The 71,548-nt window shown below is 42.5% G+C and overlaps 2 protein-coding genes, 1 long non-coding RNA gene and 2 pseudogenes across 3 annotated transcripts; 3 read left to right on the forward strand and 2 right to left on the reverse strand.

The window, feature by feature from the left end:
• The first annotated feature begins 1,594 nt into the window (after positions 1-1,594).
• On the forward strand, positions 1,595-10,630 carry slc43a2a (solute carrier family 43 member 2a). The gene is made up of 5 exons (XM_078167352.1): positions 1,595-1,765; positions 5,758-5,979; positions 9,173-9,305; positions 9,483-9,647; positions 9,751-10,630. Exons 2-3 carry the CDS (start codon positions 5,820-5,822, stop codon positions 9,238-9,240), a joined length of 228 nt encoding a protein of 75 aa, XP_078023478.1. The 5' UTR covers positions 1,595-1,765; positions 5,758-5,819; the 3' UTR covers positions 9,241-9,305; positions 9,483-9,647; positions 9,751-10,630.
• Positions 10,631-12,824: 2,194 nt separating this feature from the next.
• On the reverse strand, positions 12,825-34,264 carry LOC144462768 (unconventional myosin-Ic-like). Its single transcript, XM_078167349.1, has 6 exons — positions 33,416-34,264; positions 22,947-23,102; positions 21,284-21,399; positions 16,110-16,308; positions 13,431-13,511; positions 12,825-13,061 (listed from the first exon to the last, which is right to left on the reverse strand). The coding sequence occupies exons 1-6, from the start codon at positions 33,788-33,790 to the stop codon at positions 12,840-12,842; spliced, it is 1,149 nt and encodes a 382-aa protein (XP_078023475.1). The 5' UTR covers positions 33,791-34,264; the 3' UTR covers positions 12,825-12,839.
• LOC144462796 (E3 SUMO-protein ligase ZBED1-like) lies at positions 26,421-28,748 on the forward strand (annotated as a pseudogene).
• Positions 34,265-37,979: 3,715 nt separating the features above from the next.
• Positions 37,980-40,018, forward strand: LOC144462874 (uncharacterized). The gene is made up of 3 exons (XR_013491042.1): positions 37,980-38,097; positions 38,183-38,337; positions 39,888-40,018. It is a non-coding gene; the product is annotated as an uncharacterized LOC144462874 (long non-coding RNA).
• Positions 40,019-40,310: 292 nt separating this feature from the next.
• Positions 40,311-45,151, reverse strand: LOC144462797 (uncharacterized; annotated as a pseudogene).
• Between the last annotated feature and the right edge of the window lie 26,397 nt (positions 45,152-71,548).

A 71,548-nucleotide genomic window follows, 5' to 3' on the forward strand; every position in this document is an offset into this window, starting at 1 on the left:
TCTGTGATTGATTACAGTGACCTTTTGTGTACGCATGCAATCTCCTCTATTTTACAAAGCCTTGATTCAGTTTACCGTCTCTCTGCTTTATTACAAACACAAAGTCACTGACTCATCACTGCACTCTTTATTATCTGATGGGATGGACGTCATTGACCACTCACAGACAGCACTGCTATATTTTTATCTATAAAGCAATACTGAGCAAACTTCCAGTCGACCTCTGCCCCCGTCTGTGCGTCAGCTCTGGTAGCTTCCTGCTACACTTCTTCAACTGGTTGCTTTTTAACGTACTCCGGGTTTTAACAGATCTACTTTTCTTCTTGTGCAATTTGTTCCCATATCATGCAGCAGTTGGGATGAGGGTCAGCACCTCCAAATCTGAGGCCATAGTTCGCTGTTTGGAAACTGGTAGATTGCCCCGTCCAGGGGGAGAGTCACTGCTCCAAGAGAAGGAGTTCAAGTATCTCCGGGTCTTATTCACGAGTGATGGATCGGTGGTTTGGTGCAGCTTCTACAGTGATGCCGGTGCTCAGCCAGAAGGCGAAGCTTTCGATTTACTGGTCCATCTACGCCCCAACCCTCACCTATGGTCATGAGCTCTGGGTAGTGACTGAAAGAATGAGATCATGCATACAAGTGTCCAAAATGAGTTTCCTCCATAGGGTGTCTGGGCTCAGCCTAGAGATAGGGTGAGGAACATGGACATCTGCTCCTTGTCGAAAGACGTCAGTTGAGGTGGTTCGGGCATCTGATCAGGATGCCTCCTGTTAGAGATGTTTCCGGCACTTCCCACCGATAGGAGGGACCCAGACCCAGAACACGCTGAAGGGATTATATATCTTGTCTGGCATGGGAACGCCTTGGGGATGTCTGGGGTGCTTTGCTCAGCCTGCTGCCCCCACGACCTGGCCTCGGGTAATCGATTGAAAATGGATGGACGGAATATCATGATCACCTATATTACATTATCAGACGCAGTCTTTTTCCACCATTTTAGTTCCTTCTCAGTAACTCATGTACTGATCTTACTCCTGTTGTTCTTCTATTAGACACTGGTTTTCATTTGGCTCCTTGAAAACACTTATAACTTGTATATTTGTGCAGATATTTAACACTCTATTGTTCTAAAACTGGACCCAGTGAATGACCCTGATTCAGGAACCCACTGGCTGTTGTTTAATTTGTGTTATGAAGCATTCTCTGGCACAAGATTTTCCTGTGGGATACATGTGATATTAACTTGAGTTGAAAGCAGCCACTAGGTGTCGCCCTCTGTGTGAATATCTCTCCCGGTGTTTTTTGTTTTCAGCTCCCGTTTCCTCCGGACTGTGTGACAGTTTTATCATTGATTCATAATTAAATGACGTCATATTTCACTGTTTCTGTGTCCCATTGTGATCAGATGTCGCTTCTGTGTCCCAACACATCTCACTCACTGTTTCCCCCAACAATATTTCAGTATTGAGAAACAACACATGTATTAATGCGGCTCTGTGATTGGCTGTCGCCAGTCTCTAGCTCAGCAGCGGGCCAATCAGGAGCCGCTGTTGTTTGTGCATCGCTGCTGCGCTGCTATAAAGCGGCAGCAATGAGGGATGAGAGGAAAAACACAGATCCAAAGACACTGAAGACACATCCTGAGTGTGTGTTCCCCCCCGCTGCTGTGTGTGTGTGTGTGTCGTCGAGGGGCCGTTTGGACGCGCAGAGGCCGAGCTGAGTGAGGACAGAGCCGGTCCATTGTCCCTGAATCCAACAGGCTCAGGTAGGTCCGCACCGGAGGATGCTCCACACACACACACACTCACACACACTCACATACACACTGCACTCCACTGGAGGAGAGGCTGAGTCATATTCATAAGCAGGATCAGAGTCAGTGACACAGTGTTTCATGAAGGCTTCATCATCATCCTGCAGCAGAGTCTTCATCACTTTGAGTCTCTCCCTGTGTGTCTTTGTCTCCTGGCTGCAGAGAGGAAGCTGCAACAGCCTCACACACACTCTCATCAACTTTAGGTCTGACACTGTTTTGTGTCCCCTCTCATCTGTGGAGACACTGCACACACACACACACACACACACACACAGCTGATGAGATTAATCTGACTGCAACAGTTGTTTCTGTCAGTCGTCATCAACACCATCACTTCCCTTTATTTTGCTCTGTCGACATCAAAGTTATGATTTAATCTCTAAATTAAAAACATCTGGATGTCAGAGAAACAGCTGTGCGGCGGCAGCGCGACAGCACAGACTGCAGGATGAGGAGTCTTTGTGTTGCCGGTTGTTTCTCTCGTTAACTGTCTTTGTTTCGGAGGCTTGATAGTGATTTCCCGGACTGTTGTTGATACTGAACAGCTGAGCGCCTCCTGCCTTCATGTGCGTCAAGTTACTGAGGAATAAGCAGAGTTATTCCGGAAATGTGCAACTGTAGCCTTCACAATAAAAGCATAGACACACAATAAGTTTCAGTTCTTTCTCATTTTAGACCAATTTCCAAACTCCCCTTTTTATCTAAAGTCTTGGAGAGAATTGTTTTTAATCAACTGCAAACTTTTTTAGAGGATTTTAGTATTTATGAAAAGTTTCAGTTTGGTTTTAAGCCCCGTCACAATCTTCTTTTAACTGTTGCTTCGGGTGCTTTTAGACTTGACCGCTGCCTTCGATACAGTCAATCACTCGATTCTTTTATCTGGTCTCGAAGAGTGTGTGTGTGTTAAGGGTGCGGCCCTTGAATGGTTTAAGTCTCATCTGTGAAAAAGGAGTTTCTCTGTCCGACTTAGTGACTTTTCTTCTTCTGTGGGGTACCCCAGGGGTCCATTCTGGGCCCCTTACTGTTTTCTCTGTTTATGCTGCCCCTGGGTTCCATTTTCAAAAAATCTGGTATCTCCTTCCATTGTTTTACGGACGATGTACAGATTTATTTCCTGCTTAAAACTAGTAATACAGACTCACTGCAACCCCTGTTAAACTGTGTGAGAGATCTAAAAACTTGGCTGGAGTTGAACTTTCTGTGCTTGAATGAAAATGAGACTGAAGTTATTGTGTTTGGTTGTTCTGATCAGCCGGATGGAAGTGGATCTCAGGTCATGACTTGGAGCGTGTGTCATCAGAAGCTCAGCTGTATCATTGGGGGTTAAACCATGTCGAGCTTTAAAAGATATTGAAAGAATTTTAAAATTAGTTCTGAACAGCCAGAAAACAGCCAGTGTCTTGTGATGGCTTTCTTACCAGTGGAAATCAAAATACAAAATAAGTATTCAGTAAAATGTCCAGTCAGAGTCTGACTGAAACAAGAAGCCTCTAACTGTTGATATGTCTCCGAGGTGATAAAAGGCAGTCACAGAAATATTTGAGCTGTGTGTCTATAAGTTAAGATCAGCATCTAATATGATATCATACCAAAGTTTCTGACATGCTCACATGTTAAAGATTGAATTTCATTCCTCAAAGTTTTCAGTCCTATGAACAGAATGTTTGTCACGATTAAGCTGTAAAAATTATCACCATCCTTTATTGACACTAGTTTTATTTTGATTTTACCCCAATAACGAGTAAAACAAAGCAGGACTCAGGTTTGTCTTAAGTCAGGTCCCACTGTTATACAGTATATTAATTAATCACTGACAGCCAAACGACACCGTGAATCTCGCGCCGCGCTGGTTCGAACCAGCTGGAGCTCGCGGTGCGTTCACGTGCAGCCGAGTTGTCTGTAAACACACACTTGTTTTCACCAGAGTGGCTTTGTCATGCTCCACAGACACACACTTACACACGGACACATTTACGTTTATGTTTACATATAAGCAAAGGAAACTAACAGAGGTGCTCGAGGTTTTTAACCTGCAAACTCAGGTGTGACGCAGTTATTTATTTATTTTAATTTGTTATTTGTTTACATGGAAATAAAGAAAGCTGGATTTCATGGCTGTGTGAATGTGGCTCCAGTGTCAACCTAAACACCTCTGTGTTTAAAGGGCCAGTGTGTAATATTTGGCATGGTTTATTGTCAATCTGAATCTGAATCTGAATATTCTACCCATTAATACGTTTATACAAGTGTATAATCGCTATAAAATAAAATTCGTTTGGTTTTCGTAGCCTTATAATTATGCTTTTATATATATATATATATCAAGGGCCTTGCTTTAGAGAGGTCGCCATCTTGCACCGCCATGTATGTACGGCAGACCGAGCGGACAATCCAGCCAGCCAGAGAACGGCTCAAACAGGTATGGCTCTGGGTCTGTGTCCGCTACAAGAAACTCTTCAAAATCGCGTTCAAAGTCGTCCATTGCAGCGACTATAGTCCGGAGATATTGCTAGGCTAAATAAACAGCTGAGCTCTGTTTACCGGCTACGCTGTCAGTCAGTGTGCGGGCTGGAGATTGGTGGAGCAGAGAGGGGAGGGGGGTCCCCACTCGGTATGGTAAACGAGTAGGTGTGTAAAGTTATGGAGTGTGTGTGTTACGCTAGAAGAGTCAGAGTTTGGGACGGAGTCTTTTACCCCCTGGAGTGTTACCGGAGTTTCTGGAGTGCTCAAATAAACGGGCCTTTTTCCCGAACGCTCCTCTGGTCTCCTGCTCGTGAGGGATTCATTAGAATATCGTAACATGGTTTAGATTTCTAAATAAACATTCACCCCGTTGCTAGATAGACCTACTCCTGAAAAACTCGTGTGCAAGGCTTTTTGTCCCTACGAGGCCACCGTCATTTACCCGACGGGAGGGGTGAGTGAGTGAGCCCTGCAATCTAGAATTTGACCACTGATGTCACTGTTTTCAACTCATTTTACACACTGGCCATTTAAATCTAAATGCAGTTCTCATCTGCAGCTTCACTCTCTGTCACACAGACCCTTCATCAGTCCTCCCCCCAACACGGGCTGAATCTAACACCAACCTCACGTGTAGCTGCTGCACGAGCTGTGCCACTGGCAGCCAATAGGAGACGAGCTCATAAACCATCCAGCCAGTCAGATCAGTCAGGGGGCGGGTGTTATTCATATTTATAGGAGGGGTTTATGCACCTCAAAGGCCTCAGTTGTTTTCTGTTTGTGGGGGAGTCTTCATCAAGACCACCACCACCACCATCATCATCATCATCATGAGGCAAGAACAAAGACATGTGTATGATACAGGCCCAGAGTGTCGTCCACAACATGATGTGAATCAGGATCAGCTTTATTGGCTGAGCATATGTTCACACACAGCCTACAGGAATATGACTCTAGTTTAAGTTGCTCCTGATGCACACACACACAGTTCCAAGGACAACAAAGGTAAACAAAGACAGGTAAACATAAATAATAAATATAACGCACAGACAGTGGAGTGAAAAAAGTAGACGCATGTATGAACATGTATCAACATCACACATTTGATGAACGTCACATTCTTGTGGCTAAAAATGATGTTTAAATCATTTCTGCTTGATGATGTGTTCAAAGACGTCTTTTAAACTGTTTTCTTTTTCCTTCTTATTGTGTTTTGTTTGTTTGTTGTTTGTTTTTTGAGCTTTGTTAGTATTTAATAATTTGCACTGTCCCTTTAAATAAACTAAACAACATTCAGTGTCTTGTTTACAAGTCAGTCATCTCTATAAATTGTAAAACACCAACACAGCAGTGTGCTGGAAAATGTTTGTTTAAAGTCTGCGATCATATTTGTAATAGTTAAACTTCCCAGTGTGCACCAGTATAACCAGTTCAGCATCACATCTTCTCATTGCTCTGCCCTCCGTCTCGTCTTCCAGGCTCCAGCAGCCTCCCTCACCTCCAGTCAGGCCAGTGAAGTGCGACCTTCGACCTGACCGAGATGGCTCCCACCCTGGCCACTGCTTTCTCCCGCCGCTGGTGGATGGCGGTGACGGCGGTCATCGAGAACCTGCTGTTCTCCGCCGTGCTGCTGGGCTGGGGTTCCCTGCTCATCATGCTCAAGTCTGAAGGCTTCTACTCGTACCTGTGCAAGGGGCCAAGTGAGTCGGCTTCATGTGGTCACGGGGGGGGTATCTGGACCCCGTTAGTGATGGAAAGTAACTCAGTACATTTACTCGAGTACTTCGTATTAGCTCATGACCCCTCACAGTAAAATGGGACATAACAAAATCAAAAAAAGATTTGCAGCTTGACTTGGACTTTAACGCCAAAGACTTGTGACTTCACTCGGACTTGAGCTTTCTGACTTGAAAAAACTTTATACTGTCCCAAAACCCACAAAATAAAAAGTATGTTGTTTAAAAACTGAGTTCATTATGACGTGTGTAGGACTTGAAACTCCTAGGACTCCCCTAGGACTTGGGACTTGTCAGTCTTGGCTAGTTCTTGTCTTGGGACTTGTCCATCTTTGCTTGGGACTTGACCTGAGACTTGTCAGTCTTGACTAGGACTTGATTGGGACCTGTCGACCTTGGCTGGGGCTTGACTTGAGACTTGTCGTTCATGGCTTGGGACGTGAGTAGGGACTTGTCAGCCTCTGCTGGGACCTGACACGGGACTTGTCCATCTTGACTTGGGACTTGGCTGGGACTTTGGACTTGACGGTCTTTGCTTGGGACTTGACTTTGTACCTATCCATCTGGACTTGAGAGTTGACTTGAAACTTGTTGGTCTTGGCTGGTACTTGACTTGAGACTTGTCCATCTTGACATGGGACTTGTGGGTCTTGGCTGGCACTTGACTCAGGACTTGTCTATCATAAACCAGCACTAAGTAACTTTTCAACCTTCATAAAATATTTTCATAACTTTTGTGATGATACATCGACTTACAACTAGTTGAATGACACCTCTGTCATGGCCTGAGGGGTCTGTATCGCTTTCACTGGCACTGAGCAACTTCGAGGAGGGTGGCTGTAACCCTGCCACACAAAAAACTACAAATGTGCTGACTGCTTTACGGCATACGTCAGTTCCCCCTTTCCCCATTCGTAACAAAGACGGAAGTCGATGCGAACGCCTACGCGCAATTACTTGACATCTTCAAGTCAGTCTGATAACAAGATATTTTTGTTATTGTTATGTGTTGTTATGTGAAAATAGATTAGAATTACCTTGTTTTATCCATGTTTTTTCCTAGGTATCATCACCCAGTGGCGATGATACCCAGGAAAAACCATGGATAAAACAAGGTAATTCTAATCTATTTTCAGGGGGTGTTTATGTTGCTTTGCATGCAATTTTATCCATCTCACAATTAGATGTGTGATTACAGGTTCAGCAGCTCACCAGGCTCTTGTAGCCATCGTCGTCGACAAGCGATTTGATTTGATTTGATTTCTTATTTATTTCGAACGTGTAAACAGAAATGTCATCAGAAAAAAATGCAAACAAAAGATTCTCAACACAATTTCGCAATTCGGTTTACATTTCCGAAAAGGAGTGGGAGGAAGTACATACTTATTTAATCCCACCCCCTATCCATAAATCCATTTTTTGTTAATTAAATAGCTTCCCATTACAATAATTAACAACATAAACTTTTCCCTTCAATTAACAAAGTTTTACAAAATATTTCAAAAACATAAATTCACAGTCAACATATACCAAAATACACTTTTACAAAAGAAATGTGAAGTAATCTAAGAAAATAACTAGCACCATAAATAAATAAGGCAAACAATATACAAATATACTGCTAAGGATTGTCGTGACTGTACCCTTTGAAAATCATTTCTTTATATCTTTTTTTAAATTGCTTCATGTTTGGACATTTCTCGAGCTCCCCATCAAGGCTGTTCCATAACTTTACTCCCCAAACAGAAATACAAAAACTTTTCCTGGTAGTACAAAAACTTGGGGTTTTAAAATTGAATAGCCCTCTTAAATTATAAATTCCCTCTTTTTGTGTAAACATGTTTTGAATATTTGCTGCTAGTAAATGATTTTTTGCCCTAAACATTATTTGTGCTATTTGATAATTGATCAGGTCTTCCAGTTTTAATATATGTGCCTGTAAGAATAATGGGTTTGTATGATCCTGATATCCAGCTTTGTGAATGCAGCGTATTGCTCTTTTTTGAAGAATGATTAATGGCTGTAGTGTAGTTTTGTAAGTGCTGCCCCAGACCTCTGCACAGTAACTTAGATATGGTAAAACCAGTGAACAGTACAGAATGTGGAGTGATTTGTGATCTAAAACCTGTTTTGCTTTGTTTAATACTGCAATGCTTCTTGATATTTTGGAGTGGATATGTTTGATGTGTGATTTCCAGCTGAGTTTTTCATCTATTGTAACACCAAGAAACTTATATACAAAAACTTGCTCAATCTTAATCCCATCTACCACAATATTTATTTGGGTACCTTTTCCCAAGTTCCCAAATAACATGCATTTTGTTTTGGTTAAGTTTAATGATAGCTTGTTTTTATCAAACCATATTTTTAATTTGCACATTTCTGAAGTAATATGTTTTTGTAACTGACAAACATCATCTCCGGAACAAAAAATGTTTGTGTCATCAGCAAATAAAACAAGTTTAAGTGTTTCAGACACACTGCATAAGTCATTAATATATAGAATAAACAATTTAGGGCCCAAAACTGACCCCTGGGGGACACCACAGGTAATGTCCAAACATGAGGAGCAACAATCACCCACCTTCACAAACTGCTGCCTGCTAGACAAATAACTTTTAAGCCAGTTTAGCACAACCCCCCTGATGCCGTACCTTTCCAACTTTTTGATTAATATGCCATGGTGTATGGTGTCAAATGCTTTTTTTTAAATCTATGAATAACCCAACTGCATACTGTTTATTGTCTATGGAGTTTGTGATGTCCTCTATTGAATCAGTTAATGCTAGTGATGTAGATCTATTTGCCCTGAATCCATATTGACTGTCACTGAGTAAGTTATGCTTGTCTATGAATTTTTCCACACGATTATTGAAGAGTTTTTCGAGTATTTTAGAAAGTTGAGGGAGTAGCGAAACAGGTCTGTAGTTTGTGAAGTGGTGACTGCTGCCAGATTTGTACACAGGTATGACTTTGGCTATTTTCATTTTGTTTGGAAATGTACCGGTTTGAAATGATAAGTTACAGATATGTGTGAATGGTTTTGAAATTCCCCCAATGACCTTCTTGATCACCGTCATATCAATATCATTATAGTCTGCAGACCTTTTATTCTTACATTTTTTCACAGTATCTTCAATTTCTCTTTCATCCACAGCAGTGAGGAACATTGAGGAAGGATTTCTTTTTATCCGTTTTTCAACATCAACATCAGAAGGCCCATGATCAGGGATTGTCTTTGCAAGTTCAGGTCGATGGTTGAAGAATGTGAGGAAGTTCATCAACTTCAGGTATGCACTTTTCCTTTTATCAACACTAATGTCAGTGTGTTTGACTAAAAACATTATAATGAAAATGCTAAAGCTGGTATAACTTTTGCTTTTATATCAAATGTCAATATCTATCTAATAAATTGTACTCTGGTCTGTATACAATGATTTGTATATGTTTGTTCTCATACTCTACAGGACGACATCGGATCTGGAAAACTTCCAGAATCACATACTCATGTATGCAGGGAAGCGGTTCTCCTACACTCCAGCAGTGTATCGCACGCGGACTCTGCTTGCTGCGATAGACTACAGCTGTCACAATGGCCGCGCCCCAGCACGAAACCAAGATGGACACAAGATGTAAGTTGTTAGCATATCTAAGGACAACTCCTGAATGGAATCTCATAGTGTTTGCCTGATAGTTGTAAAACAAGAGTGTTGTAGTATTTGTGCTTCCTTTCAGTTACAGGCGATACTACAATAAGAAGTCCAAATCCTGGAGTGTCTACACAGTGAAGGAAAAGAAGGATTACTCCTACGTTCCAGACCTGCAGAGAGGCATTCTTAGGAAGAGGCTGCAAAGTGGAGGTGGCCTTCCCAAGAAACAGACCCTTAGGCCAGATGACCCCCGGAATTTAGGGGTTCTGGCTTCAGTACAGCCGCCCCCAACAGCTGAGCTAGTTAGGACGCATGTGAAACGTGGTGAAGGTGTTCCCCAAAGTGAACGCTGAGGATCCTGCCTTGTCTGTTTACATAAATGCACATGCATACATCATATCACTCTGACTGGCTAACTACAGACACATAATCACAGCTTTACCTGGACCCCCACCCACACTGTCTGCTGCTACTGCACTCATTGTAATTATTCTCAGTAACTTCTAACATTGTCACACAGATTATTCAGTGTTTCTTATTTTAACTGTCATAGTTTATTTTTATCCTGCTCTATTTATCCATGTACATGCATCACACTCCCCTTTTGTTGTTTTTTATTCACAGTAATTTTTTTCAACTGTCATTGTTGTTCATTTACTACTACTGTAATACAGTGTTGTTGTGCTATTTATTTATTCAAATCATACACATATCCCGTCATTGCAAAAATGCACATTGCATTTATGCCACTCTTTTTTTTCATGATATTTCTTGCGTAACACTGCATGTGCCTGGAAATGTTTTTCTTTTTTCTCTAGGTCCTATGTTTTATTCGTTACTTGCTTTACTGTGAAGGGACAAGTGGCAAAATAACAATTTGAATGTGTTGAATGTGACAAAGTACTTGAATTTTGAAAACTGTGAAAGAGGGTGTATAAATAAAAGTTTGTCTTGTTTTGCACAAATGTATTTATTTTCAAACACACACAAACAAGTGAACAAGTGAAAGGTAAATTCTGAACAAAATAACAAACTGTCAAACTATTTACAGTACACTCAAACAATCACATGCTACATTAGTCTGCGGACCTGGAAACCGGTGTACTGTCCCCTTGGGTCTGGAAAAGTGTCCCTTATTTTCCAGACACAACAACTCGGTATTACTACCCTATTTCCTACGCCCAGGCGGCAAACTGGCGATAGGCTGTATGCCTGTTTTGTCTTTGCTCCACTCCAGGCTCTTGTTCATCTTCTATTGCAAAGATGTCATTCCAGGCAGCCCTTGCCATTCGCAACACCCCTTCATCCAGTATGTATAGCTCCATGTGGGCCATGTTGCTGACACAGTTCTCAGGGGTTTGCCCACAGCAGAGTCTCTCCAGGTCAGTGTTCATTTCCTTACAGTTTGTGCAGGAGCACCAATGTAGGTCCCCTCCACCTGGGACTCTCTGACGATCAGGGTCCTCCAGCAGGTCCAAAATGTCAAACATCAGGCCAGGTAGTCTTGTAAGGACCATTTGTAGGAGCTCATCCCTTTGATTATGGTCTAATGCTTGTATTCTGGCCTGCATCTCTGCGTTTCTGCGTTCGTGCAGATCCTGAACCCTCTGCTGGGTCTCGGGGTTCAAGTCCTCTGGTGTCCTACTTCTTCCCCTCCCTCTCCCTCTCCCTCTGCCTGCACCTACTCCCCTCCCCCCTCTGCCCCTGCCTCTGCCAGCACTAGTGTGTGGGGGCTCAAACTCAGAAGAGGTGGAGGTAGTGTCCGGGACAGCAAATTCCTGATAAAACAACAGACAGAAATGTTATGTTACAAATGTAAAAATTTTTGATGTTCAATAAGCATCAGAATCATATTGAACTTTATTGCCAAGGACATACAGGAATTCATCTTGGCTTTTAGTAATTCAAAAATGACAGTGACAATAATAGACTCGCATGGAGTAATTTTAGTAATAAATGTATGTATAATTCTCCATATAGAATCCTAATAATAGAATTATAACAGTAGAGGAAACAATACAATGTGAAGAAACTGTTTAGAATGAACAGTAGTACTTTCCCTGAGAGACTGAACTGTATATTCGTGCAAATTGTGCAGGGTTGATATTCAGGCAATGCGGCACCTTCCTCCCGAGATCTGTACGTGTGTTTACTGTGAAATTATCCAACATAACGTTTTATTTATCTGTTTCAAGGCTCTAAACTCGTCAGTGCGGACTGACGAGTCGGGTGAGGGGGGGCGGTGGGGGAATACGGTACAAAACCAAAGTTAAACGTTTCTTATTTTCAACATCGTCATATGATATTGTTTAGCCACAATTAGATTCATTACCTCATCGCTATTCATCCTTCACACAGCCACTGGAAACAGAAATGTAGTTCAATCCAACTGCAGGCGACCGGGAGATCAGGATTTTACGACGCTATGCGCTGGTGCTCATGGGAAATGTGGTCTTCCTTCAGGCAAAACACTACCGCTTTGGTCCACTGGCGCCGCCAAAATCAACCAAAACTGAAAGTTCTTAAGTGCTGCTTTAATGCAGGTTTATGAACTAAAAAACAAACAAAAAAAACAAGATGCAGGGAGCACACAGAGAGCTCCCATGGGGTCAAAGACTGTGTCCCAGCCCTAATTGAACAGCCTTAGGGAGCGATCACACCGAGATGAAACGCTACAAACGCTTCGCCAGTAAAAGCATTGTTTTCCTATGATACGGCGCGTCTGACCAGCGTTCAAGCATCTTTTTAGACGGGCGTAGATGCTGAAAAGTTAAAATATTTCCAACTTTTTTTAGCGTCAGACGCCAGTAGCTAGCGCACATTGAATAAGCGCTTCCAGCGTTTCAAGCGCCCGCGTCTCTAGCGTCTTATTTCTGTGTGATCGCCCCTTTACTGGAACCAAGGACTTCCAAAACAGCTCCGGTCATTATGAACTCTATTAAAGGTCTGGTGTGCAGGATTCAGTGGCATCTAGTGGTGAGGTTGCAATACTGAAACTGTAATGCAACTACGGTGGCAGAGATGCTAATGGTCCGATCTAGAGCTAGTTTGGTTTGTGCGTTCAAAGCAACATAGTGCTTGGTATGTAGATATAAGCAGCTCATTCTAAGGTAACTAAAAGACATCGGTTCTTATTTTCCAGTGATTATACACTAAAGAAAACATTATATGCCCCTAAACTCTACACACTGACTCTTTAAAGTAGCAGACACTTACTTTGACCAGGTACTGGTACTGCTGAGGGTTCCTCTCCAGGCCCAGGTGTCTCAGCAGGTCCTCCTCTCCTCCCTCGATCAGCTGATAGAAAATGTGGAAGTTCCGCTCCCCGTGGTTCTGGTGCACCACGCGGGACTTCTCCAGCAGGTAGTTGATGATGTGGCCTCCAACTGGGGCGCCCTGTCGACGGGATAAAGGCCAGGGAGGGAAGGGAGGGGGGGAGGAGGAGGAGGAGGAGGAGGAGAGGGTAAGGCTGGGGTACTGAAGTGTGACGTAGGTTTGATATCGCATGCAGGGATTTGGTGGTCCATAACATAATTTGTGTATCCACAGAAAAGGGATACAGGAGGGAGGAGTGATTAAATACACTCAATTAATATCTCCATGCAGCACAACAGAGCAGAGAGCTTCTTACAGTTTTGTTTTCACTATGTTGAGGTGACAATATTTTTGGTTATTGCAACAACCTGCTGCTGACAGGAGACTTATTAGACAGTGTTAACCCTACTGTAAAGTAGCTGCCACTGTGAATCAGACTGTCCCACTCACCTTGAAGTCAAACTGAATGTCCATGTACTTGCCAAAGCGGCTCGAGTTATCGTTACGCAACGTCTTGGCATTGCCGAAGGCCTGCAGAGAGGATAGAGAGCAGAGAGGAGTGATGATTGACGGATTAGGAGGTGGACAGATAACGGGACAGAGAGGAAGAGTGTGATAAAGACAGGAGGGCAGATGAAGAGGGAGCAGCAAAGAGGAAGCCACAGGCGTTAGAGTCCCTGCAGTGTGTGTCTGGGACAGTAGCACAGACTACAGGGCACAGTGTACACACACACACACACCTACACACATCTGGAACACATCTGGCAGAGACATGCCAGACTTCTAAACAGGCGCTTCTGCACCTCTGTATCACCTTCACTCTCCAAACATGCTGGCCTTTAACCACAGAGACATTCATCACTCTCTGCTTTACAGTTTTGCGCTAATGTCCCAAAAATATTTCAACTGTATGTGTGAGCGAGGAGTGCTCATGATGCTCATGATGCTCAAATGTTCCTATGTGAGTATCAAAATACATCTGTCTGCATGTGTTAAATCAAAGTTGGTTTTTGAGAGCCATAACAGTACGAATATGGAAAGCATTCCCATGTAAACTGAGCCACGTATACCAAAAAGATACAAAAGTTTTAGTGCTGTTTTTGTGTGGCTGTCGTTGTGGCGGGAGGATTCAGACTGTGGGACATTCATACGCTTTAATGAACTCCAGCATCATCAAAATAACTACACTGTATCTGACAGTAGAGGTGACAAATACTGACCGCAAGCTCCACTATCTGACTCAGGGTTCGGAAAATCTTCAAGGACAACAAAACTTTTCCATGACCTTTCAGCACCCATAATAAAGTTTTCATGCACTTGACCCTCAGTAGTCCGACTGAAATAGTTCTACATCTAATTTCTCAAAGTTGGACCAACACACCCAGATAATGTGACTCCTGCATGTATACAGTCAATCAGACCCAAACTGGCCGAGGCGCTCTGAGCATGCTCCACAGTTTCCACCTCAGGCTTTGACCCCGAAGTTGAGTAGCATTGAATGTGTAACAGAAGAAGAAGACGGTAACAACATGGAGAAATCTACAAACAGAGCTGTGCACTTTTTGGACAGACAGCAGGATGATGCTTGACTGTTTGGTCTGTGATGTAATTGGTCAACTGGAAAAGGTCCAATACTAACAAGCTGAAAGGGGGCATATCTCCACCTATCGTTGTGGACTCGATGTGGAGTGGGTTTCGATTCCAACCCTGGCCTTTTTCTGCATCTGTCATCCCCCCTCTCTCACGATATATTTTGAAAACTTTTAATGATTTCTACTAATTCCATGAGCTTTCCGGGTTTTCCATGACAGTGGGAACCCTGTTTAGTTCTGTCTTTGCTGACTCTTCTTACGTCAGACGGATTCAGACTGCAGGATAGGGATGTCACGATTACTTGATTTCACTATTAACCACGATTTTAAATGCCATGGTTAATTATTCGTAAAGATTCCTCAACACCGTCACTCTCCAAAGATTATGCCGGGCTCACGAGTTCCTCTCTCAGATTCATTTTTCGAAACTCCCTCTTCTTCTTTGTCCCACTGGGAGACTGTCTTGGTCTTCATTTTCTACCTGCACTCATTTTTTCTTGATCACAAAACGATCCATTGCAACAGACTGTAGGCTAGCTAGCCTTAGCCTAACACGCAAGTATAAACAAAAGACTTTTTAATGTTGTTTAACTTAAAAATATATATTATAAAATATAAAATAAAATGCTTGAGGGGCTTAACTGGGACTACACAGATTTTTGACGGGGCTATAGCATCCCCTAGCCCCGTCCCTGGTCTCCGAGTGATGAAGTATGGATTATTTATGTCTCAAAGGGCAGCTATAAGTCAAAAGCTAGCGAGATGTTTTTTTTACTGTTTAAAAATTCTCTTCTCAGGTCCAAAAGAAATGTTCAGAAACATTTTTGTAATATAGTTAACAGAAAGTCTGTAAAGAAATACATGTAGCATTTGAAACCTTTTTTCCCAAAAGGGAAATCGTGCTGTGGATGTTTAACACAGAGGTGATTTTTGTTTAATTCCAGTGGGAAACTAAATCTTGTACTTTTTGGTTACTTTTCTTTGTTGCTAAATTATTTTTGTTATGTTGGAAATAAATGACACTTAAAGATCTATAAGGAGTGTTCATATGATTTTATACATTTATAGTGTGAAATTAATTAATGCATAATAATCGTGATAATCGTAAAACCGTGATCATTTCTCTGACAATCGTACCAAGAAAATCTATAATTGTGACATCCCTACTGCAGGACATTCATACGCTTTTATAAAATCCAGCATCATAATCAATGAATGTAACTAAAAACACTAGTTATTAATCTGTTTTTAAGGCCTGTGGGCACTCATTCTGACTGTAAGTGAAATCAAAGTAAAACAATGCCTCTTTAACAAACTGGCTTTTGAGTAGCTGCTGGTTATACTGATATCTGAGACCATGAAGACAGGATTGATAGGATGATAGATTTCTGTTCTGCATTATTCATGGTGAAGACATTTAAAATATTTGCCTCAGCAGCCCATCACTCAAATGCAATATGCTGAAACACTCTCTGTCTCTCTGTGTGGTCAACAGACCGAGCTTCACACAGATTAATGAAGTGCCGTGGCATCTCACCTCCAGCACGGGATTGGACTGCAGCAGTCGGTCTTTGACAGTCTGCACGTGCTCGCTGGCCGGACAGGTGACGGCGTAGTACTGCAGGATCTTCTTGGACACCTCTGTCTTCCCGACGCCGCTCTCCCCAGAGATCAGGATGCACTGGTCCTTTCTCTCTGTCCTCATGGAGCGGTACGAGTTGTCCGCCACTGCGTAGCTGGAGGAGTGGAAGGAGACACGTGGTCAGGCAGATGTTCAGCAGCAAGAAGAAGAGTTTGGAAAACTGAACAACAAACATGTGTCACTGAAACAGGCCCCGGACTGCAGATCGGAAAACAAATTAAAGGGAAACTGATTTTTTTTTTTAACCTGGACCCTATTTTCCCACGTTTGTGTGTCTGAATGACTCGTGGGAACGAGTTTTTAAATTGGTCCAGTATTGAGAGAGAGGGTCACAGACAAAACGGGTCAAACTGTGTCAATTTACGTCCACTAAAAAGTGCTTGTTTTTGCCACCAAACAGTTCAGGTTTATCATTATGAGTGTCTTACAACAGGGAGCTTGTTCTGGTCTGTTTTGTGTCCAAGTCTTTCTAAAGCACAGGTCTCATTCTAGTATCTCAGGTGACTTGTTGCAGAAAGAATACAGTGGAAACATTAGTGAGAATTGGAGAGAGAAGTGCCGGTAATTGTGTGTTGTGTTGTGAGTATAGAAAGCATATTTATCTAAATTATTTTTAACATCACGGCTGGCGACATTTCAGAATGAGACGACTCCTTTAGTGAGACTTGGACACAAAACAGACCAGAAAAAGTAAAAGGTAAGGAAAACATTTCATTTCTCTGTAGGGTCCATTTTTGTAATGCTGTAACACACTCATAATAACAATCTGAGCTTGTCAGTGTCAAAAACAAGCAACTTTAATGGACGTAAATTGATGGGCTGCCTCGAGTGGTTCAGTACAGTCTATTAGGCTGCTACTGGCTAGAGAGGTCTTTCCCAATATTAGAACAGTTTGAAAGACTAATGGAAGCAATGGTTATTGAAACGGGACGTGTTTTGTGAGGTCATCACGACCTTGACCTTTGACCTTTGACCATCAAATTCTAATCTGGTCCCTGGTTTGTGTTAAATTTAAAGAAATTCCCTTGAGGTGTTCTTGAGATATCGCGTTCATGAGAATGAGACGGATTTAAGGACCTTTGACCACCAAAATCTGATCAGTTTATTGTTGAGTCCAAGTGGACGTTTTTGCCAAATGTGAAGAAATTTCCTCAAGGCTGCAGAACATTATGATGTCACAGTGAATTTGACCTTTGACCTTTTGGTATAAAATGTCATCACATCATCATTTTAGTTAGACATTAGTGTGAAATATAATCTATATAATGATATAATGATCAATGATCAATATAATGATTAGCATAATGAATTCTTGAGTTATAGGCAAACACATGTTTTGTGAGGTCGCAATGACCTTTGACCTTCAACCACCAAAATCTGATAAGTTCATTCTAAGGCCCTGTTCAGACCAACGATTCACGATGAACAAACACGCCGTCTGTGGTCATTTTGACTTGACCATCTGACTTCACTACGAGCTGATTGGCTGTTGAAACAGGTGACGTGAGTTAAAATCAGCTGCCGGCGATTTGACCAGCTGAGTTGAAGGTGACACCATCACCCGGCTTGAGCCGAGCTCAGACAGTCATTTCACACTGCTGCAACTTTTCTCTTCAACGTTATAAAACAGTTTCATCTCATTCTGAATCTTTGCTCTGAACTGGCCTTAAAATACAAGTGAACGTTTGTGCCAAATTTGAGGAAATTGCCACAAGGCCTTCATGAGATATCACATTCATGGGATGAGATGGACCTTTAACCACCAAACTCTAATCAGTTTATTCTTAAGTCCAAGAGGACATTTGTGCCAAATTTGAGGAAATTTCCTCAAGGTGACATTGAAATATTTGACGAGAAATGGAACGGACTGGCAGACGGACACCTTGAAAACATGCCACAGCTATCACCAATGCAGAGGCATAAAAACTTTACATTAAATACTGATCAAATATAAGCAGCAACATTATAAAACCAAACTGAATGAATGGGTCAAACTCTCTCGGAAAACTTGAGTGTGAATGTGACATGAAAGCACCTCACGGTGTGAGACAGCAGTATGAATCATGACGTCCGGAGTGGAGCGCAGCCTGTTTGAGTTGCAGTCTCATTTGTCAGCCTGTCTCTGCTATCAGCACTGCTTTGTTGTTTCAGCCTGTTTGGACATATTTCTGACACCAGACTAATTGCTGGGAGATAAAACCACCAGCCTGGCCATCGCTGCGACGTACTTTATGTGTGTGTACTGTATGTGTGCGATATTAGGGAGGGCGGGGGGGTCCACACTCAGGTCAGAGGAATTCCCTCTCATGGGAGGAAACGAGGAAACCTCTCGCCTGGTACCATCATTTGCTTACATTTCTCTCCACCTCTCCCTCCTGTTTCTCTCTCCAACCCTCCGCCTCGACGTGCCAATATACATCTTTCTTTCCACTCAGAGGGAGAGAAACATTTGGCCCTTCGCTCAAGTGTTGAAGTAAAGAGAGAAAAAAACCCACCAGTGGTTAGAGAGCGGAGAGAAAGAGCTAGTGAGAGGATCTGAAATGCTTCGATGACGCAACTTCACTTCTACATAATGCTCCTGATTGTGTCGGAGCTGTCCTGTGGGGTCTGGGGGGATTTAACTGGGAATTCTCTGACCATACCTGTGGCAACCTTTCAAACAAACAGTCTGCCTCAAGCCATGACGTCTCGCAAACAGTCTGACTGACAGAGAAAAGGACGGTCAGAGCATGAGAGCATTACGTAGCCGGCTGACTGTGAGAGCAGCGTTCAGAGCAAATATTCCCATGTGCTTTAAACATACAGACTGTGACAGCATTTTAGGGCTGTCAAAAAAAATTTGAAGTTCTAAATCTATTCGAATATATATAGTTTTTATAAGTTCGAACCTACATTTGATAATTCGAATATCATTAATAATTCATACTATTAATAACGTCGTATATCACGGCAAATCCCGTTCGGGCAGAAATGGCTCGCACACAAGCCGGGCCAGAGAGGGACGCAGACCCCCAAATTCCACCAGATGCGTGTTGGTTGCGTCTGTGCACACAGTGGATAACTAGCGCAGCCGTTCCGCAACGGACCCATATCCAGTGGCATTCCTGCGAGAGACGGAGGGAGAGGCACGGACGGAGGACCCACTGCGCCAACACCACCCACTGCGCTGTCCGCGATGTGTAACCTGTTCAGGGAGACATACAGAGAGAGTGGTGCACCTGCTGCCTCCCTGCCTACCCTTTTTGAAGAAGAGATGAAACGTTTCCAGAATGAGACACCACTACGAGACGACCAGGATCCACTCTTGTGGTGGAAAACTACAGGCGCACGTAAGTATCCAAACATTGTGGTCAGAACAGGTGTTTTCATCCGAGTGTCACGTTCATATTGCACTAGCAATATGCATCTTATTTATATTTGTGTTTTTTTTTAATATAAAAAAAATATATATATATATAATAATAATAATAATAATAACAATTAATAAAAAAAATTATAGTAAATTTGAATATTATTCAAACTCTACTAAATTAATTCCAAAATATTCAAACTCAATTTCATGGTGCTTTTGACAGCCCTACAGCATTTAGAGGGCAGGTGCAACAAATGTTATGTCATCCTCGTGTAAAACGCTTCATGAAGCATCAACAGACTCCTTCTTTTAGAGCGCTGGAGCAAAAACAAGGCAACAGTAAACATGTGGTCACCATGAATGATGCAGGTAATGTTTGGGCCAATCAGGAAAACCTGTTTCACCTGTAACAGCACAGCGGTGCAATGAATCATTTCTCCCAGCTTTGACTCATCTGTATAGTGATGCATTCATGGTCAGGCACAAAAAGAACGACATGGCAGGTTGTTTTTAATGACTGTATGTTCTGGAGATGGGTGATCTGCCGAAACCAGCTTCCTTCTATCCATGCATCCATTTTCATCTGCTTAAACAGGGCCGGGTCCTGGGGGCAGCAGGCCAAGCAAAGCACCCCAGACGTCTCTCTCCCCAGCAACACTTTCCAGCTCCTTTTGGGGACCCTGACGTGTTCCCATAACACCTCTAATGGGAGGCATCCTAATCATCCCTGGGCGCCTCAGATGACCCCTTTTGACGTGAAGGAGCAGCCGCTCTACTCCGAGCTCCCTCCGGATGTCCGAGCTCCTCACCCTATCTCTAAGGCTGACCCTGGCCACCCCACAGAGAAAACTCATTTTGGCCGGTTGTATTCGCAATCTCATTCTTTCAGTCACTACCCAGAGCTCATGACCACAGGTGAGGGGTGGGACGTAGATGTACCAGTAAATCAACGGCCGGCACCTGCATCACTGCAGACGAAGTGCCAAACCACAAATCCATCTCACGCTCCATTCTACCCTCGTGAACAAGACCCTGAGATACTTGAACTCCCTCGCTTGAGGCAGTAACTTTCTCCCAACCCAAAGGGGGCAATCCATGGCCTCAGATTTGGAGGTGCTGACTCTCGTCTCAGCCACTTCTCACTCCACTGCTAACCGCCCCAGTGCATGCTGGAGGACACGGTGTGATGAAGCCAACAGAACCACAATTCCAAGGTCCCCAGACCGGACCCCTTCCTCCCACGGCTGCGCCTCGAGATCTTGTCCATGAATAACACAAACAGGATCTGTGAAAAGGGACAACCCTGGTAGAGGCCAACACCCACAGGGACCTCATGGCTTGTCTCAACGACCACAGTACCCCGTAATCCCGCACCAGTCCAGTTGTACTTGTAATGCACAGCATCTGACCAAATGTCTCCCCTTTTATTCCTGAGATATGAAGTTGAGTAATGGCCAGAAAAGGGTTTCTGCCGAACATTATGATGTCACAGTGGCCTTGACCTTTGACCTCCAAAATCTTATCAGTTCATCATGAGTACAAGTGGACGCTCAGCACCAGATGTGAAGAAATTGCTTCAAGGTGTCGCACTCACAAGAAGGGAACAGAAATATTGACTCTGGCCACAGCTATCTCCGGTGCAGAGGACGAAGGGGGTACATTACTGAAAAAGGTTTGAGAAGGACAGGTGTGAGGTGTGCAGAGGTCGTGTACTCACATGTGTGGTGAGACCTCGTAAAAGTTGACTCCACGGTATCGCTCCATGTGGTTCTTGGTGTAGATCTCCAGCTCTCTGTACGGGTTGACTGACACCAGCACTGAGCCGATGTACGTCTGACAGAGAGGGAACACACAGTCACATCACCTGACCAAGACTCTGCTGTCGTGGTGTAATCACTGTTAGACAGGACCGAGGCCTCTGATACAGATTCTACAGATTATCATCTTTACTCCATACCTTACTGGCTCTATCACCTTTTTACTGGTCCAGTGTATGTTTGTGTTCATCAGTATCACGTGAGTGTTTCTTTCAAACTTCACCGCCTGTGCTTTTGTCGAGTAACTTTGCAGTGAGTACGTTCACATTCAGATGAGACCAAACATCTGTCTGCATCATCTACTCCTCTAAGTGAAACATAAAACTGCTTATTGTCGTAAAAATAGAAATAATCCTGATCAAATGCAGTAAACCATTTAAAAATCAGAGGTTAAAATGGTTTAAAGAGAAGCTTATATGTCAGTCTGTTGTGTTTAACTGCTAATGGACAACACAGACATCACTTTCAGACAAATCTCTCACCAGGACAAACAGCATTTATGATTTTTTTTCCCTTTCTGTGTGTGTGTGTGTTCTGGTTTTAAAGCTTTGGTCCACTTTAAATGTTACAGTGTGTATTTAAATGAACCAAGTCGGCATAAAAGGCAGATTTGTCACTGTAACTCTGGACAAAGGAAACAAACTGTAGGTGTGATTTTGTGACAAATTATTACTGTTTCTCTGAATTAATCTGTCTTGTTTAAGCTAACCACTTTATCTTGACAGGAGGAAACACTGGTTCATATGTCAGCCAATAAATAACAAGAAATCGCAGTAGAGAAATACAAAAGATATGTTTACGGTTATTTAGAAGCAGAGTCTCAAAGAGCAGTGACAAGTTGATTTTTAAAAATATCTTGATCACAAATCGTTAATGATCAAATTTAAGGTAATTTTGATGTTAAAAGAAAAATGAAAAGGAAAAATATTTAAATTGTAGTTCTGTATGTTTTGCACTTATCCTTCAATAGAAAACATCAAGAAAAAAAAATAAAATAAAATAAAATATTTATGTTGTAAAAATTATTATCAGCCGATGTTTTTCTCTCAAATATCAATATCATTTTTCTTGTTAACATTTTTGTGTCTTTCAATAGCCTTTTTATTACTTATCAATTATGGACAAAACGGTACAAGGAATTTGTACATTAATATAACGTGTACTTAGATTGAAGTGTATTGTGTTGCACTGACACGACCCTCAACCTGTAATTTATAATTTTCTTTCCCCGTTTTTATTAATTTGCTATTGATTTTTCTGATTTATTAATGTACAATTATTATGATTATATATTAATTTATTAACTAATTTATTCATCTTTAAATTCATACTTTTAGTGTGGGGGTGGATTAAATGTGTGTTAAATACTTGTACCGAGATTTTGTTCTGGCATGTTTGTGGACAAACATATGTAATCATACTGGATGTGTATGTCTTTGTTTATTGTTGTTGAAATCAATAAAGATACTGCTGGAGAAAAAAAACATCAATATCAACCAGATAAATCCATCATTAGTGGAGCCAGACAGTTAAAGCCCCGCCCTCCTTGCCACACCCACTCACATAGATGAGGTTCTCTTTGAAGCGTTTGCGCAGGTTCTCTATGAAGGCCGCCTCGCTGGTGTAGTTCTCCAGCAGGACAAAGTCCTGCACGCCCACCCGGTCTCTGGCTGTCAGGGCCGACTCCATCATAGCCCGCACCCCGTCACTAGCCACCACCTGGAGGAGGACAGGCAGAGAGTGGGCGGGGTTAGTGACTGAACAACATAACCTAGAGTACATAACACTTCATCAGTCAGAATGCTCGTCACATGTGAGGAGGAATTAGAGAGATGAAGAAGGGAGGCACCAACGATGAGTAAAGGTTACACATTACACACACATAATCCATCCTTATTAGGGAGGAAGGAGTGAGACAACAAGGAGAGACCAGAAATTAAAATCATAAATCAGTGCTGCATCGAATACGAGACAAATGACGGGTAAAAAACATTGAAGGCTGTGTTTCCCCTTCTTTAACACTCCACCAATGAAAGAGGCAGGTACACAGAAACATAACAGGTAGATGCAGGGAAAATGTGCCTGAGTTGTCCGTCTCACTCACGTCTGACAGGACAGGTTTGCTTCTATTCTAACCAGCCCAGCTCTCTGCACAGGCTGCACAGCATCTTGCATTTTCCTCAAGCTCTACTTGTGTAAATGTGACCCGAACATTATCTTTATGATTCAAGTCTATTTTCTGCGCATAACTGCAGTGATTACGTAATTCGCTCTGAGTGCTGCCAAAACCCACTGACCTACAGTCAATACTGAGCCTGAAGGCATCCTGAGGAGATACAGATGGAGAACTGAAGCTGCAGGGCCTTGAAATAAACTCAGAAGATATTAAAGGGACACTTCACCCCAGAATAAAAAAATATATATTTTCCATTTTACCTGTGGTGCTATTGATTAAGATTGTTTTGGAGTTGCAGAGCGTTGGAGATATCGGCCTTAGAGATGTCTGCCTTCTCTTAGCTTGTGTTGCTCAAAGCGCCAAAATCATACATTTGAAAAAAACTCAACATCAATGTCTCTTTGTAGAAATCATGTCGGAACTATTTTCTTTCTACCAAACTACACCTGCTAACCATATCCCTGCGCAGAAGGAAGCGTGCATCTACTCATGGACGAAAGACTCTTGCTCATAAGAGTGCAAATGCAAACATTAATGGCCTCCTTCTCAGCTGAGCTGTAATGTTTTCTAGCTTAGTGGTGCTAGAAGAGCTAGCAGTAGATACACAGCAGTGCAGTGGTTAGTATTGTCGCCTCACAGCAAGAGGGTTCCTAGTTCGAAGACCCAAAACATTTCCTTCGGGTCGAAGGTGAAGTCTTCAGATGTCTTCAGATGTCTTGTTTGTCTGACCAGCAGTTGAAAACCCAAATATATTTAGTTTACACTGATACAAAACAAAGAACGGCAAATCCTCAGAAAGTGGAACATGAGAACAAATGTTTTAGCTTGAAAAAAAAAGTTGCCGATCACTTTTCTGCCAGGTGACTGATGGTTTCAGATCTAAATGTGAGGCCAAATTATCAGCTGTCATCATCTTCCAAAAATAAGCTGCATTCTGGAACCAAATGTGTGCCGGTGTAACTATGAGTTTGCACATCATTAAGTCCTTCCTGTCTCATAAGTTCTCACACCTTTCAGGACTCACAGAAAGTCCCAACAGCTTTTAACCCTACAATGGAGCACATTCAGACCAATGCCAAGAGGCACAGTTTGAAGACTACAAGTCAGTCACAGACTGCACATTCATTCAAACACATACGACTAAAAAAAGAAGAAATTTAAGTTTTCTTTAAAACAGCTCAAAGTTATCTAACCACCTCTAAACGCTGAGCCAAACCAGATGTGGGGGAAATTTATCACTTAAACCGAAGTGCCCCACCCATGATGCACATATCTGAAAATATACAGCACATATTTAGAGGCAGAAGTTAAATTGCAACACTTACATCTCTGAGCCCATCGACACATTTGTCCAGGAAGCCGTGCTCTAAAATAGAGACTTGGGTTTTACGCATTAGGTTGCGAACGTCGGCCACATCCATGTTTAACATGTACAGAGTTGGACAGAACTAAGACCAGCTCGACTTTGTGCTGAGGGTAGAGGCAGGGACACAAAGTACAGCAGGTGTTGTTGTTGCACTGAGCGGTACAGTAGCCTGGGTCTCTCAGGGGACAATAAAGAAGAGACGCAGAAACAGAAGAGAAAGCTTGAGGGACGAGAGGACATATTAATTAGTGCTGGGTGAGACAGTGGGGAAAAATACAGAGGAGAGAGGTGTCAGAGCAGGCAGAGAAAATAAGTGGAGAGGAGAGAGGAGGTGATGGATGATGCCAGGTTGTGATTCAAGTCTGGCACTGGACTGGAAACTTAACAATACTCCCTGAAATTCCACACAGCAGCGAACTCAACAACACTGAGCCCATTAAATCACTGCATCGCCTGTCTTTGCACTGCAGAACACACGTGCACGACATCTTAATCGGATTTAACACAAGCGTGCGTGAATACGTTGAATCCTGGGAGAATTCGTCACACATTAGGAGAAGCTATGGGACACTGGTGTGGATCTTGGACACCGCAGCACTTAATGATCCTAATAACGTTAGCTAACGCAGCCCGTTCTGTTTATGCTCTTTAATTAACTGAACTGCCCCTGCACTTTATCTTTACTGCCTTTCAGAGAGGAGCGTGGCCCGGCTAAGAGGGAGGCTGTTAGAGCTGTCTCACCTCTCATCTTTATGACCTGTCCATGACTCCAGCTTTCATCTGCGCCCCACTTTCACTTCTTGACCCAGGCTGAGCTCATGTGTTGGTGTGGACACGTCCTCACAGGGACATAACAGTAGCACAAATCCAAAGTGGGGTCAGTTTGATGTCAGCTCTTGAGAAGAGAAGCCCTTTGCTGATTTTACAAGACACTAAAATATACAACTCCAACATTCCCCCCACACAGAATTTCAGAGTTTGATCAGTGTGACCGTGACACTCGTATAATATGCTAAAGAAGCTAACAATGCTAACAGTGGATCGTAAATGTGAGAAAGTCAGCGGTTAGAATCGTCAGTCAGGTAGGAGGGAATAATAAATAATAAAGAATAAAGTTTTTGCCAGCGTTGGTCTGTTTGTCTGTTTGTTTGTCTGCAAAATAGTTATGAACAGATTTTGATGAAATTTTCTATCGTCTGAAGGCCTCAGCAGCAATTCCAATTTCTAAAGACGGTGAAAATAGCGCCATCTGGTGGCCGGACAGCACAACTTGTTCTACTTGCTAAATATTGTTGTAATTCTAAAGTTGAAATAAATGTTCTGTGTGAAAAATACAAAAAACATATTATATTCTGTGTTGGTACAAAATAGGTAAAACAATAGCAATATCTATCGCGATAGACACGTGATCAGTATCAACAGAAAATACGTTCGATAAAACGTCTGATAAAACAGGAAGAAAATCCCGGTCCTGAACCGCAAGGCATTCTGGGGGATGCAGTTCCAGCAAGGGCTTCAGCCTCTCCTGGCGCTCCCGCCCCAGCTAAGCAAGTTTAGTTGCATGAACAAACTCACTCACTCCCTGCTGGTAACGTATGTAACGTTCCAATAACCGGTTGAGTGAGACACAGACTAGCAGTTTCATGTTTGGTTGTGCCTTTGTGACTCGTGTCTACAACTCATAATAAAGCAGTGAAAGGAGAAAATGAGTGTGACAGAGCATGAGGAAATGAGGAATGGTCAGTTTGCCAGTTTGGCAGAACTTCGGATTTTATAAATCCGACAAAAGTCAGACCAATGTTGTTTGCAAACTGTGCATGGTCGCCGTCCCTGCCAAGACTGGGAATACAACGAACCTTTTTTATCACCTCAGCTGCTCTCACCCGTTGGAGTACAGCAGTATCAAACCACCATCAACTGCTGGTACAAGTGAAACACCACAGAAGCGGCAGCAGACTACCATGGAGAGGTACTCGGCAGCAGTGCCTTATGACAAAACCTCCAAACGTTACAAAGAAATAACGGAGGCAGTTGCTTATCACTTAGCTAAGGACATGCTACTGCAAAGCACGGTTGAGAAGCCTGGGTACAAGAATCTTATCCAAGTTCTTGACCACGGATATATTCTACCAGGCTGAAAGCACTTTTCCAATACGGCTGTTCCTCACCTTTGCCTGATGTGCAGGGAATCTGTAGAAAAGGAGATGATGACAGCAAAGTATTTTGTCGGACATGTGGTCAAGCCGTACTTGTGAACCATACCTTAGCTTGACTACTCATGTCATCAACCATGACTGGGTTTTGAAAACACATATTTTCCCGAAGACCACACAGGGGAGATAATAGCAGATGGCTTGAAGGAGGCTCTGTTGTCCTGGAGTCTGACTGAGGAAAAAATGGTGTGCATCACCACAGACAGCGGTGCAAGTGTAGTGAAGGCTACTTCACTTAACAACTGGACACGGCTGCAGTGCTTCGGCCATCGTTTGCACGCAGCAGTTGGTGAGTACTATGTTAATAACAATAATGTATAGCACCTTTCATACAAGAAATGCAACTGAAAGCACTTAACAACAGAGTTACATGCACCAAGTGCTTCACGATGAATAAAAACATGTTAAAAATCTTTCTTTCTGTATCACTGTTTATTTCCTAACTTTTGGAATTGGTGGTAACTAGTATTATCTTTTGAAAATTAATGACTATGATTTAATGTTAATGTTTAACTTTATTAGCCAAACAACTTTACTTTTTACTTACACTGGTGTTGTTGTATTTCTGCAGGTGCTGCAGGGAAGGATAAAAGAGTGGAAAGAGCTGTTGGTGTGTGCAAGAAAGTGGTCTCTGCCTTCTCCTACTCGTGGAAGAAAAAGAGGGAGCTCTCTAAAGCTCAGGAACGCCTCCATCTCCCAAAACACCAGCTGGTCACAGAGTCATTAACCAGGTGGGGCTCAAGACAGAAGGTGGTGTCAAGGGTCCTGGAACAACAAAAGGCAATCGCTGAAGTTTTGTCTGCAGACAAAAACAGCAGGCACCTGATCCCAATGTGGCAGGACATTGACGTTCTCGAGTCACTTAACTCCTCTTCTGGAGTTTACAGACCCCCTTTCTGGGGAGTCATATGTGACGGTCTCCTTCGTGAAGCCAGTGCTCCACCTGTTCCGAACAAATTTGCTAAAAATAAATGAACAGGACACCCAACTCATCAAAGACCTGAAGACCAAGATAATGACCTATCTTGATAAGAAATATGCCGACTCTGCAACAGATGATCTCCTTGACATGGCTGCCTTGGTGGACCCTAGGTTCAAGGCACAATACATCAGACCAGAGAGGGTAGTGGACATTAAAGAAAGAGCAGTGTCTGAGATGATGGATGAAGACCCAGGCCAATCACAGGCAGGGGCTCCAGAGGGAACAGCAGACCAGGGTGCAGAAGGAGGAGCTGCCGCTGAATCACCTCTGCCACTGGGTGTGAAGAAGCAGCGGAAATCGTTAGGCAGTTTCTTCAAAAAACAAAGTCAAGAAGATGAAGATGATGCCTCACCTCTCACTGGTGGGCAAAACGTTGAAAGTGAGCTGGAAAGCTACATGATGTGCCTTGATGCAGACAGTGAGTCTGACCCCCTGGAGTGGTGGAGGTTACACAAGCGCAACTTTCCAAGAGTGTCCCAACTTGCCAAAAATACTTGTGCATCCAAGCCACCAGCACCCCTTCTGAAAGAATTTTTAACACTGGGGATAATATTGTCACCTGTACCAGGGCAGCCTTAAAGCCTGAGAAGGTGAACATGCAGTTTTCCTTGCTCAAAATCTGCAGTGAAGCCAAGGTTGAACGGTGCTTGCTTGAGTTATTTTTTTATGTACATGCTGGTTTGATATTGCCATAATAACTGGACTGGTTAACAGGTTTGTGTCATGTCAGATGTTCAGACAGTGACTACCTCAAGTTTATTCTAATTTCTATGTTTACAAAATACTTTGCACTGTGCACAAGATAATTTGTTAGAATTTATTTGTGTATATTGTTACATGTACTTGTATGGCCTTAAAGCCTGAGAAGGTGAAACAGTTTACCTGGCCAAAAACTGGAGTGAAACCATGCTTGAGTTGTTTTTGAGTTATTTTTTATATTTTTATGCTGGTTCTGACTGTTTGTTACAGGTCAATTATGTTAATCCCTGTTAATTTCTTTTTTTCCAAAGTACTTTGCACATTTCTTTTTTTAAAGAAGTTTAAGTATTTATTTAATGTTTACATTTGCACATTAACCAGTACATTTATTTATTTGACTGTTTTTCATGGTTATGTTGACCTCTTTTTCCCCATGTTCATTTGTTCATTACTGAGGAAAGGTTACATTTAAAATAAAAGTGTTTAAATTTAACATTTTTGTCTCCTGGTCCTAAAATTCAATAATTATCGACATCGACTGATATGAAACACTTACATTGTGATACATTTTTCAGCCATATCGCCCAGCCCTAGTACAAAATAAAAACAAAATAAACACACCACAGTGTCTCCATAGTGAAAGCATATATAACCTAATAATGATAGTGATGCAAATAACCTTAATTGTGATGCAGGCTGCAAAATCTGATGCAGAGGGGGAGGGAATATCACCTACTTGGAGGAGGTCTGCACTCTCTGAGTGCTTTTCTAGTTTTAAATCAGCTCATTTTAGGCTTTTTAAATTGTTCTCTCTTCTAAATGTGTTACAAATCCTCAAATTAAATACTTCGCAATCTATTCAAATGTAATCAATTGTTATATTAGTGTTCATTATTATTATTTGGCACACTATTTTCCCAGGTCAAGAAAGTTCATCAGCTCCCCTGTTCACCTAAACTAACCTTACCAGATGACACATGCATCTGACTATTTCAATTCTTATTTATGTTTTTCTTTGCCTGCATCAAGGTGGACTATTATTGAGCTCTGTCTTTTAACACTTCCTCGTATACGGAATCAGAAAAGGAGCTACATGGGGAATATTTCATATTTGTCTGTTGTGGGCTAGATATGTTTCAGATGCGCACATTCACATGTGTGCAGACATGAATAGCTGAATTCCATAATAATAACGAAAAAACAGCTACAAGTTAGAGGAAACAGTGATAAAGTGGTAAAACTTGGCATTGATCCACAGCCTCAGACAGATGCGCTCAAGCGTGCCGTGCGCACAAGCTCAGTTGGTAGGCGATACTATATTTTCACATTTTTAACAATGCAATTTAAAAGTTTTGATTTTTATTGATAACCTACATTTACCAACAACATAAAGACTACATTTAGCACCAAAAAATATGTAAAAAATAAATAAAATAATAATAATAAAAATAAATAAATTAATAAGTAAATAAAAAAACGAATATCTAATACCAAATTTTCATAACGAATACCTACCATAGAAACGAATATTCGAATATCCGAATATTTGGGTACAGCCCTAATAGTCTATTGTTTTTCTTTTGAAACAGAACCTTGCTACAAAGGGTGATATTAAAAAAGCATAGTTCAAGTATCAAAAGCAAACTTTCATGCTAAAAAACTGCTTTTCACATTAAAAAGAAACAAAAGATCAGTCTTTTCTCTGTATTTTCTACACAAAACCTTTAACCTGAGTGAAACTGAATCAACAGAAGTTCAGCCTGACTTGAATATTTACAGCTATGTCAGATAATGACAAGAGACATAAGATCAATTTTGTTATTTTTAATTTGTGTAGTTGTGATCGAATTGTATAACATGAAACCAATTAGCTTTTGCTGCATGGCTTGAAAAAAAAAAACAAAAAAAAACGGGCGAACCGGAGCACCCGGAGAAAACCCGTACCACGTAGGTAGACTACACACAAACTCACAAAGGCTCAGGACTGGGAATCGAACCCTCAACTGTGAGATTGTGCTGCTGACTACCAAGGTGGTCCTAAGAGCTCTGCACCAGCTCCACTACTTCCTGAAAGGAAGTAGGCATGAGTATTTCCTGTCCTATACTATTGGATTAAGTGATTAATCAGGTGTGCGGTACACCCAGCACACAGCTGATTAATCACTTAATCCAATAGTATAGGACAGGAAATACTCATGCTGGTGCACAGCACCCATTGCATTCATGCTGGAGGAAAAAGGCCTCACGCCAATTTTTTCCTCCAGCATGAATCCTGTCACCTAAATGGGAGTGACTCTGGCCCAGGTCGAAGTGAAGGGCCTAGAGATAGCTTGGCCCAGACTGGAAAAGAGTCTGCAGATGGCACTTCGTTGCTTCGGTGGCTTCATCAGATGATGTTTGAAGGTGCTGGCTACGTGATTGATTTCTTGTTCTCCTCGGTTCATTCTCAGAAGAACAAGCTCAGCACAGCCCCAGGATTTACACAAATCCTTGAAAACAGCCTTGTCGAGTCTTTCAAAAGTTGCTGGGGAGACTTCAAAATCAGCTTCCTCAACCTCTGCCCATATCCTACTGGAAAGGTGGTCAACGATGACATAGAGGTCTTCAGATCTGACGTGGATCTTAGCCTTTTTACAGACTCTGGTGACAAGCTTGTTAACAAGTAATCTGACAGAGAGTCTGTTTATCTCTGAATCCTGGTCTGGTGGTAAGTGGAGCACCGGTTCAGCACCTGTCTCAGGTACTGTGACTGCGGGTGCTGGTGAGGTTGGCTCAGTGGCATTTAAAGCCGTCATGACATTGTCACAATGGATGCCAGCCTGATATGTCAGCCACCACCTCAGCAGTACCTGGAAACGCCACACTGTGCTGCAAGTAGCCCTCCTGATGGCCTGTGTATTTCTGAATGGCCCAAGCTGACAAAATGACTCTGGAGTCATCCCGTCAATGGTGTATTCAGAAAGGAGGCTCCTCAGTGCCTCTGTAAAGACCAGGTCTCTACCCTCTGCGATATGTTGCAGTTTTTCTAACTGCCTCTCTTCATCAGCTGGGTGTTTCTCACCACCCTCTGGTTGGAGCAGTTCACATACAGAGTCAGCAAAGGATTGCAGTGATTCTCTGCTTTTCACTTTGCTGTTTGGCGAGAAAATTTTCTTCAGATTTCTCGCAGCTCGATGTATCAACTGTTTGGCATACTGTTTAGCCAACAGAAGAGTTATCTTGGGGTTATCTGCCCTGACTGCTGCACCAGCAGACTCGCTGATGTCACTCACGACACTATCACTCTCCTGGTAGGTGTCACGCAGCAAGACATCTCGCTCAGCGTCAGAGGCATCGTCCAGTAAAATGTCTAGGATATCTCCCAGCTCCTTAGACACTATTTTCTGGGCCTGAGATTTTCTACTTTCTGAGCTGTCCGCCGATTGCTTTGAGTCAGTCTCAGAGCTTCCTACCTGCACAGGTAATGAACTGCAGCTCTCATCATGATCATCATCCTCTACGTCCACAACCTCTAGATCTCCAGGTGAAGATTTTCGACACAGGCAAGCAAATGATGTAGTTTTCCTGATGAATGACTGCATCATGGATCGAGCGTACTCAACCATGTCATTAAGTCTACGGGAGGGAGTCACGTGAGACATAAACCGACTCTCTGCATCTCTGCTCGTCGTGATGGCGGAGTTGACGCTTTTAGATACCTCCTCGGACATGATTTTAATCAAGCTCTGTGAGCTGATGTCAGGGTCTGCAGTGTCTGTTCCCAGAGCTTGAGCAAAAGCTTCTGGGACTGCGTTGCCCATCGTGGACGCAACATGTTCCTCAGATATCTTTGTATTAGCTGTCAAATTGGCAGAATGGGAGTCTATAAGATATACCACCATATCTAACAGTAGCTCCGCCAGCCTAAGTGTGATGGCATTATCTGGTCTACCATCCCTAATCACTAGAAGCTGAGTTCCTGACAGCTGCTGCAAAAATCTATCCACAAAAGGACGAAATTGGTCCACTCCAAACTGGGATGTCTCTGCCATTTTATCTAAAACGCCAATGACGGTCTAGAACAGCACGTGCAATGCGATGCGCGTCTTATAAAATTCAGATCTGCACCCCTATTTACCAAGTCACAGTCGAGTGTAACGTGATGTCACAAAGGCATATTTCAGAAAGACATTCTAAAAGCTGATGACATCACCAAGCAAATCTGCTTAACTCCTCCCCCTAAACAAATGACTGCAGCTTAGCAACCGTTGCTAAGCACCGGCAGCACACTGTGTGACATTAAAAACAGGTGGAGATTCACACCAGCTGGCTCCTGATGATCAAACATCCCAGAGACTGTCATTCTGCTGCAACAGCTGACTAAAAATGAGGAGTTTTTGTCTTCTGTTCTGACAGTGAAACATGTTCAAAAAATGCTCACTGTGATAATTAACTGTACAAGTGGTTCTGGCTTTTGGATGACAACAACAGAGCACCAGCAGCATACAAGTTACATAGCTAACACGCTAGCTTGGCACAAGTTATAGCTCATTAATTGTTTCTCATGGATGATATTAATGGAAAAATGTTCTTAACATTTCTTGCTGCTTTTTTTACCTGCTCTCTCCGTTTGACTCTGGTGACGGCCTTTTGTAGCGTCAATTCCGGGTCCATTTGCAACCGTTCAGATAGGCGTTTGTCCCGCAGACTCAGCACAAGTCTGTCCCTCACCATCTCATCACGTAGAGCCCTGTAACAGCAGTGCTCCGCCAGGCAGTGCAGCGCTGTAATCAAACTGTCGGCCGTCTCGCCCGTTTCTTGAAGCCGCTGATTAAACTTTACTGTCTCAAAGATCACATTCCTGCCATTCTCTTCTGCTTGCGTCTCCAATCCAGAAGCAACGCGGAATCTGTCGAAGCGTTTAATCCATTTAGGCCAGTCTTCAGCCTTCAAGGTGAACTTTACCAGCGGGGAGACTTGAAACCCGGCCATGTCGCCGCTTTGTTTCGCTAACTGTGGCTAGGCTAGGTAGCTCCGTAGATAGTCTTCCGGTACTGCGAACTTTAGCCTGACAGGCTGGGACCTTTATACAGTCTATGGCTGGGACCTGTCACTACAGTTGACCCACGTCTTCCGAAGCTGCTGGAGCATCCGTGGGCGGTGTTGTTGTCTCGCTAATGTTTGTTTAGCAGCAGGCTAACCTGGGGCCTGTATCACAAAGCAGGATTAATGTCTCAGCGAGGTAACTTCAGGGTTAACCCTGGGTTTTCGGTCTCACGAAGCCGGTTCAGTTCTTATCGGGGTAGATCACCATGGTAACTGAGGCCCAATTCCAATCCGATCCCTTACAGCCTCACTGACTTAGAGGCGCGTTCATGTGAAGTGCGTGAGTGTGTGAGGGCTGTCCCACTGTCAAATCATCAAGTCAGTGACTCAGTGAGTGAGCCCTTTATGCCCCCTTACCGTAGGTCAGCATCGATGCGGACTTACGGTAAGGAAATTACCCACAGTTCATAGTGTTGTGATGTCAAATACAGCCCTGCGTTCCAAATCGCATACTTCTACTATATACTTTTAGTATGTACTGCAGCTGCCCTTAAAAAGTATGTAGTGTAGTATGCAGTATGCATACTATTGGGACACACTACATCCGCCATCACATCGCTCCCTGAACTCCGACCCTCTTGCTCACTTCCGCCGCCGTCCGTAGCGCCACATTTGAATATTTTATGTTGTTGTACTTCGGAGATGCAGCAAATCTCCTCTCGTCAAGCTCGCCAGAGCTGTGCATACCGTTGGAGGTGCCAGAGAGCTCTGTTGCTGTTATGTCGTCATGTATGTTGTTGTTTCTAATAAACAGTCCCAAGCCTATTATTAGTGACCGGTCTATTGAACTAGTCACCAGTAGGCACATTAACCCCCTTCACACACAGCTCTCTGTTGCTGGCAGATGTTTGTTGTTAAATATATTTACAGCTATGCAGCTGCTGGCACTATATTCTGTCTGCACGTGAAGCAGCCTTACATTCACATTACTTTTATTTGTAGTGTAACATACCTGCACATTCTTACTACATTACTTAATATGTGTTTGACTTTTACTATTCATATATTTACTAGTCTATACTGCTCATACCTGGCCCATAGTGTATTCATATTTAGTCATATTCATTCATTATTTATACCACACTTACCCCACTGCCTATACTGGTAGAATCTTCTATATTGTAGTCATAGTTGAACCCTAACACTGATTATACTATAATCACAGTAAAGTTGAATGTTGTAACCGTGTTCTTGCAAAACTGTATGATATGTGACAGTATATAATCAGATCATTGCAGTCCTAATATGTAGTGTCTTAGTATCTCAAATTAAATAAACCATGTATGAAAGGAAGTGTGGGCGTTGGTTGTACGCGCAGCTCAGTGTGACGTAACTTCCGCTGCGCAAAGGATTGTGGGTCAGAATGGCCAAAGAAGCATGCTGACATGCATACTGCGAAATGTGACCGGATGTAGTAGAACATCCTGGTACTTTTGGCATACTGCATCTGACATACTATGTATTGGGACACACTAATTCTTTTTCTGGCATACTAAATAGTATGGTAGTATGGGTATTGGAACGCAGGGCAGGAGTTGCCCTCGGAACACCGGAAGTGTTATAAAAACAAACGAAAACACGGTTGGCAGATATGCAAATGGTAACGTTATGGAAGGAGAGCGAAAAAAACAGATAGCCTAGATAAACAATGAAACATTACATTAACAAGGATTTAGGATGGTACATAAACACACATGAAATCATATCTATCTATCTATCTATCTATATATATATATATATAGAGAGAGAGAGAGAGAGAGATATTCTTTGTGTGTGGAATATATGCTGACAATAACCAATGAATGATCACGCCCAGAGCCGCCAATGTTAACAACATTTTGTAGAGAGGGGGATAAGTGCTGTCCCATTCCTATTTGTAGCATCCGGAGCCCTTTCAGACTCTCACACTCAATCACTTACAGCTGACGTCAGTTAAGTCAGTGAGGGTTCAGGGCTTGAGTCTTTAGGGGCCGGATTGGAATTGGGCCTTACTCTGAACGGCTATCCTGCTCCGGAGCAGGGTAAATTCAGGGTTGAATCTGATCCTATAAAAAGCACCACCCACTGGCCAATCAGCTGTTCGGAAAAAAATGACTCCGCTGACAGAAATGCAGCCCAGTCATGACGGGAAGTTTAAAGTCCGTGTAAAGTGAGAATAAATATGTCATCTGAGTTTGACATACCACAGAAAAAGTTGTTGTAAGCTACCCTGTCAAATTTGAACGATTAAAAAAATCGCCAAATGTATGAAATTAGGCTTCAAAGTTGTGTAAAAATCAGCCTCTGTCTCTGCTCTCAAACGCTGTGGGCGTGTCTGCCGAATGCGCGGAAACCCCGCCCCCTACCACGTGTCACCTGTCAATCAAAGTCACCACCACTACCAGGAAAATGGATGCATCTCCGAACTTTCTTCTCCAACCGCAGCCTTACATGTTTGAGCCACCAGAGCCAGAATGCAGCTCTGAGCCAGAGGACACTAACCCCCTTGAGAGTGGACCTCGGTCCTCTCAGTCTGCAACAGAGTGGTAATTTTATTTCTCCCCATTATAATTAGCAATGTGTGTAACTGTCTATTATAACCCAACGATAGCTTAATTAAGCTAGGCTATGGAATTTAATTTCATTTAGTTTATTTGATAGGGACAATGCAGGTTAACATAGTAACACTTCCACTCGTTACAAACAAGTCAATGTGACTGATGTTCTGCATACAGAGATTATAGCTAATGCTAGTTTCCAACTCCCGTCCCTAGTTAGGCTTTTAGTAAAAGAAAAAAGATAAGAAAAAAGACATCAAAATTACATACCAATACAATAAAATGTACAGTACGTCTGAAATCATACCAAGTCATGACCCATTAAAAGTGCATGCAGCTCTGATTTTGTTTCAGCCAGACTTTAACATTTTTATTAAAAATCCTGATGTCTCGGGTTAGTTTTATTGCGGTCGGTAGTGAGTTCCACATCTGGGGGCCCTTTATAGAGAAGGCTGATTGCCCAAAGGAGGTCTTACGGCGCAAGATTTTACAGTTACCACTTGCTGTACCCCTGGTGATCCTATCACTATTTTGTCTGCTAAAAAGACTGCACAGAACATCTGGTGCCGAGTTCTGCAAACACTTAAAAACCAGTTTAACAGAGGAACATTTTAGGAAATTACCAAAACTAAGCAAATTGTACTGCTTCAAAATGTGACAGTGATGCCACCTTATAGGTTTCTTGGCCATTATTTTTAAGGTTTGATTATACAGAGATGCAATTAACTTAATTGTAGTTGGAGAGGCCTGACTCCACACTGTAACACAATACGAGATATGAGAAAAAATCATGGCATGCATATAAAGCTGTGCCGCTTTGATTGGTATATGATGTCTAATTAGTTTGAAGCAATTTAAATTGTTTTTTATTGTTTTTGATATCTTTTTGACATGTTTGTCAAATCTGAGTCTGGAATCCAGAACTACACCCAAATATTTAAAATCCTTTACCATCTCAATTTCCTCTCCCTGCAATGTTATGCAAACTTTTTCTGATTGTGGTATGTTTTTGATGGAGAAGCACATGGAAACTGTCTTTTTCTTATTTAGGGTGAGCTTGTTATCATAAAGCCAATGACATACCCTGCTCAAAAATGAAGATAATATCTCCGCTGCCTCACCTGATGTCTTAGCTGACGCGTATATGACTGTGTCGTCTGCATAAAGCTGACAACCAGCTGACAACCAGCTCCCAGACAGCTTTCAGACAGGTCGTTAATGTAAAGACGGAATAAAACGTCTTCTGTCACTTTAGCACACTGTGCTTAGCTTAGCTTAGCCTAGCCTCTACAGCCAAGCATCAATCTAGCAGGCATCATCATTTTTGGCATGTTAATGAATATGAGGCCCCACCATCATCAATATTAGACTAAAGTAAAAATTTAGCTCATGTATTATTAGGCCTACACATACCTGCAGGTCTTTAAACTTTTTATGAGGATTGCTTACTGTCATGGCAACACACAACCTTAGTATCAGACTATCCTGTAATCTGCTCAGATAACTGTATGATTGTTCGTAACACAGAATTCACATCTATTAAAATTCAGCTTAGTCACATTGTGAATGATACTGTCCTTACACAGGTGCACCTGTGAAGAATGCATTACGATGCCCACGGAGGAGCAGAATGTTTGCTGCAAAGAATTGAATGCAGTAAGTCAATAACACATATGAATACACAACCAGTAGAGTACTGGATATCTAGCACTAAGACAGCACATATCACATATGCCAACAGGTTCAGAATAGATGTGGAGAGCTGCCCGAGGAGCCGAGGTGCATGACCCTTCATCCAGGCCTTGAACCCGTGTGCCTGAACCCCTACTCCCTTCAGAATGCACTGAATGTGTACCAGGCAGACCATGGGCCTCTGGACATAAAGGAAAGAGCTGCGTAAGTTAGACAATAAAATATATTTTATTGACTTTAAATGTGTAGAAATCACATTTGCATTGATCAAATGGCAGACCTTTCAAATGCAAAGTTTTAGGACTCTAGTGCTAAGTTGCACAAGTTATGCTTTCATTAGTGATGTTGATTAATGTACTCCACTGGGAAATATAAGTATGTATATTTTATGTATATAAAATGTAAGTATGGCACTATAATAAAAATGTGGAATGAGGATCAATGTAGACTAATATAAGTTTCTGTTATATACAGACCATGTCTATTATGTGATATTACACTTAAAATAAACCAGCTCTATGATAATAATGCACAGATTGCTTTCATGTGGTGCTTTTATATATAACATCGGACAGCGATCTGGAATGTAATAAAACAGATGTTTTAATAAAGACTGGTAGAAACAGGCATGTTTCAACACTAAACCATCATACGTGAGTACACTCCTCCCATTTCTGCAAATATTTCGTTATATCTTTTCATGGGGCAACACTATAGAAATGACACTTTGATATAACTTAAAATTCATGTTTCCCTAAATGAACCGAGCTCCCCAGAGCTTTTTTTAGAGCTGTTTTAGGGAAACATGAATTCCAAGCAGAGCATGATCGCCCCTCTTTGGAAACTGAGCCGCAATGCAGTTTTCCAACATGATAATACCCCAAAACACACCTAGTAGATGACAACTGCCTTGCTGAGGAAGCTGAAGGTGAAGGTGATGGACTGGCAAGTATGTATCCAGCCCTAAAATCACCTGTGGGCCATCCTCAAGCTGAAGGTGGGGTAGCGCAAGGTGTCTTCACATCCATCTGCTCCATGATGTCATCATGGAGGAGTGGGAGAGGATTCCTGAAGCAACCTGTGAGCTCTGGGGAATTCCATGCCCAAAAGGGTTAAGGCAGTGCTAGATAATAATGGTTGGCACACAAAATATTGACACTTTAGGCACAATTTGGACATGTTCACTGTGGGGTGTACTCACTTATATTGTCAGCTGTTTAGATGTTGTTGGCTGTGTTTTGAGTAATTTTCAGAGGAAGGTAAATCTATACTACTACACAAGCTGTACACTGACTACTTTAAGTTATATCAAAGTGTCATTTCTATAGTGTTGTCCCATGAAAAAATGGGAGGGGTGTACTCACTTATGTGAGATACTGTATATGATGGTGAAAAAGATCAATAAGGAAATTTATCTGAACACAAACAATAACCTGTAATTATAGGTCAGTACTTGAGACATCCTGTTATGATGGTCCCCTCTTCTACCCATTGTTTGTACAGTGCTTTTTTATCAATGTCACCAGAAACCAATGGATGATAAGTCACTTGGACAATTACATGAAATTTTAAAGAGTAAAAAACTATCCATTTCATCACACATCCATACAGGCTACATGATGACACATGCTGCAGGTTGATGAATCAGAATGTCATCTTCTGGGATCCTGTTCTGTAAGACATTATAAAAAATGGAGAGAAAATTAAGACATGTAGAATTCTCATGTGGCTTTACTTTTTCTTTTTCATCACAGCCGTGCTAGATACCTGGCCTATCGAAGTTTTGTGTCCTGGTGCTGGGGATACCTGGGCAAAAATAACCGTGTGGTCATACCCTCCTGTGTTGTGCGCCGCATTCATGAAGAGTACCCTGATGAAGATGGGGAATACACAGGTTTCAAACCACCAATATAAATATAAAACAATAATAAATAAATATCATATTGTATTGTGTGCTTGATATTTCATGAAAGCATTGAACAATTATTTTTTTTAGTGATGATATGTTTGTAAGTGTGTCATAGCTGACTACAATTGAGGCTAGTGGGGCTGTAGTGCAGGAATGGGCTGGAGCAGGAAGAGGTTTAACAAAGCCCAAACAAGTAATTATATAATAAACAATAGGAAAGAGTCATCCTAAGAGTCATCATAACATGAACCCATGACCCACACTAACCCTAATGGGTAATGATCCGACCCTCTTCTCTATCAGTAACTGCCACATCTGCTGCACAGTCCGATGGTGGGCCACCTGGTGCTGGAGCTGCTCCCACCCCACCTGGACAGCTGATCCTGGACACATGTCTGGCAATTGCATCTGCCTTCTCAGGCCGCTCATACTGTGAGCACAGGAATCCAGGAACAGCCACTGCTCTCAGCTCAGCTGCAAAGGTCCCAGGGTCATGGATGACCTTGTTAAAGAGGAGGTCCATAAGCTCTGAGACATATTCTAAAACACAGAAGACAGCACAAAGCATTTATAGTTCGTTAATTCATGTGGGCTCAACTGTTGACAATCTATTACCAAAGTAACTGCAATTACATTTTTTTTACTTTGAATTCTTGTTTACAATTTTGACATGCTGGCAAATGTAGTCCAACACCATGTCATTCAGGTGGTGCATAAATCTCGCAAGTAGTAGTAGTATGTTTTGAATCGTTCACAGATGAAACAGACAATTGATAATTAACTAACCAGTAGCGTATTTGGTTTTCACCATGGACACAACATGTCCCCCTCTCTTGGCCTTTGGAAATTTGATTTGGAACCAGAGTTCTCCTGCTGCAGTCCTTGCTTGTGAACGCCCAGAATTTTCATTGAAATGAAACGCAGCCAGGTAAAGCCTGAAATGAGAAGCATTTGGATGGGATTATTTAATTCAAATAGTTACTAAAGGGTTGAAAACTAAAATTTTACATTGTTTGTACCATAAGTCCTATGTAAAGCAGACTTCTGAATACAAATTTCTATGTGTAATAGTACCACTCTAGAGCACAGTTAATACAAAATAAAGGAGAGACCAGGGCTGCACTCCAGTATTACATTTTTATATTGCCACAGAAACAAATACCCAGCGTCAATGGTCTAGTTGTGAGCACATGTTGAGTGTTATGTACTGCATAATATTGACAATATGAGTACATACAATTTACCTGCAGAGCATCCCTAAGTAGGAGAATGCCACATTTTTTGGTGCAAACCGCAGAATGAGACTGTGGAATCCCTCCAAAGTCGACGTCTGATACAGAGGACTCAGCTTTTTAACATCACCAAGGATGCGCTTGTTGAACAGGATTTTCTCAATCTTGTAGGTGGCCTTTGTCGCTAGAGCTGGAAAGATAATATTAAATAAATAATAGCTTAAGAGTGCATAGCAGCTGAAAGTATAATATGTAAATCTAATGAACTGCTTTAACATAGTGCCATACCCGGATTCAGCCACTTGTTTTTATCAGTGGAAGGTGGGTGGAGACACTTGGGGAACAGTGGATTTTCGTGGACATGGACATCCTGGATGTAGTTTAGAAGGGATGTCCATTTTGCCACCGTTTCCTCTCCACTGGATGAACTGGATGCTGACCAGTAGAGGTGATTTGACACACTCTTTTGCCATTGTTGGATCTTCTTGCAGTCCTTTTCTTTTGCAAGTGCATCCATTTTCTTGTTAAGTGCTGAGAACAGTTTGAAAAGATGAGATGCGATATTAACGTTGCACAGTATTAGCTTTGCTAAATTTATTTCTATAGACGATATTTTTTAAATGATCTTACCTTTACATAAATGCCAAACATCACAGAATTGCTGAATTTCTGGTTTATGCTCCCGGAGAAATTTTTGAACTTGTGTGTGTCGGTCCGTCACCAATGAGGTGACTTTGACACCAGCACTTTCAAGGAATCCAAGACTCCGGATCAGCCCCTCTTTCTCCATCCGTACACTGCCTCCAACTTCATTGCTCTGTGGATCAAAGGTCAGCGTGCACTAGAGTTGCCTCCGATAATGCCTCCGATACTGCCTAAAATGCGGCATCAGGCATCGTCGAGTACACCCTGTGACCAATCCAATACCACGTCATTACGCATACGTACGCTATCGTTTGAACATCACGATATGCGCATGTGCGATAGTCACATAGCAGGACATGCGATGTTTTCTCTTTTTTTTAGAACATGTAAACTTTTGTTTTGCTTCAGAAAAGCAGCTCTGAAGCTGCGCTCGTTGCTCCGCTCTGCTCGCCTCTCTCTGTCTCCCTGAGCACGCAGCAGCCCCTCCCCTCTCATGCACGCGCTGCAGTCACACACTGAAAATGAGCGACATGCAGGAGGGAGAAACGGTAAAGGAGGATTTATGCCTGGTTCACACTACACGACTTTTCTGCCCGTTCTGAAAGTCACTATGTCACATTACACGGTTGTGGAGTCATAAAATCGTGCCGTGACTTGGCCGACAGACATGACAAACTACACGATGGTACTCACCAATTATCCCCGGTTGTCTTTCACGACGTGTGTGATGTCATCGGGTTATTCTTGTCCTATTTTTATTACTTTTACTATTATTTGAGTCACTGTGTGTGTTCATGTGCCAGCCGACATGTTGTTGTAGTCACCTAAAAGTGTCAGCAGATGGCAGGAGCTACATTTGAAGCGCCATACGTAAACTGTCAAGTTACTGTATCTTCCACAGGAAGTTCTGACAAATGTTTCAGAATAAAAGCCTGTTTAGAAAATGGAGGAATTCTCTCAGCCAAGGTTATAAGGGGCTTTTAATCTGAAACGAGTTCAGGAAGTGTTGAGTTTGAAATAACGGCGCCATGCATTAACTTTATCAAGGCAATGGGAGTGGATAAATGGTAAATACATAAACACACAAAGGAATTAATAAATAACGTACCGTCTATAATGTAGTCTGTTTCAAATGAAGCTGGTAGCCTCTGCAGTTGTGGTGAGTTAAAGCTCCTCCACTATTTTTTAATTTTCTTACTTTAAATCTGGTGGAAATTCTTGTATTTTTTAATATCGCAATATGGATTGCAAAAAAAATATATATATATGTATTGCGATGTCAGTTTTTTTCCAATATCGTGCAGCCCTACATTCTACTGTAGCCTTTAAAATGTCTTTTTTTTTACCAAATTGTCTGGCTGCACTTTAACCTGTGTCTTGATCTGTGTCAACACTGGATAATAATAAAAATAATAAAAAGTTTTGTGGCATTCATTCTACTATTATGTATTTATTTCTTAATATTTTACATAGAGTTTTAGGAGTTGAGACATACAACAATTCATTTAACACCACTCTATATGCCAGAAGTTTCCATCCAAATTGGCTCAAAGAGAATGTACCATATGGACAGTTCCAAAGAGTAAGGAGAATTTGTGACCAAGACGAGGTTTTTGAAAGTGAATCTAAAGAAATGATATCAAGGTTTGTGGAACGGGGTATAAAAACATCACTCTCCAAAAGGCCTACACTAGAGCTAAACACACTGATAGGTCATCACTACTGAAAAGAAAGACGAATAAACAGACAAAAGACAGACCAGTATTTGTCACTATGTACAGTACAGAGGCTGAACAAATTAAGCAAATCATAAGAAAGAATTGGGGTATCATTGAGAGTGATGATCTTCTGAGCCAGGTTTTTCCTGAACCACCTTTGCTAAGTTTTAGAAGATGCCCTACCCTGCGAGACAAACTGGTCCACAGCTACCTCAAACCAGATTGCCAACAAACATGGTTATGCACTAGGCCTAGTGGTTGTTACAAATGCCACTGTGCTAATGTAATGCAAACCGAAACATTTCAGGATGTTGTATCCCAAAAACAACTCACCATTAACCAATTTGTAAACTGTAAAACCTCATTTGTCATTTATAGATTGGTATGCCCTATGTGCAAAGTTTTCTAACTAAACGACGCTTACAAGACTGACTGGCTGAACACAAATATGCAATCCGCACAGGCAACATAAACTATCCCATGGCAAGACACTATATGGAACATCATAACAGTGACCCATCCACCTTACAGGCTTGTGGGATTGATCACATTCCACTGTCCTTGAGGAAAGGGGGTAGACAGAGACAGTAAAATCAGAGGGAAACCTTTTGGATTTATAAACTACAGGCCACTAAATATCCAGGCCTGACCTTCTATATTCATGTTTGACCTTCTTGAGAAATGTATGATACTTATCTCTGACTGTGTTGTAAGGATGACATCTGCTGGATGCTTTTATGTAATGGCAATTGTCACCTGACCAGCACTCCTGCCAGGTGGAGGTTTCTGATAGGTGGACTTATGCTTTAAGAAACTCTGCTTCCTGTTGAGAACTGTTTGACTCCCTGATGAAGGCTTAATTGCAGAAACGCGTCGGAGTTTTTTTAAAGGGAAATGTTACCAAGCCATTAAAATAAAGGCTTTTTAACTTTGTTCAACTGAGAGTGCCTTGGAGTCTTCCTTGTTTTCTCAGTCTAAAGATTCCCTTCCAAAGAACACCTCAACAAAACTTGTCTTGAGTCCAGGAAGCGTTCCTAGACTGACATTTTGTGAATTCATATCCCATCCATTTTTATTTTACGCGCTGGTATCGGACAGGTACTCGGTATCAGCAGATACCTAAGGTTCAGGGATCAGAATTGGTATCGGGAAGGAAAAAGTGGTATCGGTACACCTCTAGTGTGCACAAGACATTTGGTTGCTCAGATTAATATTTTTGGTTCAAAATATGCAGTATGTGCAGTCCCACAGCAAGTTCAACAATGTGGTACAAAAATCAAATTTGTCAGAACATTTTACTTCTTGCAGTGTTTTATACTAAAAAAAAAAAAATGTTTTTGGACACAACATGGTCCCTAGTAACATACAGTAGTTGTGCTGATACAATCAAGAGAGTATTTTTTTTATAATATATTTACCTGTACAAGCTGGATATCAACTATTTTGTTTGAGCAAAGATCCACCATAGACTATGAGCCATACTTCGCACAGTGGCCTGGACTGTCAGCCCTCATATCACCACCAAGGGACACAGTGTCTCTTTCTTTCAGTCCTTCAAGCAGGTCAGTCTGATGTGATCGCCATTTATGTAGGACCGATGGCAGAATGAAGTGGCGCACATGATTTTGATGGGTCATCCTTGTGAAGGTTTTCACATGCATTGCACTGAGCACCTGAAAGTAACATTAGAGTGTTCATGTACGTAGTGTTCATGAGTGCATATTTCCCACTGCAGCACCATGGAGTACACTATGTCACAGAGTAAAATAAGATTTTACGTGGGAGCAGGTGGACAAAAAAGATGAAGCTGTTGGAGAAGGCACACTTTTTTTGGATAAAGTCATTATATCTACTAACCTTATTAGTCTGCACAAATGATGAGCCTGTGTAATAGACAGCAGCTGACAGTTGTAGATTCCCCGCAGGATAGCTGCCCAGAAGTGGCTGACTCCTCCATACTCTTCTGTAGAGGCAACTCTCATACAGGCACTTCTGAGTAACAGAGAGGAAGGTTCCTTTTTCAGCTGTGTCTATCTTGCATGCTCTTGAGCAGGTGGGGCAGTTTTTAAACAGCTCAAGCAGGCAATCTTCATACACCAGGTACTTTGTGATGTCCTGTGGTGTCTTTGTTGGTGCTCTTTTGACAAACAAAAACCACAAGAACAATTAATATTTGTTACAAAGTTATTATTTATATTTTCATATATTATTTCTCACTTTCACAGTTAATTTACAAAAAAAGAAGCAAAGTTAACTTACTGGTCACTGATGGTGTCATCCAGTGATGATATGCTGGGGAGGTAGCTGGAATCATCAGGATCTGCACTGACTGAGGTTACGTCAGATTCCTGAAGAGAGGGACATTCCAGGAGACAGCGTTTTGCTTGTGGGCCATCATCTCGACCAGCTCTGCGCTTCTGTGGTGTTGAAGAGCAGAGTGGGGGAAACTGGGATGTGTTGTTGCCCACAGCAACACTCCTTGTCGCCACTGTTGCTTGAGAGCCTGGAAAATATACACTGCATTATTTCATAAACCATCCATGACATTTTCTAGTTTTAATATTAATGATAACATGTGTAACTTGCTGCCTGTCTTCAATGACTAGGCTCTAGGTTCTTAAATCAGCATTAACAGCATGAGGTGTAGTCCATGAGTGTTTTCTTTCAACAAATATATTGTGCATACCTGTTATCTGTCCGTTAACATCATAGACATTTCAACACACCTGTAGTCTTTCTGTTGTACAGTGTTCTTTTGGACAGTTGGGTGGCCACTGTCCTTCTCCCCACATAGCAGTCTGTTTGACATCCAATTTCTCTTGTGGCCTTTTGCAGGTCATCACACTGGCATGCTGCATCTCTTGTGGTTGGCAGGGTCTGCTTTATGAAAACAGATAAAAGTTGAAAATTGTTATCTATAAACTGAAGTTACCAAATCGTGGACTGCAAGCATTCAAAATACTCTTAAGTTGTTCCAGTAAAATTATGTGACAATTAATATTTGGGACCTATTTGAGGCAAATTTAATCAATCTCAGTATCAGAACATATTTATATTAATTATAGTAAGAAGCCACATTATTAACAATTAACAACAATGATACATACAACAACAGTAAATACAAATAAAAAAGAACAACCACTAATTAATCTGGTGGCGTTTCAATGGACTGCCTGGGTTATTGCAAATAATTTAGCAGCTAATATGCAGGAATATCAACTTTTTCCTGTGCACAGTGAACACAGCCTGTCCCCCCGGACAGCCTGGACCACCAGACTGTATCCACTGACTCTGTACCCTGCCTCATCGATCGAGGTGGTCACATGTAGATTCATTTATATAAGTAACCTTGCAAACCGGTGTTACACCGAAATCTGTGACCGTCGGAATCTGTGACCGCAGGCGGAGATGTTGCACATTGTCTGCGTGTGTGTGGCCATCAACAATGGCAATGGAAAGTAGATGTTGTAAATTACTTTTATTATAACAACGTTTTGTGTGATAATGTATGCACTGTTTAATAAATGAGTAAACATCGACACAGGTGCTCTGTTATTGCCTCAATATTTGGACAGATGTATTTTCATTTCAAACTTCAACTGTAAAGAGCTAGATGCACAGCCATCAGAATATGTGACCTCACTGAATCTGCATAATAATGAGTTTAAACCTCAAAATAACTGTTTTCAATCCTTCTGTCACCCTCTCACATTAATATGGACATATACATTTGTATTTGGGATCATCACAGACATAGAAACACAGAGGTCACATATTCTGATGGCTGTACAGCGGTCACAGATTCCGACGGTCACAGATTTCGGTGCAACACCGGTAAGACAGGCGCAATATAAAACGGAATAATTTTGCCATTTTAAATTTGATTTATAGCACACGTGGCATATCCACTCTTACAGTCGGTAACGGATATTAGATATTGCCAGTGGGAAGATGTGGCCCCGTTTGAGAAGTCGGCATTACGGATAATTTGTGCACTTAGGCCTAATTATTTAGAAGTAGTGAATTTTCATTACAAGCACTATTAACATGAGGATGACGCTAAAATCAGCTTGCACGATGTAAATTCACATTAATGGGCTCACCACCTTCAACATGTCACCATTACTCTGGACTACTAATGACTAAATAAGTAACGTTATCAAAATAAAGTGCCGCTCATTGGTGTGCACATTACGTTACCGACAATATGGCGCTTGATGTTGGCGGGCCAAGCTGATGGAGTCTGGAGGTCAAGTCGGCATTATGGATAATTGACATTAGCTCTTTTGTAGATAACCGGTTTATTTTCAGTGCATGAACTAATACATGAAAACGAGTAAACGAGTTTAACTGTGTAAAGAGAGTTAGAGGCACACAAGGTAACTTACACTCATCGGTGGGATCGTGACGTTACAGCCGACTGTGGCACCTGATGTCGGCGCGACTGACGGATGAAGTCCGGGAAGGGAGACGGTGGACTCAGCCTCATTCACCAGTAAAACTGGTTTAGAAGTAAAGCCCAGTTGTTTTTGATGACAGTTGTGAAAACTATCCGTGGTGAAGTGGTTGCTGCAGAGGTGGCCGTTGGCGGTGATCTTCAGCTCTCCAACAGTGTGGCGTCTCACGAAATCAATCCATCGTTTCCTCAGCTCTTCACTTTTTGGGAATTTAAATAATGACACAGAGCCATTATTTAAATTATGGCATCCAGGGAAGATACACGAACGTGGAGCAGGCATGGCTAGCTAGCAAGCAAACAAAATACAGGCTGTGGTAGTAGCGGTGCGGTAATAACTCAAAGTGAGCGGGACATCCACTGACAACAGGGCGCGACCGGCCTTATATAGTAGGGGAGGGGCCAAGGTCACCCGGGATACGGCTGACGTCACGGCGTATCCCTTTTTTGCAGAGTCAGAAAATCGAAAAAATTGAGAGGATGACAAACAGTTTAAGGCTGTGACTCCACAAATCGGTAATACACAATCCCAAACTTTTCACGTTTTCTGTAACAATTTTCCAACATGTATAAGGTGTTTAGAAGGAAATCACTGTATTCGCTTTCCACGGACTTTCAAGTCTCCCCGCTGGTAAAGTTCACCTTGAAGGCTGAAGACTGGCCTAAATGGATTAAACGCTTCGACAGATTCCGCGTTGCTTCTGGATTGGAGACGCAAGCAGAAGAGAATGGCAGGAATGTGATCTTTGAGACAGTAAAGTTTAATCAGCGGCTTCAAGAAACGGGCGAGACGGCCGACAGTTTGATTACAGCGCTGCACTGCCTGGCGGAGCACTGCTGTTACAGGGCTCTACGTGATGAGATGGTGAGGGACAGACTTGTGCTGAGTCTGCGGGACAAACGCCTATCTGAACGGTTGCAAATGGACCCGGAATTGACGCTACAAAAGGCCGTCACCAGAGTCAAACGGAGAGAGCAGGTAAAAAAAGCAGCAAGAAATGTTAAGAACATTTTTCCATTAATATCATCCATGAGAAACAATTAATGAGCTATAACTTGTGCCAAGCTAGCGTGTTAGCTATGTAACTTGTATGCTGCTGGTGCTCTGTTGTTGTCATCCAAAAGCCAGAACCACTTGTACAGTTAATTATCACAGTGAGCATTTTTTGAACATGTTTCACTGTCAGAACAGAAGACAAAAACTCCTCATTTTTAGTCAGCTGTTGCAGCAGAATGACAGTCTCTGGGATGTTTGATCATCAGGAGCCAGCTGGTGTGAATCTCCACCTGTTTTTAATGTCACACAGTGTGCTGCCGGTGCTTAGCAACGGTTGCTAAGCTGCAGTCATTTGTTTAGGGGGAGGAGTTAAGCAGATTTGCTTGGTGATGTCATCAGCTTTTAGAATGTCTTTCTGAAATATGCCTTTGTGACATCACGTTACACTCGACTGTGACTTGGTAAATAGGGGTGCAGATCTGAATTTTATAAGACGCGCATCGCATTGCACGTGCTGTTCTAGACCGTCATTGGCGTTTTAGATAAAATGGCAGAGACATCCCAGTTTGGAGTGGACCAATTTCGTCCTTTTGTGGATAGATTTTTGCAGCAGCTGTCAGGAACTCAGCTTCTAGTGATTAGGGATGGTAGACCAGATAATGCCATCACACTTAGGCTGGCGGAGCTACTGTTAGATATGGTGGTATATCTTATAGACTCCCATTCTGCCAATTTGACAGCTAATACAAAGATATCTGAGGAACATGTTGCGTCCACGATGGGCAACGCAGTCCCAGAAGCTTTTGCTCAAGCTCTGGGAACAGACACTGCAGACCCTGACATCAGCTCACAGAGCTTGATTAAAATCATGTCCGAGGAGGTATCTAAAAGCGTCAACTCCGCCATCACGACGAGCAGAGATGCAGAGAGTCGGTTTATGTCTCACGTGACTCCCTCCCGTAGACTTAATGACATGGTTGAGTACGCTCGATCCATGATGCAGTCATTCATCAGGAAAACTACATCATTTGCTTGCCTGTGTCGAAAATCTTCACCTGGAGATCTAGAGGTTGTGGACGTAGAGGATGATGATCATGATGAGAGCTGCAGTTCATTACCTGTGCAGGTAGGAAGCTCTGAGACTGACTCAAAGCAATCGGCGGACAGCTCAGAAAGTAGAAAATCTCAGGCCCAGAAAATAGTGTCTAAGGAGCTGGGAGATATCCTAGACATTTTACTGGACGATGCCTCTGACGCTGAGCGAGATGTCTTGCTGCGTGACACCTACCAGGAGAGTGATAGTGTCGTGAGTGACATCAGCGAGTCTGCTGGTGCAGCAGTCAGGGCAGATAACCCCAAGATAACTCTTCTGTTGGCTAAACAGTATGCCAAACAGTTGATACATCGTGCTGCGAGAAATCTGAAGAAAATTTTCTCGCCAAACAGCAAAGTGAAAAGCAGAGAATCACTGCAATCCTTTGCTGACTCTGTATGTGAACTGCTCCAACCAGAGGGTGGTGAGAAACACCCAGCTGATGAAGAGAGGCAGTTAGAAAAACTGCAACATATCGCAGAGGGTAGAGACCTGGTCTTTACAGAGGCACTGAGGAGCCTCCTTTCTGAATACACCATTGACGGGATGACTCCAGAGTCATTTTGTCAGCTTGGGCCATTCAGAAATACACAGGCCATCAGGAGGGCTACTTGCAGCACAGTGTGGCGTTTCCAGGTACTGCTGAGGTGGTGGCTGACATATCAGGCTGGCATCCATTGTGACAATGTCATGACGGCTTTAAATGCCACTGAGCCAACCTCACCAGCACCCGCAGTCACAGTACCTGAGACAGGTGCTGAACCGGTGCTCCACTTACCACCAGACCAGGATTCAGAGATAAACAGACTCTCTGTCAGATTACTTGTTAACAAGCTTGTCACCAGAGTCTGTAAAAAGGCTAAGATCCACGTCAGATCTGAAGACCTCTATGTCATCGTTGACCACCTTTCCAGTAGGATATGGGCAGAGGTTGAGGAAGCTGATTTTGAAGTCTCCCCAGCAACTTTTGAAAGACTCGACAAGGCTGTTTTCAAGGATTTGTGTAAATCCTGGGGCTGTGCTGAGCTTGTTCTTCTGAGAATGAACCGAGGAGAACAAGAAATCAATCACGTAGCCAGCACCTTCAAACATCATCTGATGAAGCCACCGAAGCAACGAAGTGCCATCTGCAGACTCTTTTCCAGTCTGGGCCAAGCTATCTCTAAGCCCTTCACTTCGACCTGGGCCAGAGTCACTCCCATTTAGGTGACAGGATTCATGCTGGAGGAAAAAATTGGCGTGAGGCCTTTTTCCTCCAACATGAATGCAATGGGCGCTGTGCACCAGCATGAGTATTTCCTGTCCTATACTATGGGATTAAGTGATTAATCAGCTGTGTGCTGGGTGTACCGCACACCTGATTAATCACTTAATCCAATAATATAGGACAGGAAATACTCATGCCTACTTCCTTTCAGGAAGTAGTGGAGCTGGTGCAGAGCTCTTAGGACCACCTTGGTAGTCAGCAGCACAATCTCACAGTTGAGGGTTCGATTCCCAGTCCTGAGCCTTTGTGAGTTTGTGTGTAGTCTACCTACGTGGTACGGGTTTTCTCCGGGTGCTCCGGTTCGCCCGTTTTTTTTTTTTTTTTTTTTTTTCAAGCCATGCAGCAAAAGCTAATTGGTTTCATGTTATACAATTCAATCACAACTACACGAATTAAAAATAACAAAATTGATCTTATGTCTCTTGTCATTATCTGACATTGCTGTAAATATTCAAGTCAGGCTGAACTTCTGTTGATTCAGTTTCACTCAGGTTAAAGGTTTTGTGTAGAAAATACAGAGAAAAGACTGATCTTTTGTTTCTTTTTAATGTGAAAAGCAGTTTTTTAGCATGAAAGTTTGCTTTTGATACTTGAACTATGCTTTTCTAATATCACCCTTTTGTAGCAAGGTTCTGTTTCAAAAGAAAAACAATAGACTATTAGGGCTGTACCCAAATATTCGGATATTCAAATATTCGTTTCTATGGTAGGTATTTGTTATGAAAATTTGGTATTAGATATTCGTTTTTTTATTTACTTATTAATTTATTTATTTTTATTATTATTATTATTTTATTTATTTTTTACATATTTTTTTGGTGCTAAATGTAGTCTTTATGTTGTTGGTAAATGTAGGTTATCAATAAAAATCAAAACTTTTTAATTGCATTGTTAAAAATGTGAAAATATAGTATCGCCTACCAACTGAGCTTGTGCGCACGGCACGCTTGAGCGCATCCGTCTGAGGCTGTGGATCAATGCCAAGTTTTACCACTTTATCACTGTTCCCTCTAACTTGTCGCTGTTTTTTCGTTACACCATTGCACACCATTTTTTCCTCAGTCAGCCACAATTTTCACTGTACATACACAATTTATACCACAAAACGTAGGAAAATTTGTCCTGGTCACAGAAATGTTGACATGGAATCTCTCACACGTACACATTTTTGCTGAACATCTCCAAAGCGAAGGGAGCGCCGATTTTTTTCTCATTCACTCCCATGTAAACTGAGAGGACAAATTTCTGGAAAACAGCTGAGGTGCAACACATTTGCAACTCGCTCCTGTGACCACATTTTTGACTCTAGAAATATAAAACATGACACGTGCATTCACGAGAAGTTTATCTCTCTCACCATCACTTTATTTTCATTATTGGACCAACAGTTTGGGATCAGAAGGATTTGTTCAAGCACTTCAAACTCATTATAAACAGCCTTTGCTGATCTGCTCTCTCATGAGCTCTGTGTGTGCCCCTCAAGTGCAGGCAAGTCATTAATTACCATGACAACAGCTAAATAGGGGCACAGGTCTGAATTTTGTAAGACGCGCATCGCATTGCACATGCTGTTCTAGACCGTCATTGTCGTTTTAGATAAAATGGCAGAGACATCCCAGTTTGGAGTGGACCAATTTCGTCCTTTTGTGGATAGATTTTTGCAGCAGCTGTCAGGAACTCAGCTTCTAGTGATTAGGGATGGTAGACCAGATAATGCCATCACACTTAGGCTGGCGGAGCTACTGTTAGATATGGTGGTATATCTTATAGACTCCCATTCTACCAATTTGACAGCTAATACAAAGATATCTGAGGATCATGTTGCGTCCACGATGGGCAACGCAGTCCCAGAAGCTTTTGCTCAAGCTCTGGGAACAGACACTGCAGACCCTGACATCAGCTCACAGAGCTTGATTAAAATCATGTCCGAGGAGGTATCTAAAAGCGTCAACTCCGCCATCACGACGAGCAGAGATGCAGAGAGTCGGTTTATGTCTCACGTGACTCCCTCCCGTAGACTTAATGACATGGTTGAGTACGCTCGATCCATGATACAGTCATTCATCAGCAAAACTACATCATTTGCTTGCCTGTGTCGAAAATCTTCACCTGGAGATCTAGAGCTTGTGGACATAGAGGATGATGATCATGATGAGAGCTGCAGTTCATTACCTGTGCAGGTAGGAAGCTCTGAGACTGACTCAAAGCAATTGGCGGACAGCTCAAAAAGTAGAAAACCTCAGGCCCAGAAAATAGTGTCTAAGGAGCTGGGAGATATCCTAGACATTTTACTGGACGATGCCTCTGACGCTGAGCGAGATGTCTTGCTGCGTGACACCTACCAGGAGAGTGATAGTGTCGTGAGTGACATCAGCGAGTCTGCTGGTGCAGCAGTCAGGGCAGATAACCCCAAGATAACTCTTCTGTTGGCTAAACAGTATGCCAAACAGTTGATACATCGTGCTGCGAGAAATCTGAAGAAAATTTTCTCGCCAAACAGCAAAGTGAAAAGCAGAGAATCACTGCAATCCTTTGCTGACTCTGTATCTGAACTGCTTCGACCAGAGGGTGGTGAGAAACACCCAGCTGATGAAGAGAGGCAGTTAGAAAACCTGCAACATATCGCAGAGGGTAGAGACCTGGTCTTTACAGAGGCACTGAGGAGCCTCCTTTCTGAATACACCATTGACGGGATGACTCCAGAGTCATTTTGTCAGCTTGGGCCATTTAGAAATACACAGGCCATCAGGAGGGCTACTTGCAGCACAGTGTGGCGTTTCCAGGTACTGCTGAGGTGGTGGCTGACATATCAGGCTGGCATCCATTGTGACAATGTCATGACGGCTTTAAATGCCACTGAGCCAACCTCACCAGCACCCGCAGTCACAGTACCTGAGACAGGTGCTGAACCGGTGCTCCACTTACCACCAGACCAGGATTCAGAGATAAACAGACTCTCTGTCAGATTACTTGTTAACAAGCTTGTCACCAGAGTCTGTAAAAAGGCTAAGATCCACGTCAGATCTGAAGACCTCTATGTCATCGTTGACCACCTTTCCAGTAGGATATGGGCAGAGGTTGAGGAAGCTGATTTTGAAGTCTCCCCAGCAACTTTTGAAAGACTCGACAAGGCCGTTTTCAAGGATTTGTGTAAATCCTGGGGCTGTGCTGAGCTTGTTCTTCTGAGAATGAACCGAGGAGAACAAGAAATCGATCACGTAGCCAGCACCTTCAAACATCATCTGATGAAGCCACCGAAGCAACGAAGTGCCATCTGCAGACTCTTTTCCAGTCTGGGCCAAGCTATCTCTAAGCCCTTCACTTCGACCTGGGCCAGAGTCACTCCCATTTAGGTGACAGGATTCATGCTGGAGGAAAAAATTGGCGTGAGGCCTTTTTCCTCCAACATGAATGCAATGGGCGCTGTGCACCAGCATGAGTATTTACACATTTTTGCTGAGCGTCTCCAAAGCGAAGGGAGCACCGATTTTTTTTCTCATTCACTCCCATGTAAACTGAGAGGACAAATTTCTGGAAAACAGCTGAGGTGCAACACATTTGTAACTCGCTCCTGTGACCACATTTTTGACTCTACAAATATAAAACATGACACGTTCACGAGAAGTTTATCTCTCTCACCATCACTTTATTTTCATTATTGGACCAACGGTTTGGGTATGGGAAGAACTTGTTCAAGGAGTTAAATCTCCTCTAAAAGAGCTCTCTTCTCTGTGTTCTGTCTGTCTCTCTCTGCTCTTCTGCCAGGTGCACCTAGTTTATTACCATGGCAACCGCTATGCCACACAAACTCACAGAAACATGATGTGTGTGTGTGTCTACATCTTACATGCAGACATGACAGGGGCACAATCTCCATTTTAACCCTTTAGGTGCCAGAGTTATTTGAGGAAAATATTCATTTCAACATTTTAAAAGGCTGTCGCTTGAAAGTGGTGAGAGATAAAGGCATACTGTAAATGAGAAAACTATTCGTCATGACCCAAAGTTTGTGATGGGAGTAAATTAACTCACCCAATTTGCATATTGTGGCATCACTAGGCGGCGGCCATATTGGATTTAATAAATCTCGGTAAAATAGCATTTTTAACATATTTACACAGTAGATTTCTTTTGTTTTGTGCTGTTTTTGTCGTCTCATCCTCAAAATAAAGGACGAGGAATCTGATAGGAGTAAATTAACTCATCTAATTTGCATATTGTAGCGTCAGTAGGCGGCGGCCATATTGGATTTCGTAAATCTCAGTAAAACATTTAAATCATTCAGACTTTATTTCGTCAGCTTTTCAACAAACTTTCAAAGATTCAAATCATTCAAACTTTATTGTATTCAAGGCAGCATTGCAGCGTGGCTTCAGCTTGCAGCAGTCACACCAGCAATTTCTTCAGAAATTGCTTCTCTAGTATTCTACTATAATTCAAAAAATGAAAAGACAAATGTCAAATCAACTCATTTTATATGTTAAGTAAAAGAAACCAGTAATCTACAGAACGAAATGTGGGTATTGTTGTTTTGTTTCCATATTCTGTTCTCATAAAGAAAGATGCTGTGAAAGTGTCAGTTGCCAATGAGCATATTCATCCATGGATAAAAATAAACAACTCAATATTCTCACTGTACAAACACACTCAGTGTAACAAGGCGAGATTTATTCTTCATAGTATATCAGATTTGTTATTTACAACATTTTCAGACATTAAATGGTGTATCGTAACAGGGTTGACAAAACACACATATGCATGTTGATTGAATGTGGAAAAAAATAAAAAATGAGACAGCCTGAGATGGCACAGCACCTATTTCTGATAGGTAAGGATCTATTTAATCCAAAAAGTGTCATAAACAGTTTCAAAACAGTACTTTGAAAATCAAACATTAAGAATGGGAAATGGCACATTTTCATATAATGACCCAAAAGCACACACAGAGGCACATTTATGCCAGTGTGGGGGGGGGGGGGGTGCAACTTTCTATTCACTGGATTAAAATGTGCTGTATCGTGATATGTATCAAAATCGAAATATGAAATGACCTATATCGTGGTATGAGATTTTGGTCATATCGCCCAGCCCTACAACGAAGCCCAAAATGTGGCCTGCAACAGACGGTAAGGCTTGTTGTTTTTAGCCGAGACGATTTCTGGAAACATTTAGCCGCTACCAGTCGCTTAAGAGGAGTTAGGAGTCTACAGTTAATGACGATATAAAACAGCTAATAAAACAGGTTTTTCAACAACTGTGAATCACCACAACCAAGAGAGCTCCTTGAGCATATAGTCATAAATGTGCACACAGAATATTAGGCTGATGAGTTCTGAATGCACCACTCACATCATCTTTCTCCATCGTCTAAAACAATCCAACAGAACTGGCTGGCTAACGCAAGCTAATGTTTGTGGAGAATTGTTTTGCCTCCAGCGAAGCCCTGCCCACCAAAAAAGGTCACACTATCTACAAGACTGTTTTGACTGTGTTCTCAAACCATTTACTTATATATGAAATAAATCCCTTAACAACACACATTGGATTATTTAATTAGTATTATTATTATTCATATTATAAATATTATTATTATTGTTGTAAAATAGGTGGGGGAAACTGGAGTACCCAGAGAAAATCCACAGCACGTGGCAGATGGTAGATTGATAACTGTGAGGTCACACCTTCCAACCAATAAGCACGGGGCTGTCCTTAATTAACTGAGTAATAGTTTGACATTAAAAGATTATTTTTTGTTTGTGTAATTCCCAAAATGTCAAACTATTACTGAAATACACTGACTTAATACCTAACTTGAGTTGTTTCTGTAACGTAGTGCTGGGTTACTTTGGCCCCGGAGCACAGGGATACCGGGGCCAAATATGGAGGCAGACCTGGGGCAGCTGTTGGTAAGCGTCTGATGGCGGGGCTTTTTTTTGTTTTTTTTATATGTGGGGAAACTGGAGCCTCCCAGAGAAAACCGCACACAGCAAGAAGTTTTATCCTCTACCTTTTACCCATCCAAATTTGGCCCCGGTGCCCAGGGATACCAGGGCCAAATATGGAGGCCTCTACTTTTTACCCCAGTGCCAGGGCTTAATATTGTAAAAAAAAATTTCCAGCCTTTACGCTTCTTTTTTGGGGGCTTTTCCTGCTGCCCAGAATCATCACGTTCCCTCTCGTATTCTATTACTGCATCTTGCTAACTCGGCCATTCTGGATGTCACTAACTCGGCTTCTTCTCCGGAGCCTTTGTGCTCCACTGTCTCTCAGGTTAACCCTCTACGGTCCAGAACCGCGCCGGCGCGTCAAAATCACGTGACCGATTTAAGACGACGTAGCAGCAAGACACAGCCTCACTGAGTCTCCGTTTCAATTTGTGTGGAAAGTGCGAACTTCAAACTTTGTACCACTTTTTAAATTGTGTTGATAGGCCATATAAAACCAGACTTATGATAAATCATAAACACCATAATTTTCCTGAATATTTTTGTCACGTTTGGTGCAGGAAGTAATGGTAAAAACGGGCTTTTCGGCCTGACAGAAGTGCTGAAAGCAACAACAGCAGGGAACCCCCCCCCCCCCCCCCCCCCCACCACACCCCCGTTTGTATTGGTGGAAAAATGCGCCACATCAACCAATCAAAAAATAGTATGGCAACAGCAGCTTTGTTGCTAGGAAAGAGGGGAAGGTTTGTGGGAGTTATGGCGGCAAGAGAGAAACAGCGATAGCGATAGTGAGCGGAGAAATAGTTATAGATTTGGTGATATTTAGCGTGTTTGGAGCGTATGGTTAGTGTGTAGTGTAGTGTGTTTGGTGTATAGTGCAGTGTGTTTAGTGTGTCGTGCAGTCGTTTTTTTGTTTTGCGTGTCAAAACAATGAGGCGACTCCTGAATGTGGAGCAGGCACTGCATCTCCTCTTTGAGCGGGATGTAGCGGAGGGAAACGCGGATCCGGAGTCAGAGCCAGAGAGTGAGGACTTTGATGATGAAGGGGATGATCCATCGTTTGTGTTGGAAGAGGAGAGAGAGGAAAAGGAGCCTCCGACGAGCGCACCGAGTGGCACCCGGAGGTCCGCACAGAGGAGGGGACGGCGTAGCGCACCCACACAGTCATGGTCTCCACTGACACAGGCAGCAGAGCCAGAGCCACGCCTCCACTCTGAGCCCTGGAAGACAGAGGAGGATGCTGACACTGCCCCAGCAGTAAGCAGGTTCCAGCCAAGGAGAACACCAGGAGTCCAGGTAGAGACACTTTCTCCACACAGTCCAAAAGACCTGTTTCTGTTGTTTTTTGCCACTGACACAGTCAAGCAAATCTGCAGCAACACAAACAAAAATGCTGCAAAAAACAAGGAGTTAGGGAAAAAGTACAAATGGACTGACATAGAGACAGATGATCTGTACAAGTTTTTTGGTCTTCTTATGTACATGTCTTTGGTGTCGCTGCCAAGTCTCCAAGACTACTGGAGACAAAATCATGTTTTGTCTGTACACCTTCCAGCCAAAGTGATGACACGAGACAGGTTCAGATCCATATTTTGGAACATCCACCTCAGTGATCCTGAGGAGGATGTTCATAATGACAGACAGAAGGGAACACCAGGCCATGACAAATTGTTTAGAGTCAGGCCTCTTTATGATGATATCCTCAGTGCCTGCCAGGCTTATTACCACCCGAGGAGGAAGCTGGCAGTGGATGAAAGGATGGTGGCGACTAAGGCAAAAACTGGCATGACACAATATATGAAGGACAAGCCAACTAAATGGGGGATTAAACTTTTTGTATTGGCTGAGTCAAGCAGTGGCTACACCATCAATTTCAGCATATACACTGGCAAGGCAGTAACTGTGAGTGAACATGGGCTGTCTTATGATGTGGTCATGAAGCTTATTCAGCCATCCTGTCTTGGCACTGGATATCACATCTACATGGACAATTTTTACACTAGTCCCAAACTATTCATGGACCTGGCCAGCATGAAATTTGGAGCGTGTGGCACCTACAGGGAGAGCAGAAAAGGATGCCCCAGAGGGAGGGAAAATGCTCTCACCAAAAGATGTGAAAGAGGATCAGTGAGATGGATCAGAGAGGGCCCACTTGTCTTTGTGAAGTGGATGGACACACGGGAGGTGTCTGTGTGCTCCACCATCCATCCTGCATTTTCAGGTGACACAGTGCGGAGAAGGGTGAAGGACAGAGATGGACGCTGGGCTGTGCGAGACTTTCCCTGTCCCACACCAATCGTGGCTTATAACCAGAGTATGGGTGGGGTTGATCTGTCAGATCAGCTCATACAGTATTACTCCACCCACAGAAAAACTGGTCACTGGTACAGGACCATGTTGCTGCACTTCTTGGACATTGCAACAACAAATGCCTTCATCTTGCACCGTGAGATGAGCAATGCCAAGCAGGTGCAGCCCATGACACATAAAGATTTCATGGTGGAGCTGGTGAGTCAGCTTTGTGGCATGGACAAGGAAGGTGTTCCTCAGAGCAGGAGAGCTGATCATGTTCCTGTGCCCATTGTCACAGCCACAGATGCAAGCCAAAAAGCCACAAAAGGCAGACAGAGGTGCAAACATTGCCTCCAGGTGGACAACAGGAGGAGTGACACACTCTGGAAGTGTCAGGCCTGTGATGTGCCCCTCTGTGTTGTGGTGGACAGGAACTGCTTTTCAGAGTGGCACAAATAAGTTGTGTGGCATCTGATTGTTTTGTAAATAGTTGTAAATAGTTGTTCAAAAAACGCCTGAGGCATTGCCTGCATTTTCATGTAAATAGTTATATATAACTTTGTTGTTTGCTAAATTTGTTCATAAGTTTTTGAGTTCACAATTTATATTTCCATTCTAAGTTACAAAAATGGTTCGTTAGACATGTTTGTGGTTTTCACAGTCAAAAATCAAACTTTTTCCTATTCAGATTTTATGTTTTATGTGTGATTTTAGGTCCAGTGTGTTAATACAGTATGTCAAAATGCAAAAATAATTGTAAAGTCATACAGGTGAGGTTGTGCTGAAAAGAATGATACCAAACAAGGCAAGGTAAACAGTTTTTTAAGGTGAAATTTAAAGGTAAAATGAAAAGTAGTCAAAAACGGCCAATTATCCCCTAGACCCCAAAGGGTTTAACTCATATCGCAGCGGTGCCTGGACAGCGTGACATGTGTGGTTGTGCTGCTGCCGTGGTCCTGCCAGATGCCTCCTGCTGCTGCTGCCATCATTAGTCATAAATGTGTTGCACCTCAGCTGTTTTCCAGAAATTTGTCCTCTCAGTTTACATGGGAGTGAATGAGAAAAAAATCGGCGCTCCCTTCGCTTTGGAGCCACTCAGCAAAAATGTGTAAATACTCACGCTGGTGCACAGCGCCCATTGCATTCATGTTGGAGGAAAAAGGCCTCACGCCAATTTTTTCCTCCAGCATGAATCCTGTCACCTAAATGGGAGTGACTCTGGCCCAGGTCGAAGTGAAGGGCTTAGAGATAGCTTGGCCCAGACTGGAAAAGAGTCTGCAGATGGCACTTCGTTGCTTCGGTGGCTTCATCAGATGATGTTTGAAGGTGTTGGCTATGTGATCGATTTCTTGTTCTCCTCGGTTCATTCTCAGAAGAACAAGCTCAGCACAGCCCCAGGATTTACACAAATCCTTGAAAACGGCCTTGTCGAGTCTTTCAAAAGTTGCTGGGGAGACTTCAAAATCAGCTTCCTCAACCTCTGCCCATATCCTACTGGAAAGGTGGTCAACGATGACATAGAGGTCTTCAGATCTGACGTGGATCTTAGCCTTTTTACAGACTCTGGTGACAAGCTTGTTAACAAGTAATCTGACAGAGAGTCTGTTTATCTCTGAATCCTGGTCTGGTGGTAAGTGGAGCACCGGTTCAGCACCTGTCTCAGGTACTGTGACTGCGGGTGCTGGTGAGGTTGGCTCAGTGGCATTTAAAGCCGTCATGACATTGTCACAATGGATGCCAGCCTGATATGTCAGCCACCACCTCAGCAGTACCTGGAAACGCCACACTGTGCTGCAAGTAGCCCTCCTGATGGCCTGTGTATTTCTGAATGGCCCAAGCTGACAAAATGACTCTGGAGTCATCCCGTCAATGGTGTATTCAGAAAGGAGGCTCCTCAGTGCCTCTGTAAAGACCAGGTCTCTACCCTCTGCGATATGTTGCAGGTTTTCTAACTGCCTCTCTTCATCAGCTGGGTGTTTCTCACCACCCTCTGGTTGGAGCAGTTCAGATACAGAGTCAGCAAAGGATTGCAGTGATTCTCTGCTTTTCACTTTGCTGTTTGGCGAGAAAATTTTCTTCAGATTTCTCGCAGCTCGATGTATCAACTGTTTGGCATACTGTTTAGCCAACAGAAGAGTTATCTTGGGGTTATCTGCCCTGACTGCTGCACCAGCAGACTCGCTGATGTCACTCACGACACTATCACTCTCCTGGTAGGTGTCACGCAGCAAGACATCTCGCTCAGCGTCAGAGGCATCGTCCAGTAAAATGTCTAGGATATCTCCCAGCTCCTTAGACACTATTTTCTGGGCCTGAGGTTTTCTACTTTTTGAGCTGTCCGCCAATTGCTTTGAGTCAGTCTCAGAGCTTCCTACCTGCACAGGTAATGAACTGCAGCTCTCATCATGATCATCATCCTCTACGTCCACAAGCTCTAGATCTCCAGGTGAAGATTTTAGACACGGGCAAGCAAATGATTTAGTTTTGCTGATGAATGACTGTATGATGGATCGAGCGTACTCAACCATGTCATTAAGTCTACAGGAGGGAGTCACGTGAGACATAAACCGACTCTCTGCATCTCTGCTCGTCGTGATGGCGGAGTTGACGCTTTTAGATACCTCCTCGGACATGATTTTAATCAAGCTCTGTGAGCTGATGTCAGGGTCTGCAGTGTCTGTTCCCAGAGCTTGAGCAAAAGCTTCTGGGACTGCGTTGCCCATCGTGGACGCAACATGATCCTCAGATATCTTTGTATTAGCTGTCAAATTGGCAGAATGGGAGTCTATAAGATATATCACCATATCTAACAGTAGCTCCGCCAGCCTAAGTGTGATGGCATTATCTGGTCTACCATCCCTAATCACTAGAAGCTGAGTTCCTGACAGCTGCTGCAAAAATCTATCCACAAAAGGACGAAATTGGTCCACTCCAAACTGGGATGTCTCTGCCATTTTATCTAAAAGGACGATGACGGTCTAGAACAGCACGTGCAATGCGATGGTCCAATAATGAAAATAAAGTGATGGTGAGAGAGATAAAGTTCTCGTGAATGCACGTGTCATGTTTTAGAGTCAAAAATGTGGTCACAGGAGCGAGTTGCAAATGTGTTGCACCTCAGCTGTTTTCCAGAAATTTGTCCTCTCAGCTTAACATGGGAGTGAATGAGAAAAAAATTGCCGCTCCCTTCACTTTGGAGCCACTCAGCAAAAATGTGTACGTGTGAGAGATTCCATGTCAACATTTCTGTGACCAGGACAAATTTTCCTACGTTTTGTGGTATAAATTGTGTATGTACAGTGAAAATTGTGGTCGTATGAGCGAGTTGAAGAGAAAATTCAAGTATGAGTAGAGGGCTGTGTGTGCGTGTCTGTGTGTGCAGCCGTTGTCATGGCGATTAATGACTTGCCTGCACTTGAGGGGCACACACAGAGCGCATGAGAGAGCAGATCAGCAAAGGCTGTTTATAATGAGTTTGAAGTGCTTGAACAAATCCTTCTGATCCCAAACTGTTGGTCCAATAATGAAAATAAAGTGATGGTGAGAGAGATAAAGTTCTCGTGAACGTGTCATGTTTTATATTTCTAGAGTCAAAAATGTGGTCACAGGAGCGAGTTACAAATGTGTTGCACCTCAGCTGTTTTCCAGAAATTTGTCCTCTCAGCTTAACATGGGAGTGAATGAGAAAAAAATTGGCGCTCCCTTCGCTTTGGAGACGCTCAGCAAAAAATGTGTACGTGTGAGAGATTCCATGTCAACATTTCTGTGACCAGGACAAATTTTTCTACATTTTGTGGTATAAATTGTGTATGTACAGTGAAAATTGTGGCCGTATGAGCGAGTTGAAGAGAAAATTTCTTGATGAGTTTACAGCTGCTCTCCACTCTAGTGATGACATTACCCACTCTAGCTCACGCAATACACACCCATTCCAGCATTCACAACCAGTTATACAAGTAACAGGGTTGACACCTCAGTAACAGGGCTGACATAATGAGCTCGTCCACCTCTGTCAAACATTATATAACTCTAAGAAAAATCATGAAAAGAAGAGAACACTTATTTGTCTTTTCACCAGCATGTTCGCAAAAGGAAGCTGATTTCACTTCCAGGAAATGATGCAACTTTCGGAGCAGTCCATTATCTCAGAAGGGGTGTGTTCATTAAAAGTAACAGGAACTGCCCATTGGTCTGACATCCCATTGTTCCGACCATATTAAACCCATTGTTCCTAAGTCTGTTCTGAAATCATCATGATGCCCTGTGGTTAAGGTCTGGTTAGGTTTAGGCACAAAAACCACTTGGTTAGGAAAAGATCATGGTGTGGGTTAAAATGAAAAAGAAAGTGACAAACACATAAGCTGTGAGCCTGCTCCGCCTCAAGCCGGTCGCGGCGCTCCATACGCCCGCCGCGAGCCGTTCAGCACCGCGGACAGTCGGACTAATGGGATGTTGAACCAATGGGCTGTCGAACCAGTGACATGGACCCAAAGTAACAGGGTTGACGACTACCTGGCGACACGATTAAATTGATGTTTTTTTTACAACATTTTACATATATTAAGATTAAAACCCATTTATGAATAATGAAAGGACACTTGAGGCTTTATATATAAGTTTATGTTTTTATGATAGTTTGTCTTTTTTGGGCCTTAATAGCTAGTAAAAATAGAACAATCATATTGAGCGACAGGCCATTTTTACAGCTTTTGAATGATGCTTCATACAAAAAGGTGTTTAAAACTCTTTGAAAACAAAATAAATAAAATTTTACATTGTTTTAATGTTACAAGAGATATCATGGAAAATAAATTCTAAAATGATTATAGTGTATTTATTGTTTATTGACATTTATAGCACAGTTTTGTTTGAGAGACATAAAATGGCACGTTTTCGTATAATGACCCTTTTACGTAGCATGCAGGTGTTCTGGATTCAGAGGTGTGATGGGGATCAGACTGATCAGAGTTTTAAACTCTGCCATGAGGGAGTACAACAACGTTACTAGGACGAGGGGAGAACATTTCTTCTCGTATGATAACATTACGATGAGTCGGGCAACCGACTCATTTTAAAGATGATGAGAGAAAAAGAGTGAGAGAGAGCGAGCAACTGTGGTCAAGCAAGCTAGAGAGTGAGTGAAGAGAGGGAGTGCTAGTAGCGAGAAAGCTGGTGAATCAGATCAATGAAACGTTATTTTCTGATTGTTTCACAGCGGTTATGGTCTAAAGCACAAACACACCCACATCCCCACACACCTCCGCTCAACAATGAGGCTGTACTCCGCACCACTTGATTTGGTCTGAATATTGTCGCCGTTTCGCTGCGTCTCTGCTCTCGGTGGGGTTGAGCCAGTGTGCAGCGCAGCAGAGACAGACAGCGGAGTAAACTCGTTATGTTACTGTAAGTGCTGTAAAAGCTTTGCGAATTAAAAAGCCAAGAAGAGTAATTTATCAATGTGATCCGTGCAAAAGATGGACAGACTCCAAATGACAAAGAATATTGCCGTAAAAAGTGTAATTTGCATCACAACGATATAAACAATACAGCAAAATATGAAACGATAGACATTTTTCTCTCGTCACACGATATACAGTATATCGTCATTAGGGCTGCCACTAACGATTATTTTCATTGTCAACTAATGTGTCGATTATTTATTCAATTAGTCTACTAATCATTTCATCGAAAAATGTGTTAAAATGATGAAAAATGTTGGCCTGTCTCGCCCCAACCCCAAAATTACATCATCTAATGTCTTGTTTCATACTCACGCCAAAGGGTTTTAGTTCACCATCATGGGAGAGTGTGTAAAGCTGCCAATATTTGAACGTAAGAAGCTGCAGTAAGAGTATTTTGGGGTACTTTTACAGTACTTTTCTATGAAAAATGACTCAAACCGATTAGTTGACTACTAAAATAGTCACCGATTATTTTAATAGTCCATTAGTCATCGATTAGTCGACTAATCGTGGCAGCCCTAATCATCATATCGCGCAGCCCCACTTTGTTGTAGTCCCAATACATCCAAAGATAAGTTTGGTCTCATTTTGAAGCAGAGCATCTGCTGATGAATTCCATAGCTGATATGTTATAATCCACTAAAGTTAGGCAGGATACAGATGAATAAGTTAGTTGTTTTGGTTAGCTTTGCCTCCAGCTTACAGTTGCAAGGGAACCAGAAGGGACAATGCTACTGGGTGTCGCTGCACCATGTTCCATGCTGCCATTGCTGCAACCTGGTTTTGTTTCATCCATGACACCTAATCATACCACTCTGGTAGCGTTTTGGAGACTTGCAGATTTTGCTGATTTGATCACTTTTTGTTGATGTTTGTGCTTCCACCATAAGTCCGTAAGCAGACTACGTCGTTAAATGATTTCCTTTTTTGTCTGTTTTTATTGTGTTTATATTTGTTGTTTTTTACTTTGTTGCCAAATTTTATACCAATAAACGTCCAGTGATGAATGACATGAATCAAATCGTATCTATATGTCACACACAGTGCCTTTTAGAAGGAAAACTTGATTTTCTCTGTATAATACGTCGTTGCTCTGTGAAAAATAGATGAGGAGCATACATGATATTATTATTATTAATGATATTACATCATCATCAGTTGCACCAACATAACTTTTTTGGGAAGTCAACCTAACTTCCACATGTAAATCAGACACTATTGAGTTACTTTTGTAGGCTGATTTGTAATTTCAGAAATGTGTGTGCATCCCTCCATTTGATCCAGCCTAATCCTTCACCTACAACATTTACTAAAAATAAAAAAAGCATATGTGGTACTAAACAAACAAACACTGTATTCAGTGTAACAATATTGTACAACCATTAAACAGTATTATTGTCAGGATTAGAACATCAGCCCAAAAAAACAGCCAAAAACTCCTCAGTGTACATAAACATACACATGAAAACATTTGGATAAAGCACTGTCTAGTAAGCAGTAAGTGGCAATCTCAGAGATTTCAGTGCTGGTTGATTTGGTGACACCTGCAGCAGTTACACAGCATGTCCTGTCTTTCCCTCTTAGCGTTACAGCAAGTGTCAACATCTTCATCACATTACGACTCTGGAGACGTCAGTGTTGTCCACAAGTTTAATAATGTTCGAAGTTGTGAAACTACAGGCAAAAACATAAATATCAAATCAATAACATATACTCATTTAAATAAATAAGCTCCCTGCATGTAGTGTATTTTGTACAGCAACAGTTAGCTTGTTACAGAGCACACATGATTTTCCTTATGATGTTCTAATATATTTCAAAATGCATAAACTCAACAAATATCCAAGTATAAATAAAGGTAAGTATAAACTAAGAATATACATAGACATTCCCACCAAAGACCAAAGAATGAAGCCAGATGTCGTAGGATTGTGGTGAGGTCCATCAGCATGTCATCTTAGTGTAAACACACATACTTCCTGTTTCCTTGCCTAACTTCCTGCGACATCACAATTGAAACTTATAGCAGCATCCACCACTAGCATTAGTGCATGACTTTCATTGTGCCTAAACTCAAGACCGCGTTTTAGTTTAACACATCTTAAAATGAGCAAAACAAAGACACCAGGTGACACACTCGAGGCAGAGTATTCACATTGTGAAGTTATGTTTTACTCTGCCATGGAAAATTTAGAAAAACTAACTAGGGAGTCTTTAATGCCAACTTTAAGTAGAAAGAAGTGGAGGTTCAGACAGAGAGGTCAAACAGCCTGGATGATGCACTTAAATCATTGCATGATGCATATTATAGCATCAACAGCACTGTGACAGGGATGATTAAGGAATTTCCTGTGTTTGATAGAAAGGTTAACTTTCCATCATCATTGTGCCATGAAAAAGACCACCTGCGAGAGACAAAAGGGAAAGTCCAGGCCTTGGAGAAGGAGAGGAAGGCCTACCTCCAAGAGTTTGAAGAAAGTAGAGCTAGGGCTAAGGATATGTTTGAAAAATTTCAAGCGGAAAAAGCAGAGAAAGAGAGCATTAAAGAAAAAAATCAGGCTCTCATCAAGAAGGTTGAAGAGCTGCAGGACCTCTGCAACCAGCAGAACCTGAGGGCGTCTGAGAGGAAGAAAAGCTTGCATGGCATGAGATGGGGGCTCGCCCAAAAACCGCCACGTTCAGTGTAGAGAATGAAGACATCGTGAAGAAAGATGATCAATGCAGGGTGAAAGCTGCAGAAAAGCCCAAGGAAGCAGGGTCCATAATAGATCAGGAACCCAACCCAAAGGCTGTACCATGTAGCAAGAAAGGGGCTAGCCCAAAGACTGTCCGTTTTAACCTAGAACATGAGTATATCATTATTGAAGACTATGATTCTGGGCAGCATGAAAAGCCTCCCAAGGAGAAAAAATGCTGGAAGGACTTTGCTGAATACGCTGACGAGAGCATTATAGAAGCACAGGAGAGGAGGGCTTCTGGCAAGGGTGGGATGCTTTCACTGAATGTGGCCAACCAGATAGGGTTCTGCCCATGGACTGTCATATTTAACGCAGCAAAGGAGTTCGGCGTTATTAATGATGATGATGACTTGGGGCAGCATGAAAAGCCCGACATTGAAAACCCAGGCCAGGAAGAAGAGCTTGGATGTTATGTAGAAATTGAGGACATCATTAATCAATCAATCAATCAATCAATTTTATTTATAAAGCCCAATATCACAAATCACAATTTGCCTCACGGGGCTTTACAGGATACGACATACCTCTGTCCTTATGACCCTCCAATGGTAGAAACCTCAGGAAGAGCAACTGAGGAGGGATCCCTCTTCCAGGACGGACAGACGTGCAATAGATGTCATACAGGACAGATCAGCATAATAAATTAACAGTAATCCGTATGACACAATGAGACAGAGAGACAGACAGAGAGAGAGAGAGAGATGCAGGTAATGGCAGTAGCTTACAACATTAATGAAAGTAATAATATTATAGTTATAGTTCTGGCTACTGCGGTACAATATGTTGAAAGTATGTATTAACATCTGGCAGTATACATGTGTGACAATAGTCATATGTGTATGATAACAGTAGAAGTATGACTAATGACTAATGATGGCAGCAGCAGCAGGAGGCATCTGGCAGGACCACAGCAGCAGCACAACCACACACGTCACGCTGTCCAGGCACCGCTGTGATATGAGTTAATCTGAGAGACAGTGGAGCACAAAGGCTCCGGAGAAGAAGCCAAGTTAGTGACACCCAGAATGGCCGAGTTAGCAAGATGCAGTAATAGAATACGAGAGGGAACGTGATGATTCTGGACAGCAGGAAAAGCCCCCAAAAAAGAAGCGTAAAGGCTGGAAATTTTGTTTTTACAATATTAAGCCCTTGCACTGGGGTAAAAAGTAGAGGCCTCCATATTTGGCCCTGGTATCCCTGGGCACCGGGGCCAAATTTGGATGGGTAAAAGGTAGAGGATAAAACTTCTTGCTGTGTGCGGTTTTCTCTGGGAGGCTCCAGTTTCCCCACATATAAAAAAACAAAAAAAAGCCCCGCCATCAGACGCTTACCAACAGCTGCCCCAGGTCTGCCTCCATAATTGGCCCTGGTATCCCTGTGCTCCGGGGCCAAAGTAACCCAGCACTACGTTACAGAAACAACTCAAGTTAGGTATTAAGTCAGTGTATTTCAGTAATAGTTTGACATTTTGGGAATTACACAAACAAAAAATAATCTTTTAATGTCAAACTATTACACAGAGAAGAGACTTCTTTTAGAGGAGATTTAACTCCTTGAACAAGTTCTTCCCATACCCAAACCGTTGGTCCAATAATGAAAATAAAGTGATGGTGAGAGAGATAAACTTCTCGTGAACGTGTCATGTTTTATATTTGTAGAGTCAAAAATGTGGTCACAGGAGCGAGTTACAAATGTGTTGCACCTCAGCTGTTTTCCAGAAATTTGTCCTCTCAGTTTACATGGGAGTGAATGAGAAAAAAAATCGGTGCTCTCTTTGCTTTGGAGCCACTCAGCAAAAATGTGTAAATACTCATGCTGGTGCACAGCGCCCATTGCATTCATGCTGGAGGAAAAAGGCCTCACGCCAATTTTTTCCTCCAGCATGAATCCTGTCACCTAAATGGGAGTGACTCTGGCCCAGGTCGAAGTGAACGGCTTAGAGATAGCTTGGCCCAGACTGGAAAAGAGTCTGCAGATGGCACTTCGTTGCTTCGGTGGCTTCATCAGATGATGTTTGAAGGTGTTGGCTATGTGATCGATTTCTTGTTCTCCTCGGTTCATTCTCAGAAGAACAAGCTCAGCACAGCCCCAGGATTTACACAAATCCTTGAAAACAGCCTTGTCGAGTCTTTCAAAAGTTGCTGGGGAGATTTCAGAATCAGCTCCCTCAACCTCTGCCCATATCCTACTGGAAAGGTGGTCAACGATGACATAGAGGTCTTCAGATCTGACGTGGATCTTAGCCTTTTTACAGACTCTGGTGACAGGCTTGTTAACAAGTAATCTGACAGAGAGTCTGTTTATCTCTGAATCCTGGTCTGGTGGTAAGGGGAGCACCGGTTCAGCACCTGTCTCAGGTACTGTGACTGCGGGTGCTGGTGAGGTTGTCTCAGTGGCATTTAAAGCTGTCATGACATTGTCACAATGGATGCCAGCCTGATATGTCAGCCACCACCTCAGCAGTACCTGGAAACGCCACACTGTGCTGCAAGTAGCCCTCCTGATGGCCTGTGTATTTCTAAATGGCCCAAGCTGACAAAATGACTCTGGAGTCATCCCGTCAATGGTGTATTCAGAAAGGAGGCTCCTCAGTGCCTCTGTAAAGACCAGGTCTCTACCCTCTGCGATATGTTGCAGGTTTTCTAACTGCCTCTCTTCATCAGCTGGGTGTTTCTCACCACCCTCTGGTTGGAGCAGTTCACATACAGAGTCAGCAAAGGATTGCAGTGATTCTCTGCTTTTCACTTTGCTGTTTGGCGAGAAAATTTTCTTCAGATTTCTCGCAGCACGATGTATCAACTGTTTGGCATACTGTTTAGCCAACAGAAGAGTTATCTTGGGGTTATCTGCCCTGACTGCTGCACCAGCAGACTCGCTGATGTCACTCACGACACTATCACTCTCCTGGTAGGTGTCACGCAGCAAGACATCTCGCTCAGCGTCAGAGGCATCGTCCAGTAAAATGTCTAGGATATCTCCCAGCTCCTTAGACACTATTTTCTGGGCCTGAGATTTTCTACTTTCTGAGCTGTCCGCCGATTGCTTTGAGTCAGTCTCAGAGCTTCCTACCTGCACAGGTAATGAACTGCAGCTCTCATCATGATCATCATCCTCTATGTCCACAAGCTCTAGATCTCCAGGTGAAGATTTTCGACACAGGCAAGCAAATGATGTAGTTTTGCTGATGAATGACTGCATCATGGATCGAGCGTACTCAACCATGTCATTAAGTCTACGGGAGGGAGTCACGTGAGACATAAACCGACTCTCTGCATCTCTGCTCGTCGTGATGGCGGAGTTGACGCTTTTAGATACCTCCTCGGACATGATTTTAATCAAGCTCTGTGAGCTGATGTCAGGGTCTGCAGTGTCTGTTCCCAGAGCTTGAGCAAAAGCTTCTGGGACTGCGTTGCCCATCGTGGACGCAACATGATCCTCAGGTACCTTTGTATTAGCTGTCAAATTGGCAGAATGGGAGTCTATAAGATATACCACCATATCTAACAGTAGCTCCGCCAGCCTAAGTGTGATGGCATTATCTGGTCTACCATCCCTAATCACTAGAAGCTGAGTTCCTGACAGCTGCTGCAAAAATCTATCCACAAAAGGACGAAATTGGTCCACTCCAAACTGGGATGTCTCTGCCATTTTATCTAAAACG

The sequence above is a fragment of the Epinephelus lanceolatus genome, chromosome 4 (assembly GCF_041903045.1).
Source record: "Epinephelus lanceolatus isolate andai-2023 chromosome 4, ASM4190304v1, whole genome shotgun sequence".
Classification (NCBI taxonomy): Eukaryota; Metazoa; Chordata; class Actinopteri; order Perciformes; family Serranidae; genus Epinephelus; species Epinephelus lanceolatus.

What these genes read in the sequence shown, in the direction of transcription:
- slc43a2a (XM_078167352.1), top strand. Translation starts at nt 5,820, where the DNA reads ATGGCTCCCACCCTGGCCACTGCTTTCTCCCGCCGCTGGTGGATGGCG. An exon ending in GTACCTGTGCAAGGGGCCAA is followed by an intron (nt 5,980 to 9,172) that starts GTGAGTCGGCTT and finishes TTTCATCCACAG; the next exon opens with CAGTGAGGAACATTGAGGAA.
- LOC144462768 (XM_078167349.1), bottom strand. Translation starts at nt 33,790, where the DNA reads ATGGCCGGGTTTCAAGTCTCCCCGCTGGTAAAGTTCACCTTGAAGGCT. An exon ending in AGTCCAATCCCGTGCTGGAG is followed by an intron (nt 13,512 to 16,109) that starts GTGAGATGCCAC and finishes TCCTCTCTGCAG; the next exon opens with GCCTTCGGCAATGCCAAGAC. An exon ending in ACATTCAGTTTGACTTCAAG is followed by an intron (nt 13,062 to 13,430) that starts GTGAGTGGGACA and finishes TCCCGTCGACAG; the next exon opens with GGCGCCCCAGTTGGAGGCCA.